This window comes from Fundulus heteroclitus, chromosome 21, assembly GCF_011125445.2.
Source record: "Fundulus heteroclitus isolate FHET01 chromosome 21, MU-UCD_Fhet_4.1, whole genome shotgun sequence".
NCBI lineage: Eukaryota > Metazoa > Chordata > Actinopteri > Cyprinodontiformes > Fundulidae > Fundulus > Fundulus heteroclitus.
Window position 1 is genome coordinate 30,393,512 of NC_046381.1, and position 71,876 is coordinate 30,465,387.

Consider the following 71,876-nt stretch of genomic DNA (forward strand, 5'->3'; position numbering starts at 1 on the left):
CATGTATTAAACCAAGCTGTCTTCCTCCTGAGCTTCATGTTGCCTCCAAAGCTTTGGGGATTGGTTGCTGATGCCATACATTCATTCAGGCAGCTCCAGGCAGCTGCTGTTATTAAAGAGTTTCTTTCAGAAGGAAAGCTTTGTGAAGGAAATTGATGAAAATCACAAAATGCTAATCGTAATTATTGGTAAGTTGCAGCTGAATATGTTCCAAAGTGAAGCTTTTGTCATATCCTGGTGTGTATTTTAGGCTGTTACTAATCTAAATGAGGAAAATGTTTGCTCTTTAGGTGCTCTGAGTTCACCTCTCATCATAGCACGCTGTGTTTTGATTTGTTTCTTCTCTCACATGTTTTGTTCTTTAGGAGAGTCGCTGAAAAGACCCAAAAGTGGAACAAGGAATAACTGGAAGTTCAGCCTCACAAATTTCCTTTGAGTTGGTAGAAAAGCTGATTTCAGCTTGTGGCTGTGCTGAGTAGATTGTACAGGAACTGAGGCTGCAGCTTTGTTAGGAATACCAGCATTTGGATCCACAGAGGGAAACGTTTCAGAGACTTGGACTGAAGCTTCTGTCCTTCATGTCTGTCCTTCGAGTCTCTGATTTCAGAGCTCCTTTCCTTTTCCTTTTCCTCTTTGGAGACCCAGAAAAAGCAGCTCAACATTCTGTGGCTCGCTGGAGGCTGCAGGGAATGTTGTTTACCTGGACCTCCCCCACTAAGTTCCCCTTGACCCGGCTGAACACGGCCGTCTGTTTGTCCTGTTTGCCTCCACAGCTGAGTGGAGAACATGGGAATGCTGGGATGGGTTGGAGCTGTAATACCTGTCAGAGCGAGACACAGAGGAGATTCAAACTGAGTTCCTGCAGCCAGTTTCAGTCCAGCAGAGCTCACTGAACACTGACACCTCTATGGGGGTTAGCATGTATATGTGAGCTCAGCCTGCTGCTCCTGTTCCTCAGCCGGGCCGGGGAGCACCTTTCATGGAGGTCAGGACTCCCCGGAAACACCTCACAACTCCTGCTGCAGGTTCCAAACGCTGAGTAAGGATTCCTGTTCCTGCAGTCAGGGAAAGTCTAACAAGTGTTGGATTATATTCCAGAGATCCCAGCTGAGGGGGAAGGATGGAGCTAAAAAAGAGGCAGCAAAGAGAGACGAGCTGATCTTAGCCTAGCTTTGTTCTGCAGGAGACCTTTTTTGGCCTCGTCTGAATAACGAGCCACGAGGCTGGAAATAAACCAACCCTGGCACTTCTCAGGCATCCTGTTATTCACTAAAGAGGCTTGTTTAGAGGGTGGCATGTTTTCTGGAGCTGCTGGATGGAAATTTGCTGATGAAGCCCTGATGAATGGGATTTAAAAACCTACAAGATGTGTCGGAAATCATTTTCATCTGGAGTTTCTAAAGAAGAGCTGACATGTTGGCCTGCTGTATGCCGTGTTCTCCAAACTGATGTGATTATAATCAGGAAGAAGGGTGTTACTTTCTCAGGATGAACTGGACACATGCTGTCCATCTTTCATCTGTTTTCCTGTCTCTGTTTATCTTTGTGCTGAAATTCCTGTGAATGTCTTCTCTCTGCCTCTCAGGCTGCTTGTTATCCTCATTAATGTGGAGAATTCATGTAACGTGGAGAGAAACTGATCAGCTGGATTATTGATGCAGTCTGTCAGAGATCAGCAAGTAGAACCAAATCTACTAAATCCTTTTCTCTGAGGAACCTGGTTTATTATGTCAATGAGGCAGAACATGAAAGTAGAGTTTTTCTGTCCTCCATGTTTGACCTTGAGGTTTGGTTATTGTCTGGTTGTCAGCTGCAGCACACTGTTTTCTACACTCAAAAAAAAAATATAAACGCAACACTTTTGGTTTTGCTCCCATTTTTTATGAGATGAACTCAAAGATCGAAAACTTTTTTCACATACACAATATCACCATGTGAGGTGGGGTGGAGATAATCCACCCCACCTCACAGGTGTGCCATATCAAAATGCTGATTAGACACCAAGATTGAGTTCATCTCATAAAAAAATGGGAGCACAACCAAGTGTTGCTTTTATATTTTTGTTGAGTGTAGAAGTCTTTTCCAGAATCCTGTTTCCTTCCCTGAAGAACAATTCCTTGATAGATGGAGCCTAAAGGAGCCTCAAACATCTCAGCTGGGATTTTATCAACACCTTGTTGTGTTTAGGAGGAGGGAGGCCTTCAGTGTTCAGCTGAGGGATGGGATTTTGCCATTGGTTCCTTATGGACCGAAACAAGACTATCCAGAATAATTAGACATGCAACTTGGGGAACCTCAGTGGAACATCATAGAGATTAGACCACACAGCACACACTGCAAAGACTCAGAACCATCTGTTGCACCAGATTTATGCACACATTTCCTTTTTATTTTGGTTCCATCCACTGCTGCCTACAAACATCCATCCATCCATCTTCTACTGCTTATCCGGGGTTGCGTCGCAGGGGTAGCAGCTTCAGCAGGAAGACCCAGATTTCCCTTTCCCCTGCCACTTGTGCCAGCCAAGAAACATAGTCCCTCCAGCATGTCCTGGGTATTCCTTTAGGTCTTCTCCCGGTGGGACAACACCTCACCAGGGAGGCGTCCACGAGGCATCCTAACCAGATCCCTGAGCCACCTCAACTGGCTCCTCTCCCCGGATAACTGAGCTCCTCACCCTATCTCTAAGGGAGAACCCAGATGCACTACGGTGAAAACTCATTTATGGTGCTTGTATCCTCGATCTCATTTTTTCAGTCATGACCCAAAGCTTGTTACCACAGATGAGGGTAGGAACGTACAAACATAACGCAGTGATTTCAGAACAGATAAAACAGGAAGAGAAGCTGTGGCCTGTTATGCCAGAAACCTGTTTGATTATAAGTATTATTATTAATTATAATTTGCTATTATAATTTTAATAATAGATCATTCAAACTTGAATGGTAGCTACAACAAATGTAGCTACAAATGGTTGTGATCCAAGGGCTACAAGCCTGTAATGACTAACAATGCATTTATTAATTAGCTGTTATGAATTTATTTATGCTGGAAAAGCATGATCTGACCAGTTGTGACCGATCAGACTTATCCAGCAAACGTTGACAACAATTTTAACTGCAATTGGAGTTTTAGCCCTTGCTTCTTTATCACAAACCAATGAAGATGTCTCAGTTGATTTCAGTTGTTAACTCAAAAAGAGGTAATTCTGTACTCTTAGAGACCATATAACTTCTGGATCAAAATAAACACAAACAATTACTATTCCACACATTATTATTTATTAAACCAAAACATCTCCCTGTTACAGTAATTATTCTAATTTAATAAAAAAAACTAGGAAACACTACTCGCTACTAAACTAAAAATGCAAAAGAAAATAAATGAAAATAAAAAGAAGACCACAATATCTAAACAACATCCACATCTGCTTCTGGTAGCTCAGTCTTCTCCCATAGTTTCTATCTATTTGTACTTATATGAACAGAGACAAAGCTGCAACTCAGCATTTAGATAAACACAAGAAGACATTCTGGTTCTGCTGAATACACTAAGTCTGAACAAACACTGTAAAAATAGCATCCAGTAATAATAAGCCTTTGATATGATTCGGTTGTGCTTCCACAACAGAATTAATCCTGGTTTTCCATAGCTTCTTCCCACCTAGTTAGCATTTAGTTGGGATGTTTTTTAGAAATGGTCATATCCATTTTAGAAAGCAGCTTATTTTTGTCAGCAAAACTTCCAATCCTGTTGAAGATTGGACTGCAGGGATTATCTGTGTCCCAGCACACGTCCATGGCCTTCAGTCAGGAGCAGCTACAAAACATCTCCAAAAATGAGTTGGAGAAAAACAGAAAAGCTGCTCTGCTGTTTCCCTAAACAGGTTCCTTCTATCTTGTGTAGCAGATTCCCTTTCCTGATCCTGTCTATTCCTGTTTTTCCAGCATGCAGACATTATCCTTATTAGGATGTGTGAGTGATTATTGTTGCTGCTGATCTGGGCTCCTGTTCTATTCCTGTTTATTAGAACCAGTCTGTGTTGGGCTCAGCAAGCCTTCACAAGCAAACTGTTGGCTTCAATCATCGAGCTGTTCTCACATGTTCCTCCTCCTCTGATCCTCCAGCTGTCTTAGTCTCGCTAAGCTCAGAGATGCTCGACTCTCCACCAGAGATGCTGCCACAAAGTCTCCGGGGATTTCCATCAGTAATATCTGCTGCACGCAGGAACAGAAAATTAGTAAAATAGAAAATATGTGGCTGAATTTTTTTTATCTCTTTGAAATCTAAGCACCAGCAGCTGGTTGCTGAGGTCACTGGAACAGCATGATGAGGGAAGAGTTGAGCTCGCTAGTTGAATGTTGTTGTGCCATTACGCACGTTTTTATACTATTTAATGTTTATTAAAAAACCCTCTGTCTGTTTGTTATTCCATCCATCCATCCTTTTTTTTCCGCTCATCCAGGGTCGGGTCGCAAGGGTAGCAGCTTCAGTAGGGATGCCCAGACTTCTCTCTCCCCAGCCATTTGGGACAGCTCCTCCCGGGGAATCACAAGGTGTTCCCAGGCCAGCTGAGAAACATAGTCCCTCCAGCGTGTCCTGGGTCTTCCTCTAGGTCTCCTCCCGGTGGGACGTGCCTGGAACACCTCACCAGGGAGACATTCAGGCGGCATTCTAACCAGTTGCCCGAGCCTCCTCAACTCGCTCCTCCCAACGTGGAGGAGCAGTGGCTCTACTCTGAGTCCTCGCCGGATGACTGAGGTCCTCGCCCTATCTCTAAGGGAGAGCCCAGACACATTACAGAGAAAACTCATTTTGGCCGCTTGTATCCAGGATGTTGTTCTTTTAGTCTTAACCCAAAGGTTAAGACTTAAGACTTAACCCAAAGTGGTACAGCGCCCGCTTCACAGCAGACGTGGCACCAGTCTGCCTGTCAATCTCCTGCTCCATCTTCCCTTCATTCATGAACAAGACCCCAAGATACTTAAACTCCTCCACTAGGGGCAGTACATCCTCCCCAAACCGGAGAAGACACTCTACCCTTTTTCCGGCCCAAGACTATGGTTTCGGATTTGAAGGCACTGATCCTCATCCCGGCTGCTTCACGCTCAGCTGCAAACCGCTCCATTGAGAGCTGTAGATCATGATCTGATGAAACCAGTAGAACCACATCATCCGTGAATAGCAGAGATGCAATCCTAAGGCCACCATAACAGATCCCCTCAATACCCTGGCTGTACCTAGAAATTCTGGCCATGAAAGTTCTGAAAAGAATCGGCGACAAAGGGCAACCTTGGCAGAGTTCAACTCTCACTGGAAAGGAGTCCGACTTACTTAGTCTGATGGCAATGCGGACCAAGCTCTGACACTGGTCATACAGAGCCTTTATTAGAGGGTCTGGTACTCCATACTCCCGGAGTACCCCCCACAGGACCGCCCAAGAGACACGGTCGAATACCTTCTCCAAATCCACAAAGTAAATGAAGATTGGTTGGGCAAAATCCCACGCACTCTCCAGGATCTTGCTGAGGGTATAGAGCTGATCCAGTGTTCCACGGCCAAGATGAAAACCCCACTGCTCTTCCTGAATCCGAGATTTGACCATCCAACGCACCCTCCTTTCCAGAACCCTGGTATTCAGGGCGATCTCATCTACCCCTAGGGCATAACCATCAGGGAGGCTTTTAACCACATCAGTGACCTCAGCACCAGAGATGGGAGAACCCGATCCGAAGTCCCCAGGCTCTGCTTCCTCAATGGAAGACGTGTTGGTGGGATTATGGAGGTCTTCAAAGTATTACTCCCACCAACACACAACGTCCCGAGTCGAGGACAGCAGTGTGGTTAACTCATTCTAAATTAGTTAATTAACTTAACTAATTTAGAAAAACCTTTGGTATGTTCAACCCACACACAATGAAAATCTGAGTTATAAAAAACATTATTAGAGGAAATAACATGTTAAAGAATGATTTGCTCAGTAAAAATGAACTAGAAAATTTCTGAAGAAATTTAAAGAGGGTCTTGCCTCTCGGTGCGTACCGTACCATAAAAACATATTAACAGGAAGTAAAATTGCAAATTTCAGGTTCCTATGTTCATCACAGCCACTGCAGTGGGCGTCGAAAGTTGCCATGCTCATGGCTCATGTCCCTGGCCTCCAGTAAGCTCTTGCCAGCAGAGCGTCTGCCTAGCAGTGTTGTCATGTAGACTCACTCACAGCTGCACTCCTCTGTCTTATTCATCATTGCCTTTATCATGTGGGGGACTGAGTGGAATGTGTGATTTTGGTGTCTGTGGAGCATTTCTGCAGCATGTAGCAGAGGCAAAAAGTGGTCAAAAATGGATATTTGACACCTCATAACTTGGAGATGCTTTATCCAACCAGGCCAAGATTTGTTGTGAAGCTTTCTCTGTAAAGGAAGTATAGATTCTAGGACCTTCCTAGAGTTAGCAACATCCGGTTAGCAACATGCTAGTTTGGTTCAAATGCTGTACTGGGAAGTGCCTCAAAAAGGGAGAAAATACTGAAAGTCACCAAAGGTCATGAGTCAGATCGGCCTCCTCTAGCAACACAGCCTCACCAAATCTGGGCCCAGAACTCTTGACCTAAATGTTGTGTAGTGCCATTTCCAACCGGTGGGTGGTGCTGTATAGGCAGCGGAGGGGGGGGGGGGGGTTCTGGGCATCTGCTGGAGTCCAAGGCCCAATAGGAAAACTATATGAAATCCAAAAAGTGACAGAAAACTGAGACGCGTGATAATCACCGGAAAATTTTAAAATATTAAAAGGAAGTGATTTGCGAATCTCAGATTACTACCTTCATCACAGCCACTGCAGTGGGCGTCAAAAGTTGCCATGCTAAGCCAATGGTGCATGTCCCTGGCCTCCAGTAGGCTCCTGCCAGCATAGTTCCTTTGTCATGGATACTCGCTCACACCTGCTGCTGCCAGTCTACTGCGCGCACACAGTTTCGCTCTGTTTCTCTGTAATTGGGTTATCATGGCAAAACCTTCCCTTGGATTTCACCCCATATTTCAAGAACCGTAAGGGTTGGAGACATACTTTTTACTGCGTTTAATTTAGAATGGATATGGGAACAAGACCAAATATCTGATTTTGCTATAACAAAGATGCAACAAATCATAAATGAAGGGGAATTTTTACAAAAATGCAAAAATGCTCTAAACAGGCTCCGGAACAAATCGCTATAGCTGAAAAAGTATATAAGATACCAAAATAATTATTTCACCGTATCAGCAGGGTTTTGAGGACTATGGTGCTTTTTTATGTTTGTAAAAAAATCGGTGTAGGCATGGCGACAACTTAAACAGTGGATCATGTGGAAGGATGCAGGTCCAAAGCGTTTTGAGGATTTTGCACATTCGCTACTCCCAAACAAATTGTTCCTGTGGCAAAACCGTAATGGTTATTCACAAAATTCCTCTTCGTGAGTGCCAGAAGGGTCTGGACATTCATGTGTGAAAGTCTCATGCCTGTGCTTCAAAAGGTTTAAGAGTAGTGAAGATGCAAAAACATGTGTTTTTTGCAATTTTCAGGTGTCATCTTTCATGACACTTCCATAGAAAATCAATGGACAGCGTTTGGACTTTTTGGCGCTCTGAGGTGATTTGCGAAAAATCTATAAATGCTACACCAATGAGGGTTACATTTCCTGAATCCTGAAAAAAACTCCAACTTTTTTGTGTATAATTTGTCTATGTAGAATGAAAATTGAGTGAGTAGGCTGAAGTTGTTTGGAGTTGTAAAATCTTTGAAAACGCTAGAGTGGGCCACTCTGGCAGTTGGAGAGTTCCGCCATAGACTGAATTTTGGACATGAACTTTAAGGAGTAACTGTAAAGAGACCATAAAATATATTCACATGCTGTTTTCATTTATGAGTAGAAAAAAAGACATATCTACAAACTGGAAGTTCAATGGTGTTTGTAGGTGAAAGTATGACAACACAGTAAAGCATTGAAAATGGTCATTTTGAGGCTTTTTCGAGGCTTTCTCTCTACCCGACTCCATTCATTCCTATGGGATTTTTTTTTTTTTTTCGCTAATTGTGTTGCCATGGTAACTCGAAACCCCAATAAAAGTAATAGCACACCATTCCCGACCGAGCCGCACATTTTGATACCTATATTGTGGGGGTGCACGCTACGGTTTGGGTCGCATTAACGTCCCAATAATATAGAATAAAGAGTCCATTTAGAGGCGTATAGTAATAGTTGCCAGTGCATTGCTTCGCAAAGCACTGCCCTCTCATTGCCATGCTATGGCAGGACCCCAATAAACTTTAGGAAACTTGATATTTATTAATGTGATTATTTAGTCAGGAATAAGTCAGACTAAAGTCAGTAACTTAGGAAGTTTGAGGGCGCTGTAGTGGAGCACCAGTCATTAGCTTGGGTTTAATCCTAAAGTTATACAAATACCATTAATTCAACACTAATCTTCCCTATTAATGCTGTGAAAACACTTGGAGCACGAAGGAACAATGGCATAGCTTAACGAAAGTCAGAAAACTGTAGTTACATTTAATAGGTGGTAGCATTAATGTCATCCTAGCGGACATTCTGCTCTAATTTAAAAAGACTGTTTAGCTATATTTTTCTTAATGAGCGGACTGGACAACACAAACATTAGTATTCCGCCGGTGTATAAAACCCTTCTGGAAATAAAGTTTGTTATAACTGTAAAGACACACAAACTACATCAGCAATGTATGGTTTCAAGAATGCTACTGGGAGCTAGTGGTAGTGACTCTTGCTTCTTATAACAGAGTCAGTCTGCTGTTATTAGTCTGATTTTATCCCACCTGGCTGAAGGAACAACAATGTGGAAATGTAACTCCCTCCACAAAACAACACTAACTGTCGAAGAAATTCAGAGGGAAGAATTCCAGAGATCTGTAGAACAACAAGCTGATTGGTCACTGCAGCATAAAGTGATTTCAAGAAAAGATCCTAAAAATGTTTAAACTGAACAAAGTGACAAGTGAAATTAAGAAAACTTTCAGTGTTCATCACCACCCCACTCAATGCTGTGGACTTAGCAGGAGTGGGTATTTGTATGTATGCTTAAAGGTATACTATGCAACCAGGGTTGATTTTCCAACGAGGCTCCCCCCAGAGGGCGACAGTAAAAGTGCACTGTCGTAAAGATGCTCAGCTGTTCTCCTGGTTTCTCCGTCAAGCCAGGTGCAGTTGTTTTGAGTTTAGCAGACAGGCGAACACAACGAAAAGTCGAAAAAACGGCAGTACAAACAATGACTAACACAGTGACTGCAGTACAAACAATGACTGCACTCTGGACTCGGTGGAGTCCAGAGTGCAGCCCAGGACAGAAGTGGCCTTGCTCACCAGCTTATTCAGCCTCTCTCTGTCCCGCTCTGCGCTGCCTGGAGCCCAGCAGACGACAGTGTAGAGGAGGGCTGAGGCCACCACAGAGTCATAGAAGGTTTTAAGCAGTAGCCTGCTCACGCCAAAGAACCTCAGCCTCCTGAGGAGGTGGAGGCGGCTCTGGCCCTTCTTGTATAGAGTGTCTGTGGTTATGAATCCAGTCGAGCTTATTGTTGACGTGAACACCCAGGTATTTGAAACTCTCCACAGTTTATATGTCCTGCCCCTGGATGTTCACAGGTGAGTGAGGTGGGAGTCTTCTCCTGAAGTCGATCACCATCTCCTTGGTCTTGCTGGTGTTTAAACACAGATTATTCATCTCACACCAGTCCACAAAGTCCATGATGACCGACAGGTACTCCAGCTCATTCCACTCAGACACACAGCCCACAATGGCTGAGTCATCAGAGAACTTCTGAAGGTGGCAGCTGTCCGTGTTGTAAGTAAAGTCAGAGATGTAGAGGGTGAAAAGAAATAGAGACAGAACGGTGCCCTGGGAGGCCCCAGTGCTGCAGAGTGCCACCTCTGACTGACAGCCGTGGAGCCGCACGTGCTGAGGGCGGTCAGTGAGGTAGTCAATGATCCAGTCAGCAAGATGTTTGTCCACTCCAACATCCTCCAGCTTCTCCCTCAGCAGCACTGGTCTGATGGTGTTGAAAGCGCTGGAGAAGTCAAAGAACATGACTCTCACAGCGCTCCCGGTGGTCTCCAGGTGGGTGAGCGCCCGCTGCAGCAGGTAGATGATAACATCCTCTACTCCGATGTTGGGCTGGTAGGCAAACTGCAACGGGTCTAGAGTAGGGCTCACCGCAGTGCGTAGGTGAGCAAGGATGAGGCGCTCTATGGTCTTCATCAGGTGGGAGGTCAGGGTGACTGGTCTGAAGTGGGCCGGTTCCCTGGCGTGCGGCGTTTTGGGAACCGGTTCCACACAGGAGGTCTTCCACAGGATGGGGACCACCCCTAGGCTGCTGTCTACTCCACTGTGGTGGGCCTCATCTCCAACAATAAGGAGACCTACAGAGATGAGGTTCACAATCTGATATAGTGGTGTTCCAGAAAAAAACCTGATCCTGAACACGAGTAAGACCATGGAGGTGATAATAGATTAGAGGAAATCCAGGAGGACTGAACACGCACCTCTCTGCATACAGGGGGAAGTGGTGGAGCGTGTGGACAACATAACATTCCTGGGTATCAAAATTTCCTCAGACCTCTCCTGGACTGTGAATACCTCCCACCTGGTGAAGAGGGCCCAACAACAGCTTTTGTTCCTCAAGAAACATGACTTTCCACAAAACGGCTCAAAAACATCTACAGAGCTACCATAGAAGGTGTTAATGTATCAGCATAACTGTCTGGTATGGGAGCTGCACAGTTTCGGGGGAGGAAGGACTTAGCACAGGTGGTAAGAACGGCGCAGAGAATTGTAGGATTCCGTCTACAGGATTTGGACTCAGTTTATGCAGCACAAGTCCAGCGAGGGGCCAGATGCATCTTCACTGATCCATCCCACCCAGGCAATGCACTGTTTGCCCCTCTCCCAACAGGTAAACACTTCAGAAACATTAAATCCAAAACCAATAATCTTAGAAACAGCTTCTTTCGAAGAACTGTGAGGGCTATCGCTCCCTGATCGGAGACTGCGGTCCAGCATACATATGTTAAAATCACTTTACTGTTATTGCTATGGTTCCTCAGCAGATGGCGATAGACTCCAGCTAAGAGTTTTCCATCAAATGTTCATCCTATGTTACAACCATATGTTGCAATCCATCTAATATTAAATATCTTGAAGTCCATCATATGTTACAATCACTGTACTGTTATTGCCTATTTGCACATTCTTCTCTCAGGAATGTCAAATTGTACATTTCTGTAAATGAAGCCCCCAAAATCATTGCACAAAAGAACCTTTACCTCACTATTTGTGATTCACGAAGGATGTACTAATCTATGTAACATGGGTCATATCACTTGCGAAAGGACTGATATCAAAGCCCTCGGACTGACACAAACTCTCTTATCTTTTGCATGCTCTAATGTGAAAAAAAGCTGTACACATTTTTACTGTCTAAGCCGGAATATGTGCTGAAAGGAATTTAACCACAGTAGCATGTGGTGACAGTAAAGAATCTTGTATCTTGAATTCTTCTCCATAAGTGGAAGAGGGTTTGTTGAAGGAGTCAGAATGATGGCACATCTTGTTAAAGAAGGCAACTCAATGTTCAAACAGAAAAAATAACTCAGCACCATGGAGAGAACACATCCAGATGTTGTGCAATTTTACACTGTTTAAAGTTATTTAATGTTCAATAAATAACTCTCTGTCTGTTAGGTATTATCCAGTGAATATCAGCTCTAGAGCTGATATCAGGACAATAGTTGAAAAGGATGATACGAGCACTGGCGATCTTTTAACAGCAAACTCTGCACACGCATAGAATAAGTAGTGACAACTTCTCTTCAAGTTCAAGAATTTAGCAACAGAAATAAAATTAACGTCCTGAGGACATCACTGTAGAATGCTGTTTATCTAAATTAACATTATAGTTCAATCAATAAATCCTCTCTACTAGGCTAGTGAAACTTAACTAAACTACTAGGCAAATGAAGATAAAAAAAGCTAAGCTAAGGAACTATTTACATGCAAAAACAAACAAAAGACAAACAAAAAGTGGTTGATCATAATGAGAATAATTCAGTGAATCCTTGTTCACTGAAGATCTGATTCCAAAAATATGGAATGGAGTTAAAAGCATTTGGCATGTATTTCAATCCATTCACAATGCAAAGCCCAAGTTAAACAAAACATTATTTGATAAAATAATATTTGTTTAAGTTAAAGAACCAAATTTCACCTTAGAGAATGTGAATCGTAGTTAAATTAGCTTAACTAATTCAGAACAACATTTGACATGTGTTTCAACCCATTCACAACGCAAAGCATAAGTTAACCAGAACATTATTTTATGAAATAATATTCTGAGGACCGGTTTAACCTGTAAAATCATTTAATTCAGAATTGCTTGCCTTTGTTTATGCGATTCTACCTCCAGGCGCTAGGGGTCGCTGCAGCGAATCGGTGGTTAAAAGGTTACAACATAAAGTTATCAAAATTGCCTTTACCAACATTAATATTCGATAGTAATGCGGGGATAAGGCTCATAGCACCATCGAAGGATGGCGGAGCAGAACAGTTACGCTTTATGCTTTAAAACAAACTCCTTTTGAAATGTCCGAAACCAGATGTTAGCAAGGCTAATAGCATTAAGGCTAGCGTGAGCTACCTGTTAGCCCTTTTGTTCTAAACACCATGTGTCCAACGGTTTACAAAACATTTCCCAATAAACCTTTTACTTCACCCTTAGCTCGCTGTCCAATCTGTTGGTGCCTCATGTGTAGATTTGTCCACTTTGGCCATTCCAGGAAGGACGTAAAAGCAGGGAGAACCATTGGTTTTGTTGAGAATTAAAAATATATCTTAGTTGGGGTTACTGAGGAAAGCAGAGTTTCCTGCTCCAGCGTAAGATAAACATGGAGTTTTATTGCCCCGAGGGGGTGGTCAGCAGGAGAGGGGGTCAGTCATCCTCCCTCTGAGCCATGCAGGAGGAGTTTTAAAGTTGATAAAAGGAATGTCTTGGTAAAACTTACTTCAGACAGACAGACTTATCCACCGCGGTGAGAACAACATCTTGTAATGGTATGTACTCTGTCTCCATATTTAATTTCTATGAATTAAATATGTATTTAAACCGTTCTACCTCTGATCAATGATTCCTTATTTTATTGTCAAATCTTAAACCGGGGTAAAAATGGGCCTTTAGTAGCGAAGCAGGATTAGGCCAATAATAAATAAATCACAGTTTCTTCTTGGCAGGCTAGCATTTAGCTCTGCAGCCATGTGGTCGGGTTGGAGGCCTGACGTCTTGGAGACAGTCTTTGACTCCGTAGCAGTCCGATTTAAGCAGATTTCCCTCGTGAGCATTCAACATGGGCTTTGCTGCTGGCTTTCAGCGGAATCTGGGGTTCTCTTCCCTGTGTGCTGAGGAGAAATGTAACAAAACTGTTTTTGGCATGCAGGATCCTTCTTCCTGCATCTGATTACCTTGTAATCTGATTACCTTGTAATCAGATGCAGGGCGACAAGAGGCTCTTTCCAGATGCTGGATGTGCGTCGGTCAGGCCCGTGCAGGGCCCATGGTCCGAAGCAGCTCTTTCCTGGTCTGAGCAGGAGGTGATATGTGCAGCTTGGAGTCTGAAAAAGTCTGAGAAGTGAAGAGAGCTCTTTGTCTGTAGGAGGAAGGTTTTTATAGCAGCAGGACCCCTGGTGAGAGGAAGGAGGGGCCGACATCTGTGCCTGTGTATCCTTTAGAGCAGGAATTGGGTTCCTTTGTCAAACTCTTCCACTGTTTAGAATTCAATCTGAGATCAATTATTCATCATGGTGTTATTATAGCATAACAAATGTCTTGTCAATTTTTACGACAGCAACCTGTTGTGGAAGGTGCAAGGATAATTGGCCGAGCCTTTCGAATTAATCGCGTATTGCGAGACAGACAGGATCCTTTAGCGCAGCGCGACAGTGTAATTGAGGTGGGATATCGTTTTTCTCGTGAGGGTGTTATTTACATAATTAATTTGTTGGAACCACACATTAAGTGTTTAACACGGAGGAGTCGGGCTTTGACAACTGCGCAGACTGTGTGCATTCCCCTGAGAAGCTTTGCGAGTGGCACTTTCCTTTACACTATTGGCTGTTGTGCATTTATACACTGTGTAAAGTTATTTAATGTTTATTAAATATTGTCTGGTGATGATCCGCTCTTAATCTGATATCAAAACAATGGTTGAAAGGGATGCATTTGAGCACTAGCAATCTTTTAACAGCAAACCCTGCACACACATAGAATAAAGGAGTGACAACTTATTTTCAAGTTCAAGAATTTGATAACAGAAATAAAATTAACATCCAAAGAACATCACTATGTAATGCTGTTTATCTGAATTAACAGAATATTTCAATCAGTAAATCCTCTCTACTAGGCTAGTGGAACTTAACTAAACTACTAATCAAAATTAAGATAAAAAAGAAGCTAAGCCAAGGAACTATTAACATGCAAAACAAACAAAAGACAAACAAAATGGTTGATCATAATCAGAATAATTTAGTGAATCCTTGTTCATTCCAGGTCTGATTCCAAAAAGCATGGAATGGAGTGAAAAAAAATTGGTATGTGTTTCAATCCATTCACAATGCAAAAACCCAAGTTAACCAGTACATTATTTTGAGTAAATAACATTCTGAGGACCGATTTGTCCTGTAAAATCATTTATTTCAGAATCGCTTGCCTTTGTTTATGCGATTCTAACTCCGGGTGCTAGGGGTTAGTTGTAGCGATCAGTCGCTAAACCGGTTAAGGTCTATAGTTATCAAAATTGCCTTTAAACCGAAATTAATATTCAATATTAATGCGCAAATAAGGCTTGTAGCACCATCAAAGGATGGCCGAGCAGAACGGTTAAGCTTTATGCTTTAAAACAAGCTCCTTTTGAAATGTCTTGAACTGGATGTTAGCAGGAGCTAATAGCATTTTGGCTAACGGGCATTCGGCGCTAAGAAATAAAAGCTTTAGCTTTATCTTTAGTCATAATGAGTGGGCTGGATAACGTAAACATTAATGTCCCATCAATATATAAAACCCTTACGGGGATAACCTTTGTTATAACCATAAAAACACACTTGAATGATATTAGAAATACCATGAAACGGAGGGCTAGCATGAGCTACCTCCGTTAGGCCTTTGTTCAAAGACCCATGTGTCCAAACAATTTACAAAACATTTCCCAATAAACCTTTTAACTTCTTCCTCAGCTCTCTGCCCAAACCTGTGAGTCCATGTGAGTTGGTCCACTTTGGTCATACAAGGAAGGCAGTAAAAGCAGGACTGTTGTTGGTTTGTTCAGCAGCGGGCAAGCCTGGGGTTCAGTGACCTAGCAGGGCAGGCATGTGTTCTTGATCGGAAGCCTGATGTCCTGCAGACAGTCTCTGACTCGGTTGCAGTCACGACTGAGCCGGTTTTCCTTAGAATTCGACAGCAGGTCATTCTGCCAGCTTTTCAACTCTGTCTGGGGTTCGCTTACCTGTAAAGGCTGAGGAGAAATAAAACAAAGCTGTTTTGGTAGGCAGGGTCCCTTCCTCCTGCTCCTCATGATGAGGTTAAGACAGTAGACTTAACTCTGATTTGCCCGGACATGTCCTCCAGGCGAACGGTGGAGGACATGTCCTCCAATGAAGGGGATTTTGTAAACCGAAAGGGGTTACAGTGTAAATGTGCAGGTAAATTACTATACAATTTATAATTTTCCAGATTAGCAATATATTAAAAAAAATGTAAAAAGGAATGGACTCAAAAATTCTGCAGTTGACTGACTAAAATCTCTTAGATGGTGTGTGACTCTATGCATCTTATCACAAATGTGGAGGCAAAATGTCCAGGATCAGTGCATGATACAAGGATTTTCCGAGAGTCATATTTATGTACATTATTTTAACGTGGTAAGGGAACATAAATGTCAGGTTCACAATATTAAACACACTTATGCTGAGCCTAACAAAACTCCATTTTCCATTACATAGTAGCATTACGCCATTCACCGACCCAAACCCTGGACCACAAACCCATTATAATGCAGCCCTAGCCAGGACAAGAGCACACATTGAAATGACCTTTGGGCAACTAAAGGAAAGATTTCAGTGTCTGAAAGGTCTGAGGGTTGCACCTGACAGGGCCGGTGACATTGTTGCATGTGCCATATTGCATAACATTACCACCATCAGAAAGGAGAGGATCCCTGTGGTGGGGGTGCAACCTGATGATGATGACCTCCAGCCAGTGCACTTGGACCAACCTAGTGGCAGAGCTGCACGGGACAGAATTGTGGAACACCAATTGATTTCCAAGTCATTTTTTGCCTGCAATAAGAGATAGTTATGTAAAGTCAGCAATACTACTATGTGTCAAATGCTGCATTTGCACTTACTCTGAAGTTCCTTTTGAAGCAACTGTAGTGCAATCTTTCTCTTTTTCAAGTTGTCAAGTTCAATTTCTCCTCTTAATTTGTGTTTTTTCAAGTCCAAATTTTTTTTTTGTTGAAGATGCCTTTTATATAGGGAACGGATGTCACCGTGTGTTATTTTGTGAAAGAAAAAGAAAGGGTCAAAACATGCCTCATGCAACAAAAGTAAAAAGTAAGAGTACAACACTGTCCACCTCTGTGTCATTTCTTTGTACAGACTCTTCTTCAAGCCTTTCTGTAGGCCTTTCTCCAGCTATGGACTCCTGCAACTCACATTGCAGACAGAAAGAATAGGTACACAAGTATATACAAATTAGTGTAAAGTTATTTGTGCACTTACATGTTCTTCCTCCAAAGGACAGCCATCTGAGAGGGTTTCTTCACTGTCCTGTGCAATGGAAATAAATGGGTATTACAAAGTGTTACAGTTTCCTCCCTTTATACAAGTTAGAAAATGTACACAACTTACTGCATATGCCTCCACCACCACTTGCTTGGGAACAGGTAAAAGCGTTGGTGTATTATGTAAAACTGCACAAGGGGGGTGGGGGGGGTGGGGGGGGTGTAATTAGAATTAACTCCACTGTAAAAAGTATAATGTGATCATTAAAGTTCAGAAGTTTTCACTTTCACAAATGGTTGAAGTGACTGTATCAGCCATTTGGATTATACTTAATTTAATGCAGGAACAAATAATGTTGCAGTGTACTAAGAGCAATGAAAGCTCATTTAGCCTACCAGTAATGAAGGTGTTGCTGCTACTGGTCCCTGGCTGCCCCCAGGGATTCCCTCCACAATGGCTCAGTGTTCATTTAACCCAAGGGTGAACTCCTCTGCTGGGATATAGTGTGGTGGTGCAGGACCTCCACCTGTTCTTTTTTCCCCAGCCTTTTTCTTGGTGGCTGTTAGAAACAGACAAACACAGAATTTAACAGTGGCTTTTAAAAAGGAAGAAGTTGCTTTTTAAAATACAGTACAATAATTAAAGGCTACCATTTTGGAGAATATTCTTGTATTTCACTTTTACTTGTTCCCATGTTCTAGTGGGTCCCGTGGAGGCTGTGACACAAAAGAAAAGAGCTAATATGAAATTATTAAAACTATTATTAAGACTTTGAGGTGTTCCCGGTAGTTTTAATTAATGACTCAAATTCTGCATATCCTTCCATTAGAAGCTCTTGTTCTGCTTGTGAGAAAAACTGAGCGCATTCTTTGGCCATGCTGAACAACCAATAGCAGCGTTGCTGATCATTGTTTCTACTATCGACACATTTCCCCCTTTAAACCGACGCATGAACGTGCAAATAACTCAATCCAGCCATACTAATCATAAACAATAGGTGTGTTTAAAAAACCCAATTAGACGGATCATGATTAGCCCGATGAAATCATCTTGGATGTCTGATTTGATTTCGGATGTTTTAAGCAACGTAAGGAGAACGGGCTCTAGTCTTTAGAATCTTACATGTCAGCCACATTAACACATGAGAGCTTTTAGTTCCCTACCTGACCATCAAACTAAGGAAAACAGGAAACAATACAGACCAGAACTCTGATTGGATAAAATACAGAAGCTTTAAGTGTTGCTGAAAAAAGATCATTGATTGGCTGGAATTGGGTTATTTGAACAATCTACTTATTTTCTCCTCAGGCACACTTTCCAAAGCTGGCAAACAATCCAACAAATATTTCTGTGGCTTTAGAAGCTTTCTTTGTGGGACAGCTTATAATTCCAGCCTGGTTTACATGGTGCAATGAAGCCCAAGTCTGGAGGAAAAACATCATCCTCAATGAGAGATTGTGTTTCCAGACAGAAGCTTTGAAATCATCTGGACTGTATTGGTCTAACATGTTTCCATTGAGAGAACACAGATATCTAGTAAATTCCATCTTTAATAGGCAATTCCTTTAATTTGAACTGAATGATGAAGAACAAGATGTTTCCAACAAGAGTCATGATAGGTTCTAGATGTCTGCTTTTGATTTTACATTCACTGACTCCACACAGTTTACACAACTCACCAGTTTGGATATTCATGGACTGAGCCTTAGGTAGCCTTTTTTGGCACACTAAACTTCTGTGTTTGTTAAAAACTAAGAACACATTTGAATGTCTCATTAACACTGTATTATTTTTCTTCAACTGGATCCCGGTTAAACTGTGAGTTTATACAGACAACAAATATTGTGAGTGTAGAGAGATGAGACTCTCAGGAAGTTTCCTTTAAGTCAGAACATGCTCATATCTAAATAAACTATTGGGGACAGAAAACTATTCAATATTTAGTTCAGTTCAGACGCTTTAGTTTTTTCAACTGTTTGCTGCAAAGGACCTCAACTTGCAGGAGGTGAAGTCATTGCTTAATGATTAACAAACACAACCTGGACAGTGAGCAGATCGGACAACACAGAGAATAGAAAAGTTACTTTGCTCTGCAGAAAACTTGATTTGTGCCTCCAGGTATGGTTGAAGCTTTAGAGAGGCTGGTTTAGGATCAAAGAGGTGCTGAAGCAGGCTGGTGCTGAGCCACGGGTCTGGAGAACAGCAATAAGGTCAGAGGTGGAAACAGAAGTTCACCTTAGGCCAGAAGTCCAAGCTTCAATACTGTGGAAAACCTGAGCAAATAAACCCTTCCTGTCCTTAATTAACCTGATTACATGACTGGCCCCTTCACAAACTCTTAGTAAAAGTAAACTTCCCCCATTAAAGTAAGCACAAATAAAGAATAATTACACATAGGTACAACCCTCAGATGTCGCCTGCTGCTTAGTCACATCTTTGGAATAACTACCCTGGATAAACCCCAAAGGAACCCACAGCCAAGAACCTCAGAACCTCTGAGTCATTGACCATAATGTGACAGCTTTATAATGGAAGTCAATGAGAGGCTGCGTCAGGAGTAACCAGCTGTGGCATGGCTATTTATAGTGCAACTATTTCTTCTACTTGTCTAGATTTCACTATAGCTGAGAAGAAACCTGTTATCTTCAGCTTTAGCCAGCTGGAGATACAAAGGAAGATAGATAGCTTTGTTTATGAACACGCAGAGACAGACAACATGCAGCCAATGTGGGTTTTTTTCACAGATGGAGAATGATGTCCCCTATCAAGCTTCCATAATAGGTTTAATGTTCTGTAAAGTGTCTGTTGTAGACTGTGGGTTTAACCTGACCTTCATTCTTCAAGCTTCAGAAACATCACAGAGCTGTTTAGGTTCAGTGTTTTCTTCTCTTTTTAATGGTGCTCAGCTGCACATTTGGATGTTAGACCTCTCTTCTCCTGTGGCATGAAGGGTGCAAAGACTTGAACAGCTACATAAGAACATAACACCAACTTGTGTAATATTTTTTGTGACTATGAAAATTGTAGGTCCACACTGAAGGCATGAAAACTATGAATTAATGTGGAATTATATACTTAACAAAAAAGTGTGAAACAACTGAAAATATGTCTTATATTCTAGGTTCTTCAAAGTAGCCACCTTTTGCTTTGATTACTGCTTTGCACACTCTTGGCATTCTCTTGATGAGCTTCAAGAGGTAGTCACCTGAAATGGTCTTCCTACAGTCTTGTTGGCCCTTTTGCCTTCTCTCTGCGGTCCAGCTCACCCCAAACCATCTCGATTGGGTTCAGGTCCGGTGATCACTCTCCTTCTTGGTCAAATAGCCCTTACACAGCCTGGAGGTGTATTTGGGGTCATTATCTTGTTGAAAAATAAATGATGGTCCAACTAAACGCAAACCGCATGGAATAGCATGCCGCTGCAAGATGCTGTGGTAGCCATGTTGGTTCAGGATACTTTCAATTTTGAACAAATCCCCAACAGTGTCACCAGCAAAGCACCCCCTCACCATCACACCTCCTCCTTCATGCTTCACGGTGGGAACCAGGCATGTAGAGTCCATCCGTTCACCTTTTCGGCGTCACACAATGACACGATGGTTGGAACCAAAGATCTCAAATTTGGACTCATCAGAACAAAGCACAGATTTCCACTGGTCTAATGTCCATTCCTTGTGTTCTTTAGCCCATGCAAGTCTCTTCTGCTTGTTGCCTGTCCTTAGCAGTGGTTTCCTAGCAGCTATTTTCCCATGAAGGCCTGATTCACTCAGTCTCCTCTTAACAGTTCTAGAGATGTGTCTGCTGCTAGAACTCTGTGTGGCATTGACCTGCTCTCTAATCTGAGCTGCTGTTAACCTGCAATTTTTTTTCGGACTGACTGACCTTCATTTCTTAAATTAATTATGGCCTCACGTTTTTCTTTACTTAGTTGCTTTTTTCTTGCCATAATACAAATTCTAACAGTCTATTCAGTAGGACTATCAGCTTTGTATCCACCTGACTTCTGCACAACTGATGGTCCCAACCCCATTTATAAGGTAAGAAATCCCACTTATTAAACCTGACAGGGGACACCTGTGAAGTGAAAACCATTTCAGGTGACTACCTCTTGAAGCTCATCAAGAGAATGCCAAGAGTGTCCGAAGCAGTAATCAAAGCAAAAAGGTGGCTACATTGAAGAACCTAGAATATAAGAAATATTTTCAGTTGTTTCACACTTTTTTGTTAAGTATATAATTCCACATGTGTCAATTCATAGTTTTGATGCCTTCAATGTGAATCTACAATTTTCATAGTCATGAAAATAAAGAAAACGAGAAATAAAGAAAAAAATGAGAAGGTGTGTCCAAACTTTTGGTCTGTACTATATATATGTTTCACACTTTTTTGTTAAGTATATAATTCCACATGTGTTAATTCATAGTTTTGATGCCTTCAGTGTGGACCTACAATTTTCATAGTCACAAAAAATATTATACAAGTTGGTGTTATGTTCTTATGTAGCTGTTCAAGTCTTTGCACATGAAAATAAAGAAAACTCTTTGAATGAGAAGGGGTGTCCAAAGTTTTGGTCTGTACTATATATATATATATATATATATATATATATATATATATATATATATATATATATATATATATATATATATATATATATATACAGACACATGTATATTGATTTGGTTGATTGCAGTTTTCCACACAGTGATGCTGCACGGATGAAACACAGATGAAACAATGGAATGAAACAATGAACTACATGTGCAACTTCTGTTATTAAATTTATTCAATCACTGGATAGTGTATGTGTGTGTTTGTGTACGTGTGATCAAACCACAACTCTGTATGTCATTACATCACTGAATATATTTCTGGTCATTTGTTTACTGTTATTTGCAATATTATTATTATTATTATTATTATTATGCAGAAATGTGTGTGTGCATACACACGCGGTGTATGTAATGTTTAGCTATACATGTACACTTGAGTGTGTATTTGGAAAATGTATGTGATTTTTCTAGTGTAGAAACTGAAGCTCTGTGGAATGCTTAAATTGGTTCATGAATTTAGCTCTATTGTAAATCTATGTCAGATCTAAAGGCTAATGCACAGACACAGCTTACAGGTATATGGCATTTGACATATTAAAAGTCTTAAGCCCCCCTTTGAACATGAGAAAGTCATAGTTGTTCGATGCTGTAGCGCACATATTCCCTAGTTACTGGTGGAAAATAGGGAGTACCAAAATTGGCGGCTGGTGGCTTCACAGCGACATGTACTACTAATGGCCAATCGGCTATCCCAGTGAATAAATAGAGATTAGTGGCTAAGGCGGGTATAAGTAAGTGGATGAACAAGTGACCGGAGATGAAAACTGATTAACTGCAACAGGTGGAGAAGGGTGGTGACTGGAAGTGGACTGAACTGATTGGGTAGTGGCTGATGACAGAGGACTGACAGGCAACATAAGGAAAAGTCTCAAAAAGTCCAAAACTAAAACTAAACTAAACCCAAACTATGACAAATGCAAATCTATTCCAGTTTTTAAGGTAATCTCAGACTCAGATCTTTATTCATGTCCGAATGAGCAATTAATTATAAAGTAAGTCCCAATAAAAAATATAAAACACAAAGACATGGCACTGAATTCAACAGCTGCAACCAACCGATTCGATGTAATTGAGAATCGAATCGTTAATCCTCAGGAACTTTGAGCTCAGAGGCTCAGACAGCCTTCCTCCCTCTCCTCTCCTCCAGGGGCCGCTGCCCCTGAACCAGCGTAGAGCAGCAGCTGGATGTTTGCAGGCTCCGGCTGAAGGTAAGGAAACATGAGCAGGCGCAGATATTCAGAGTCCTGGGCCCCCGGAGAAAAGCGGAGGAGGAGACGGCGGTCCGTATGGTTCAAGCTCAGAAACTCAGGCGGGGAACGTGTGAGCGGGGCATGGACGGCTGGGGGCAGGATTGTCGTTCAGCACAGCCGGGAGACGCAGGAGGAACCGGGGAAGGTAACTGGTCCTCATCCACTCCCAGATTTCATGAAAGGACAGGATCAGATGTTCTGAAGGCTCTGAGGTTCTGAAGGCGCAACTGAAGCTGCTTTAAGCCAACTTGGAACGAAAACAAAAAAATTTCTTGATTGTATTTTGTTTTCATCAACTGTCTGTAACGCGAAGAGCAGCCTGACCAGGTATCATATCAACAGATATGTTGCCGTGCGCAACTTTTTTTTCTCATTCCTAAAACGCGTCTGGTCACCCTAATGACAAGGAACAATCGGAGCTACTTTCCACGAAGCTGCATCTGATGGATCTACGTCCGGGACAGATCAGCATATAACACACTCTTGAACATACAGAGATATAGTATTTTTAAGAGAAAGAGCAGGTTCAGTTTCTGAAGCAGGAGGTTCTTTGCTTCAAACGTGGAAGGATGGACAGGAAAAGAAAAAAATTGTCCATGGCTTCCAGGTTGTGAGCTGAAGAGAGGAAGGAAGGAAACAGCATTTAAGATTATTTATCTCTGGCTCTACTTGAATCAATCTGGATCTATTTCCAGTCCAAACCTTCACTGTACATTTTCCCTGTTGTACAGAGGCGCTTTTAACAGAATTCAGGCGATTGTGTTTCTGTAGAATAAATGAGACCTTCATCATCCACAGTCTCCGCGTCTCTGGGTTTTTATCGCAGCGCAGCAGTAAAGTGGACCTGGAACCAGTCCAACTGTCCGGCTGTCTGCTCTGATCCATCCCACATTTATTTATCAGCTGTTTGCACTAAATAAGGCGCAGTGAGAAGTGCGCAAAATGAAGCGCCTCTTTGCTTTAGAAGCGGGAGGAGTTTGTACAAACCCTGAATGAATCAAACATTGGTTCTGATTCGAGATTGTTTTCAAAGAGCGACACTGAAGTAAAGCGTCAGAGGGCTGCTGCTGCTGTGCCACCTTTAACTCTGAAGTTCCTCGAATGTGAAGGAGCTGATCTGGAGGATTTGTTCACAGGATCCTAACAAACTAAATGTGATATTTTCTGCCACAGGAGAAACACGGGGACGCTGGGACGGTTTTCCCTCCACACACCTTCAGACTTTGTGCGCAGCAGAGGCAGAGACCTGCGGACCGAGCGGTCAGAGATGAACACAGTTGTGTTTAACCAGCTGAGCAGCCAGATCCTGTTTGAGGAGAAGGCGAATGAGGTGGAAATGAGCAGCAGAAGTTACCTGGAAGTCATCGACGGCCAACATCCAGATCTCCTCTGCAGCAGCGCGGCCATCAGAGAAAGCCAGGCGGTCAGGCACAGGCGGAGCGGGTATGTGAGGCTCTCGGTTCAGACAGAGGCTGCTGCTCAGCATGTGTGGATGTGGATCAGCTGGAGTCCGCGAATAAACCCACAAGGGAATATCTGTGAGCATTTGGAAGCTGTTGGTCACTCGTTAGCTGGGCGAGAAAGGAAGAAACTCTCGATCTCTGGAGTTTATCTGCGGTATGCGCGCAAAATGAGCGCAGCAAGATAGACATCTAAATAACACTTTAAAGGCTAGAGTTGATTAAAACTAAACTTTTAAATGAAAATCAAAGTCTGCCAGCATAGTTTTTAATATAAATTTGTAAATAAAAAAAACGATTTATAATATCTGCAGCCGTACGTTTATACGCATCTGTGACAATTATGGCAAAATTGTTTTAAAAGTTCATTAGTTTAGATTATTGATGCTACCTGTAATTTCTAAATATGTTGTACCAGAGGTTGTAATGCAGAACAATCTCACAGATTGGATAATAAACCTTTACTGGTTCCCAAACTACTGCTGATTTAATGTTCATAGCTCATGTTAAAATCAAGAAGCAGTTCAGACTTGTTCAGTAGCTCGTTGTTCTAGAGACACGAATTAGAGTGCACTTTAGGATTATGTATTTTCCAAATTAATCTATGAACTAAACATTTGTTTAATCAGTGAAGCTAAAGTAATATTTCTTCACACAAAAACAAGTTTATTTATTTTACAGTAAACAATTGCGTTCAATGCATACAAACTAATCAAATTGAAATGGGCGCATTTAAATGTTTAATATATGTATAGTGCAACCTCCTGTATGATGAAAATAAATAGGATTAAGCCCTTAATATTTATGTCTTTACAAATGAATATCCTGATGATTCTGAAAGTCAAAGAAGATAAAACTGATGTGGAAACAAAGGGAAATAGGCCCCTGTTCAGTCCTGATTGGAACTCTAAAGGAAAAATAATCTTTCTATTAAACATTTTTTTTAAACTCTTCTGATGATTTTCTTTTCACTGTCGCTTTATGCTTGCTCAGTATGAGGGATTGCTGCAAAGCCATGGGCAATGCAGACCACTCTCCCTGTGGCTCTACGGTTCTCCAGGAGTGAATGCTGCTTGTCGGGACTTTGATGCAATAAAATGGGTTCCCTTATATAGGAAATTTTTGACCAATCTGTATAATCTGACCTAATCTGTATAATATGATTGAATTTGACTTTGTAAGGTGCCTTGATATGACATGTTTCATGAATTTGCGCTATATAAATAAAATGTAATTGAATTGAATTGATGGAGACTTCAACTACTGATAACTTGTATTTATTGAATGTATTGTTTTTGAGCCTCATTTAAATAGTTTAGGTATGAATATTAGCTGGATAAAATGAGGCTAAAACAGGATGAATTAAACCTGATTTAGTCGGCTGGACAAAGTCTGAAAAGAACACACGTCCCTACCACTGTCCATGAGGTCCACATCTCAGCCACCGAGGATATACATTTGCTGTGGGTGTTAAAGACAGCTGGTGTCTATTCAAATGGGCAAAGTTTTTCCTATCATATGGTCTGAATAGAGAAGGCCCAACACTTGAAAATAACTTGAAGAACAAAGTTCAGAGCTCAGAGAGAAATGTGCTCCATGATGTTCAAACTGACCCAGATTACAAGGAAAATATGGGGAGAACAAGAACCTCAGGCCCACCTTGAGGTCTGAAATATGTCCCATCTGCAGCCTGTGGAGCCTTTTTGGAGATAAAGGGAGAAGTGGAGTGCAGCTCCATACTGACATCTACAGGTTCAGAACACCTGAAGCTGCAGGTGGAGTGAAGCCGACACGGCTCAGAGAATTAGAAGTATTCATTTATTCCTCCTGTGGGTTAAGGAGGTTCTTCTTATTCACCTCTAGTTATTGTAGATTTTGAGGGATTTTATAACATCTGTGTGCCGAAACCAAGAGATGTTTCCAGTTATTTGCCTGCTTTTAAATCCCGTTCCTGCTCCTCCACAGGGGTCGTCCCAGCGGCAGCAAAGTGCGACACAAGCGCCAGGCCCTGCAGGACATGGCCCGGCCGCTCAAGCAGTGGCTCTACAAGCACAGAGACAACCCCTACCCGACCAAGACGGAGAAAATCCTCCTGGCGCTCGGCTCGCAGATGACTCTGGTCCAGGTGAGCCGCTTTCTTGTTCTCTGTTTCCAGTGGGATGGAAGCAAATGTCAGATCCTGCTTTTTGCACACGCAGACATGAGTGTGATCAGGCTGCTGGAGTTGACATTTTTCAGCTTTATGTCAGATTTTACTTTTCCTGAACATTTTCCAGCAGCAATGCAGGAGTGAAGTGCTGTTTCCTCTGCCTTCCAGATCCTCCTGCAGCTTCTTTGCTCTCGGCTGCGTGTCTCAGTATTTGAGATAATTGTTTCTTTATCTTCCACCCAGCACTGAATGCATCTGTGTGGTTGACACATGCAGCTGTGCGTGTGTGTATACAGTATCATTTTCCCCACAAGGTCACTGATCCAGCCTCTGAGAGTCTGCAGCAGCTTTTTCAGGCTGCCGGCCGTGGTGCTGAATCTGCTTCTCATTTCTGGGACCCTGGTGCCGTTTGTTTAGTTGAGAGCGAGGCAGAGTGAGGAGGAACGCTTTGTGTTGAACTCCGGGACGCTGCGACCCAAACACACACTGACAGCCCTCTCACACGCGTATGTCCGAGTCCAAATATCAGCAGTGGGGTCAACTATTTAACAAATAAAAAAATTTCAGATAAATATTAAATAAAATATTAATCAAATGTATTAAATAAAAAATATAAACAGTTGATTATTTTTTTATTTTAGTTGAAAATGGTCAATAATAAAATCAGTATTTATTGAATAATTTATTTTTCCTGAGTGACAGCCTATCAGGAAATCATTAAAAGTTTCTCTGTTCCATGTATTAATGTATATATTTCCAATTTTATTCACATAACTACAGTAGGGATCAAATTAGTTCAGCTGTCAAGTCTCTGCTAATATGAAAAATATGTGTTTTTTAAAAAAAATCTTCATGAGTTATTGTTCCTTGTTTTATAACCTGTTTCTCTGTTTTTAGGTTTTTATTAACATTTTATCATTTTAATTATTTTGACTTTTAAAGGAAAAAGAATAAATCAAACTGAAAGTAAAAAGATTAAAACAAGTAATTAGACAAAAATAACTTGGACTTTTAGCCTTTCTACATTTTTTCTGGACTAAATAAATTATCATTTCATCCCAAAGTGTGAATATAAACTCAGATGTGACCATGATGACTGACTGTAGAAACCCCTCTTTGTTTTTCCACTGATTGGTGCTGAGAACAGCCCAGTTCTTCCACTGTTTAGTCCAGACAGACCGCTGTAGAGGCTGCCAGTGACGGTGAACGCATCACTTCCTGCGTGTTTTTCCCTGGAAAGGCTGACCTGGCAGCAGGTGTTAAACAGCAACTAAATCTGTCATGTTTTAGAACAACAGATAGCTTTGTTCCATGTAAATGTTGTGACTCGGCGCTGATAATCGGGCCATCTCTCCATCGGTCCTGAAACCCATCTCCGTGCCTGCATGCTGTCTCCTCTCGGCTACAGAAAGGCCACGGCTGGAAGAGCTGGATCAGTTCTCTTCTCAGTGTCTCTGTGGTGTCGTCTAAACAGGCGTGCCATCCTTTCTCTTTTCTCTCATTCTTCTGACAGCCGTCTGTCCTCCTCTCTGTCCCACGCCTCCCCTGCTCTCATTCCTCCTCTCCTCCAGTCCTGCTGGCCAACTGGATGCTGCTTTCTGCCTGCTGTGCCACAATGCAGGACTGCAGACTGAAGAGCGAGGAATGGTCCTAGTTAATGAGAAATCTAATACTGTAGAGGATCTGAAAACTAAGTACTATAGCATAAGGCCCCTGTCCCTGGCCGTCCATAAGCAGCTTGAAATCTATCGAACATGAAAAGTTATTCTAGTATAACATCTAATAGTCTCTCCTCCCAGTGAAGGGAAGAGAGGATCTTAAAAACAGTGATGGAAAAAGTGTCCTATAGGAGCTCAGTTTCAGAGAGCTGCAGCTAAACTGCAGGCTGACTCGACTTCTGTCTTATGTCTCTGCTGCTGTTTTTGTCACTGAGACTCGTGGCATGCAGTGAGCAGACATTTTCAATGAGGAGGACACATTTAGTTTTACTGTGGATGTGGAGGAGTGTGGATTCCAACCACGTGTTTCTGTTTGCTGTGTGTTGTCACTTCCTGCTTTGTCCCCCTCAGGTGTCCAACTGGTTTGCCAATGCTAGGAGACGCCTGAAGAACACAGTGAGGCAGCCGGACCTGAGCTGGGCCCTCAGGATCAAACTCTACAACAAATACGTTCAGGGCAACGCTGAGAGGCTCAGTGTCAGCAGTGACGACAGCTGCTCTGAAGGTAGGCCTCCCATTTGTGCTCTAAGGAAAGCAGTTGTAGCTCTGAAAAGTGGCCGCTTGGCATCAAACTGCTGCAGATGATCAAACTTTTTTCTTTTTTTTAACGTGTCCTGTCTGATAGACCAGCATTAAGAATTGCTGTCTTAAGCCAACGAGAGCCCAACAGCTTTGTTTCACGAGTAGAGCATTACTGCTTTCGCCAGCTTTATTAGATATTATTTTGGGACTATTTCATGTTCCATGGACACAAAAACAGAAAGAAAGGAAGAGAAAAATATGAGACAAAATGCTAAATGGGAGAAAAGGTGACAAAAATAGAGTTCAAGATCACATCCTGGGAGTCCTGTTTTTACATATGCAGAGATATATATAAAAAGAACAGCAAAACCAATTATAAAATATTACAGGTACAAACAACCAACGCCTTGATTCCATCAATGAACAATACACAGTGTTATTTAATATGAAATGTATACAGTAACAGCTAAAGATAACAATACAGATTTTCTGTATAGAAAATTAATCTGTAAGCACATGGATCCAAACACCTGTAGGTATTTGCGAGAGTACACTTGTAAGGTTTATCCCTAAGAAAAATGCTCAATAGTGGTTGTGAGGAGCAAAACACCCACACTCCAGAGCACCAAGGCAGACGGGAAACCAGAACCCCAGATGCCTGAAAGGGCCCCCAGAGCAAAGGAGCCCAAGAGGGACCAACACAGGCATAGCTGCCTCCCCCATCCCAGGGAAGAGCAGAGAGGAGCCCCAGGAAACCCCCCAACAGCCATAGTGTGGACGCTCCAGGAAGTTGTGGCAACAAGCCCACAGGCTCCGCCGGCAGTCAGCTACATCAGAGCAGATCCAGCCATGGGCCTAGAGACCCGGGTCTGGCGGGGCCCCAGCAGAGCCCTGGAGTTGAGGCCCTGCGAAGCAGTCGCCAGGAATGAGTCAGCGAAACCACAGCCTCGGACACCGAGGACCACCAATGCACCCGCAGGTGTAGGCGCCAGCCAACGGAGGGAAGCCGGACAGGGGGATGTGGCTCCACACTTATTGGAGACCTGAGATGTCCCAGGAGAGGGGACAGTACAAAACACAACCTTACCAAAAGACAAACAGAAAACCAGGTATACAGTCACATTCACACGTTCCCAATTGCATACACTCTGACTCACACAAGAAAAAAAAAAGAATAATAAAATAAGGGACACTGTACATACACTTGCACATACCACACTCATCCTATACTTTCAGGTTCAATTACCGGCACCCCGAGGGGTATACAGCCCCCAAACTAGGTAAATCCCATCATCAGGATGGGGGGGGGGGGGGGGACACCCATGGCACCCAACAGTCCCCAAACCCCCATAAACCCAACAGTTCCCAAACGCCCACAAACTCAACAGTCCCCATACGTGGGTTACCAACAAAACAAACACTCCCAAAACGTGTCATACCGGGTCCATAATGTAGCCATGACCCCCCACCCTATTCCAGCCCTGACAACCCACAATACCAACATGTGGGGCCAACACGATCCAAACGGGCCAGCCAACCAGAGCCCATCCCACAAACCCGACAGTGCTGCCTTTCCCACACCCTGCCCTCCATACTTAAACCATACACCCTATTCCCAGGGAGAGCATAAGTGGCAGCCCAGCCGATCCCCGGGAACCCAACGCACATCCCCAGCCCAGACTCCAGCTAGATGTCCCGCTCCTCCTCCAGGCCTCCAAGTCCAGATGGCAGTCGGAGAACAAGGGTGTGAAAAAGACCCCAAGCCAGCCTCTGCCTGCTCAAATGTTGTGCTGCTAATGTTATTCTCATGTACATTTAAAACTGGGATGAGTAAAGGGAGGGCACCCACTATAGAAAGCAGTTATATTACAAGTAATGGTTGTTTGTTCACACACTCGGTCGTTATGCAATAATATGGCTGCTCAGACTACAGCTCCCAGCGTGCAACACAGCTTGAAAACTGATTCCCAGCATGTCTGCGGTCCCACCTATGAGATGTAAAAACCACTGCGCAGACAAGACACAGCCCTTCCCACAGTTCATAATGTAACGGAGAGAACCCCACCATTTTTCCAAAGTTCAATATCTTTACTTATCCAATTAATCGTCCTCATTTGATGTAGCTCATTTTATTGAAAAAACTGCCAATTCTTGCACATATAGCAGTGTATATTTTCAGGGCCTCTTTAATTACAGCTTCCTCCATGCTGCCCTTGCTCTTTCTACTCTTCAGCACTCGGTCTAACACCATTGACCGAGGGCTCTGACATTACGTCAGGGTGCGTCAAGAAAAATTAACTGCCAGTGGAGGCAACCCAGGGATAGCAGTAGCAACAGTGTAATGACTAAACAGCGGCCCCAAATATCAGACCGTCCCACCGGTAATTGTCCCGGTCCTCTCGATTAGCCACTCTACGAGGTCATGCAGTGGGTGGACAGAAAGGAAGAGTTTTGTGGTGTCAGTAATTTCTAAATGGAGAGTAGAAGCTGAGCGTGTGGCTCCCAGAGGAATGCGTGCATGGTGTCTGGATTGTGTTTGCTGCAGGCCGCTGTACCCCTGGAGGCTCCGTATATCTCCCTGACTCCTCTCTCTGTCATTTTATGTTTGTGAAGCAATCCGCAGCATGCTCCCACTGCTGGCCCACATGCTGAAATCCCTCCATTATGTTTTGAAACCCATGCTTTTGTTCCAGAGACTATTTCTGGGAGCAGATCTGACCCCGCTGACCGTGTGGAATACCTCCTACTGTCCTGAAACTGTCCAGCTTGTTTTGTAGCTTGCAGCAGTACATCCAGGCTAAAATAAAAAGTCTGTTTTCTACTTGGTATCTAGAGCGGACTTGATGTCCTGATGATGAGAAACGTTGATGTTTTTATTGGATTAAATCAAAAGGTCAGATTGTTTGGTGACAGAGGAGATGCTGGATTCTACCTCAGCAAAGAGGAAGGAGAACCATGTGGTTCTGATTAATGGAAGCTCTTATTTAAATTTGGATGAGAAGAATCAAACAGCCAACTTGCCCAAATGACAGAATTATAATCCTGGCAGATACAGGATCTGAAGTGAACCAACTTGGATTTCCCTGCTGTCAGAGGATATCTGTTTTTTCAGTTTTATGTTATCTTTGTTTCTTTCCTTGGGTAGGAAGCTAGGCTTTAATTCAGCCTCTGCAGCTGCAAAGCACTCTGGGAAGGATTCTTTTTGCAGGGGTTGGAGGCAGAGTTTAGATGGAGAGGAAATGGACCACCATCCATTATGGGTCTGAAGTCTCTGCTGGGCTTTCTGTCCTGGAGGTGATGCCAACATAGGGACAGAATGCCAGACTGAAATATCCTGGTTCTGGTATTTGAATTAAAGAATAGGTCATAATAACCAGACTCCAAGTCTGGCTGGATGAACCGAACCGAGAAAAGAACTGGACCTGGAGTCCAACATTTGGTGGAGGAAATGAGAGTCATCACAATATGCACTTCCACTTATTTTTTTAGTGACTTTATAGTCAGATCTAAACTGATGTGATCTAAATGTAGTGACCCGAATCCAGATGAAAAGGCACTGACCAGAAGCATTCAGTGCCACTGGTTTAAGGCACTTCTACATGACATTGTATACAGGCCACATGCTGCAGTCATTCCCGTTAATGCAGTAATGTGACCAACAGCAGATCTACAAGATCAATACAATCCAACAAGAAATAAAATTTTTTGCTTTGCTATCAGCGAGTAACTTGAAGATGAGGTTCCTTTCAGGTGTTCCCTATAAAAAGGATGAAAAACAGACCTAAGGGATGAGCCGAGAAAAGAAAATTTATACGCAATTTTCCTTTCACCACAACAGTCAGAACTCATAAAAGTTGTGAAAGTTTCAGAGGAAAACGGCATTACTATTTAAACAGGTGAAGGCCTTTCTGATATTGGTTTATGGTAAATCACACACAGGTATTGCATTCCAGAGCTGCTTTAAATGAGACCAAATATGCATTTCTGTTAGAAATTAGAAGGGTAGACTGTGTTGGTAGCTAATAATAATTTTTGCTGACCTGTCCTACATTCTGTACAGGTACTTGTTAATGCTAGGTTCACATGGCAAGATACTTAGCCCACCTTTTGCCCTGATCTTCCCCTTCCGACTATCTTAAGGAGGCTCGATTATCGGAATGGCTCTTAAGATAATCTTATGAGATATTCCTGCTGTCTGTGGCATATTAAGAGTGATCTAGTCTGCTTGGATGGATGTCAGGACATCTGAATGTTCCTAAATGAAATCTGTTCATGTCTGGTGTGTTGTGCTTGCTGTTTGACTGGACACAAGACACTTTATGAGAAAACTAGTTATAGCTGCAATTTTTTATCGTCATGTGTGGGTGTCTCAGGTTCAAAAATCAGCTGGGAGTTTTAAAATCTTGCCATGTAAACCACGCATAATAGTCAAGATAAGAGCTTGAATCAAAATGATGTTTAGCCAGTACTGAAATTTAACAGAGCAACAGAAGTTTGTTAGAAAGTCTTTAATAGATCATTCTTGCTTTGGAGAAAACTTCCTGTTCTCCATCTCAAGAAGGATCACATGTGTGTGTCCTGATGTTGCAGATGGCGACAACCCTCAGAGGACACAGAGTGGTCCTAAGGTTCTCACCAAACCCTTGTACCCGAGCGTCATCAAGAAGGAGGGCTCCTCCATGGTGAAGGAGGGGTCATCCATGGACATAGCTATGGACCCCAGGCTGCGTTCTGCCATTGAGCCCGCCTCTCTAACCGAGGACTACGTGTCTCCACCCAAGTACAAGAGCAGCCTGCTGCATCGCTACCTGAACGACTCTCTGCGGCACGTCATGGTGACTAACGCTGTCATGGACGCTCGCAAAAGGAACGACTCTGGCTCCTTCAGCTCCAACGAGTACGACGACGAGCTGCTGTCGCCGTCCTCCTCTGAAGCTGAGGCCAACTTCGTTTCTCGAACTGGTAAGGAGACAAACTGGTAAGGAGACGCATTCCTTTATTTCCTTTTCAAGAAACTCTCTCCAGACACATTTCTGGGCTGTGCCCAAGGCTGTCATAATGAAAAAATGTATTTATACATGTATTAAATTCTTATTAAATAATGTACTAATCATCAGAATTCATGTACGAATACTACTAATAATGTACTTATACATATATTTTATCAACCGCAATGAGACACAAAACCCGGGCATATTGTTTTCTTGAAATCTCTTAACACTCCTTGACCCGCCCCTCCCCTCACCGTCAACTGAGGTTTTCAAATGTAGCCATTTGAGCTGACCAGAGTTAAAGAAATCACTTAATTTCCACCTTTGGAATGGATAATAAATCACAAACATGCAGCAGGGGAGCAGAGAAGCTCAAGGAAAATAGACCTACAGCCTACAAGTGGACACAGCTAATGTGGCAAAACAACAGTTGTATTTAGCTCCACAAGTCAACTAGAGCAGTGGGAGCAATGCCATCATTTGCAGCATCAATCAGCCAATCAGCTATAACACAGAGAAAAAAATTAAATGAGGAGGAGAGAGACATGACCCAGTAGGCACAGACTGAGAAGATAGTCAGAATAGTTACAAACAGCCCTGTAAGAAGTTGTAGAACATGGTTATGGAAAGACGGTTATCATGGCAAGCAGCTTCTTTTAAGTTCTAACACACTAATTCCGATACAACAGCTTAGACCTCTGTTTTATGATCTTCAAACCGGTTACTGATACTGACTACATATTTGCTAAAGCTAAATTCTTCATCTGAGACTAAAGACCAGCACAAATTGCTGCTTAAAATGCAAAAGATGACAGGAAAAAGCTGATGAGGCAGCTCAGCTAGCAACTGCCTCTAAGTGTTTTCCTGTCTCTGACCATCGATACTTATTCGAGACTTCTACGCCGTCAACCAAAAGAAAATCTCCATCAACTCCTATCAAAACCCTGGAGTCACCCAGCATAGTAATGGTATCTCCAAATGAGGAAACAATGTGATTATTGAAGCCATTAACAAGCTGACAAGCAGGATTGATGACTTCAGCGTGCACCTTTGTGATAACATGATAATGGTGGCTAATATTTCCAAGCTAGCTGAAATGAATGCAGCTGATATAAAGGATTGTAAAGCCAAATTGTCTGGTTTGGAAAAAGATGTACCTGCACTCGTCACAGAAAATGTTGAGCTGAAGGAGAGATTGCCGGAACTAGAATGGTACAAACATCGATGGAACTCGAAAATCCAAGGTACGAAGGAAAATAAATACCTGCAAAGAAGTCTTTGATATTTTTGCCACGATCGCGCCACATTGGGCTTCACCAATAGGGGTTGCAATGGGTACAGTGCAGCATCTGTGGAACAAAGAGGGGACACATTGTCAAATACTAATTCAGTTCAGCATGAGACACTACCAAGATCCTTTCTGGAAAATGACTAAGGATTCCAAAACCTGCAAGGAGCTGGGCATCTAATTCAAAGATGATCTCTGCAAACCAAACCAGGAGGCAAGAGCTACAGTTTAGCCCAAAATGGAGCAAACTTGGAGTGAGGGCAAAAATGTCTACTACTAAGGGCACGTTGAATACATCAATGGAGTTTGGGTATTCCCTGGGTGACTGTAAACCCAGATTGTATCTAATCATCATACAGAGTTGTGGGAGGAAGACACTGTGATATCTTCTAATTCTATACTAGTTTCATCTCTGCCTACAGCACTTTTTGTTTATTTACGCAAATTCAAATTTCAAATGTTGGATAAAACCTACTGCCATAGACTGGCGACCTGTCCAGGGTGTCCCCCGCCTCTCGCCCATTGACAGCTGGAGATAGGCACCAGCACGTCTCGCGATCCCACAAGGGATAGACTTTTCTTTTGTTAGAAAATGGATGGATGGATGGATGGATGGATGGATGGATGGATGGATATGGATGGATGGATGGATGGTCCGTCCGTCCGTCCGTCCGTCCGTCTTCTTCCGCTTATCCGGGGTCGGGTCGCGGGGGTAGCAGCTTCAGTAGGGAGGCCCAGATGTCCCTCTCCCCGGCCACTTGGACCAGCTCCTCAGGAGGAATCCCAAGGCGTTCCCAGGCCAGCCGGGAGACATAGTCCCTCCAGCGTGTCCTGGGTCTTCCCCTGGGTCTCCTCCCGGTGGGACATGCCCGGAACACCTCACCAGGGAGGCGATGGATGGATGGATAAAACATATTTGATAATTAACAATGATGTTATGTGTTAGAGGTCAACTGCTCTGTTTTGAATTCAGTTTTTAGGGAGTTAGTGTATGGAGGACCAAGTCTTCCATATTTAAAAATATATACAGAAATAAATAAATGCTCAGTAAATAAACAAGCATACAATTAATTGCCACCAAAAATACAATAGACTAATAAATGTAGGTAGAAATGAAATTATACAGTGAGGCATAAATGTATATATCTCTTTTAATAAGCTTCTTTATTTATTCACCTTTGTAATAATTACCTTTTTTATTGTCTGTTATAATCTTCAACTTTATTTATTAATTACTTATTTTTTAAGTATTTATTTATGTGCATGTTATAATATTTTTCTCTATTTTATTCTTCCTTTGTATTTTTTTACCCTGTAGATTTCTGTGATGCTATTTATTTCTGCCTGTCCTTTTTACATTTCTGCCTGTCCTTTTTACATTTTTGTATGCATGTCTGCCTCATTATGCAAATGAGGAGGGCTGTGTCTTAAGGGCTCAACTTCTGCCCATTGGTTGTTTAGCATTTTACTGCTTCGGTCGAATCTACATGGCTTTTCCCCGCACTAAAGCTTTGTTTAGTAATGTCAAACTCAGCAGGCAGATGTTCAGTGTCCGACCTCTTAAGGGAAGCTGCTAATAGACTGGAAGAATTAGAACGCTGTAAGCAGGGTCTGAAATTAACACTCGCCAAATGCGAGTAAATTTTCCATTTGGCAAGTGAATTTCAGGGGGCTAGCTGGCACATGGCAAGTAAATCTTTGTGCCAAATAAATAAAAAATAACATAAAAATAACAAAGCGAATCTGGTCTGTGGATGATCCGTTCACAGTTCTGTCCATCCAGAGCTCAGTCTAGACCCGCCTTCTGCGGAGCTGGTTCAGCTTCTCTCACATCTTATTTCTGCTGCAGGTAACAGAGCAGCAGAAAGAGCGATCAGACTCTTTCTGCTGCTCTGCTGGCCGCTGATAAAAGCCCCTGGCTTCAAAATGTGAATCACTATGTTTAATGTCCTTCCACTCGTACCAAATGTCCCAATTAAAATCAAATAGGGGAGACAGTTAGCTGTGTTTCATGCTCTTTTGTATTTAACAACACAGAGCCAGTGGTGCTTCGGTGGGCTGCTGCCTTGCGCTTGAATTCAGGTGCGCAAACTTACATTACATATAATTTAGATGCAGACTTTTTAAGGAACTTGTAAAATCATGGGCTTCAGCTCAGACCCATTATTCCTTCTGTAAAGGAGCCCTTTACAGTCTTTATTTATACATTTCCCCCACTGTTTATCCCTTGCGCACAGCGCATGAGGGTAAAATCCAGCAGCTGGATCAACCGCGGTGAAGTTGGTTTGAAGTTGGATATTGGACATTCAAGCTCCACGGAGTCAGTGGGATCTAGCTCACGGTTGATCCGGTTGAGGGACTCCGATTTCTGCCAGAGTCTCTCAGCTGCTCCTTCCTTCCACACGCGGTGGTGCAGTTAGGGACCGTCAAAAAATCTTTAAACTAAGCTCTCTTGAGAAATCAATAAATTCCTTTTCTTGTGACCAGCTAAGATAAAACTAATATAAATTGATGCCAATAGATAAAATCTGTGAGGCACACTTGTTTTTATTCATTTTTAAGCTATTTTAAATTTTTAAAGACAAAAATTGGGACTTTTCTTCAATAGCTTCCAGGTCATGTGACACACTCACTCAAATTCTTTGTGAAATTGTTCTACTACTTCAGACAACTTTTGTCTTTGAAAAAATCTTAAAAAATTAAAATAGCTTAAAATGGAATAAAAACAAATGTGCCTTACAGATGTTATTTAGTGGCATGATTTTATATTAGTTTTGTCACAGGTGGTCACAAGATACGGAATTTATTGATTTTTGTTTCTCAAGAGTGCTTGGTTAAAAGGTTTTTGACAGTCCCTAACTGCACCACCGCGTGTGGGAGGAGGGAGCAGCTGTCCCTCAATCGGCTCAACCGTGAGCTAGATCCCGCTGACTTGGCGGAGCTTGAATGTCCAATATCCAACTACAAACCAACTTCACTGCGGTGCTGGATCATGCGTAAAGATGCAGCGTGAACTCCAAGTGTTGCAGCTGAGGGGAAAATGTTGGACAGGCCTGACGAAACTCCGCCTCATTCACAAATTAGACCAACATGGATAAAATAATGATAATCTGTAGTGTTTTTTATTGCCTGGATGTGAATCTGATAATTCATATTGTGCCTTTTATAATCAACTACAATATTTTCTTATCAAGCGAGCTCTGCATTGGGTAAAATGTAATTCACCCAGCACGTGGGAGACTCGCTTTAAGGAAACTATGGTTGTAGCTCACTGTCTGCCTTGCTGTGGTTGCGGAGAGGTGTCTGTTTTGTGGAATAAATAATCTGCCAATGAGTTATTCATCTGGAAAAGCCAAAACTGAAACCACAGAAAAACATTTCAGATCCCAAATGTACAGCGTTCTAACTCTTCCAGTCTATTAGCAGCTTCCCTTAAGAGGTCGGACACTGAACGTCTTGCTGCTGAGTTTGACATTACTAAACAATTCTTTAGTGCGGGGAAAAGCCATGTAGATTCGACCGAAGCAGTAAAATGCTAACCAACCAATGGGCAGAATGTTAAGCACTGGGTATTTGTTTAAGTGGACTTTACATCCAATAGTAACATTTTCATTTTCTGTGCAACATGGCCTTAACCCGCACGGTCTGGGTTTGAACATGTAGGAGCTGGATTGGTGGAGGGAAGATCTGCTTTTATTGTCTCTTTTGGACAAATGTGGTTGTGGTTCTGAGTGTAAAGGAGACAGGGTGTGTCTGTTCAGGGTCTAGATGAAATGAATCAACGAGTGGAACAGGAACCATTAAAACCCTTTGACCTGAGCCAACATCAGGCTGCTTTCACTGCAGAACAGTGAAAACAGGCACGATAACAGAGGATTATAGATAGGCAGGGACTCTGGAGAGCAACAGGGAGAGGTTGAAGTTGTCCAGAAAGACCCCTGCTAGTTGTTCCGCACACGATTTAAGCATCCGGGCTGACAACATGTCTGGACCTGCGGCCTTGTTGGTGTTTACCTTTTTCAGGGGTCACCTGGTGGAGCTGCAGGACGATAGGGTGATGGTGCCCCTCTGGCTGGAGAAGATGTTCATGCTCCCTTCTTTTGTGGAGATGTGTGCCTTGAGGGATGATTAAATAAAATCAAACATAAGGTAGAAATGTGGTTTTGTTTTGTTTTTTTGGAGGAAAAACGTTTTCTGTTATGGTAGATGATTAAAAGTCAAGATGTTTGTTTTGTTGCAAGAGATGGTTTGGACCATTTGTCAGCTGTTAGATGCTTTTACATTTTACTTTTACATTCTTTTGTATATAGAAATTTTTTAGATCAGCTCAATGAACTCCAAGGTGGTCCGGTCATGACACTGCAGAACAAGGCCAGATCATCAATCCTCCACCACCATGCTTAGCAGCTTTTATCAGGAGTTTTGGGTGATATGTAATGTTTGGTCTCTACCAAACATAGCAGAGTTCATGTTGGCCAAACATCCACAGTTTTGGTCTTTTTTGTCTAAAGAACATCATCCCATGAATAGTTCGAGTTGATCTAATGCAACTTTACAATCCTGCTGCATGTGTGGCATCAACTCTGTTCTGGTGCTTTAGTAACTTTTGTTGATACTTTGAAACCATAAGCAAGAAACTAAAGACTTATACCACATCATAAAAAACAACAGTGAAGTATGTTAATCCTAAATTGCAATTATTGCTGAATAAGAGAGTTTGAAAGCAGTTATCGAGTTGTGGAATCATCCAAGTAAAGGAAATACAGTGGCCATAATGTGGAGATGAATGGAAGATTTTTTGGTTTCCTTTTCTTAGACAGAAATGTAAGTGTGATGTGATGATAAAGAGAGGTTTCTGTCATGACTGCTTCCATATTTTGGTCTAATAAGATACACCACACATGCTTTCTTTTACCAATCTGTTTAGTTTCCTTTCCAAACATCTTTGATCATTGATTCAGTAGTTTTATTCATGGACAACATTGATTGTGTCTGACTGCAAACATGAATATCTTCTTCACTGACTGATGAGCAGTAGAGTAGCATACTGTAGAACACAGAGCAAAAGGAGAGATCATGCTCAACACAGGAGCACTTGATGTCAATGAGCCAGTCCCAGATGGTGACAATTTGTCTCATGGATACAAAGAACCAGAATGGAATGAATGGCATGAATTGTGCTAAACGTCAGTCTTCATCCATTCAAATAACACTGCAGTCATAAAAAATATTAATAAAGTCTGATCTTGCACCGCAGAAATAATACTGTTTGTTCACTCCCTGATCTCTGCTCAACACCAATTCCTGCTCCATGCTGCTTATGTTTCAGGAAATCAGAATAACATTACTGATGCTCCATCCCACTTTCCTTTCCAAAAATGTAGACTTTTGGCTTTGGATTCATACACTTATCCCAATCCAGTGTCTCCATGTTCTTCAACAATCTTCAACTAGCTCCAGTTAGATAGCTTTCACTTCTCAGTAAGCCATCCTTAATAGCCTCATTCCTCAGCTTACTTGTCAGGCTGGAATAGCTTCAAATCCTTTCATGCAGCCTATCAACTGTTCTTCCTTTCTCTTAATACCATATTCATCCATCATTCTATTGCTCATTCAGTTTTCAAAATATGTACCTCTACCATATTTAAAAATAAATACATAAATAAATAAATGCTCAATGAATAAATAAGCATACAATTAATTGCCACCAAAAATACAACAAACAAATAAATGTAGGTAAAAATTAAATTATACAGTGAGACATAAATGTATATATCTCTTTTAATTAGCTTCTTTATTTATTCCCCTTTGTAATAATTACCTTATTTATTTATTGTCCGTTATAATCTTCAAATTTATTTATTAATTACAAATTTTTTAAGTATTTATTTATGTGCATGTTATAATAGTTTTGTCTGTTTTATTCTTCCTTTGTATTTTTTTTTACCCTATTTATTTCTTCGATGCTATTTATTTCTGCCTGTCGTTTTTACATTTCTGTATGCACTTCTGCCTCATTATGCAAATGAGGAGGGGCTGTGTCTTAAGAGGTCAACTTCTGCCCATTGGTCGGTCGAATCTACATGGCTTTTCCCCGCACTAAAGCATTGTTTAGTAATGTCAGACTCAGCAGGCAGACGTTCAGTGTCCGACCTCTTAAGGGAAGCAGCTAATAGACTGGAAGAATTAGAACGCTGTATGTTTGGGATCTGAATTGTTTTTCTGTGGTCCTTTGAACATTTTTTTTTACTTTTACTTTATTTCTACATAAACAGCTTCCAGTTCGAGACTTCGGTAAAGTTAGAAAGATATTCACAGATTCGGCTTTTCTAGATCAATAACTTATTCTAAAAAAAGACACCTCTCCGCAACCACAGTAAGGCAAACAGTGAGCTACAACCATAGTTTCCTCAAAACGAGTCTCCCATCACGCTGGGAGAATTACATTATACCCTATGCAGAGGTCGCTCCTCCTCAAATACTTAGGGACCGTCTGCAAGTTGCAACACCAGAAAATAATCATAGAGAAATATTCAACAGCGTCACCAAGGAGAGGTGGATTATTATCAAATTAATTTCACCTGTATCTCATCTCATGTCTGTCATACCACATTCAAGTGATTGGAAAATAATACCTTTTTATTGTATTTTTAGTGGCAATTAAATGTATGCTTGTTTATTTATTGAGCATTTATTTATTTCTGTATTTATTTTTAAATATGGTAGAGCTGGTCCTCCATACTACCATCCATACTTACCTGTCTGGTATTATTTTTTTCTTCAAGATGGCGACAGGTTGCAGCTGTCCATCTATTACTCACTGCCACATACGCGTGCGTCTCAAAGGTTTTAAAAGCAAGAACCCACGGTCATGACTCAACGTCTACCTCTCACACTCCGTTGCTGTTATTTGTCATCTTTCATTGACCAGACCTAAGAATCTATGTTTCTGCTAGCCTTCTTTGGCTTCCTGCGGTGCTCAGAGTTCGCCCCATCTTCATCCAGGCATAACCCCTCAATTCATCCATACCTTTCATATATATCCATTCATAGTCATAACATTGTCATCTTGACTCTGGAAGAGTAAAGCTAACCAGCTAGTGGTCTCTTTTCCAATCTATCCTTTCTCAGACCGTACAAACCCACTTCTAACTTAGATGTATGTGATTTATTTTTTTGTGATCAATTCAGGGAAACCCACGTTAATGAAATGCCACTGCAGAAGATAATCTGTATCACTAAAAGATTGGATCACATAGAGATGTTATAAGCAGTGTTTGGTGGGAGAGGCCCCAGGGTGTGGCTGCTCTAACAGGAAATGGAGAATTTGGCAGAGCTGTGGTAGAATCCTGGCATGAACCTGAGGTAAAGCTTTACTTTGTTGGAGAGGTGGATAACAATATGAAGAAAAACATCAGATGGAGGATCTCTGTCATTGGAAGATGATGGGATGTTGGGTTCTGGCTTTCATGGAGGCAAACTGAGGACAACAGCAGACAGAGACTGTGATCAGTCTTTGATGCTGTAGAGAAAAGTTCCCAAACATCAACAGAGACAGTTTAGATGACGCAGCTCCCCAAAATAAACCAGGAGGAGTGAAGAATAAAAAACTCTTTCAGCCTGATGGTTTTTAAATGATTGGCACGCCAAGGCTTTCCAGGAAAATCACACTCACACACAATCAGATGTTGAGATGTGAGTAACACAGCTGCCTGCCTGCTCAGGGAAGCGGGACCACACTGGCCGGCTCTGTGGAAAGCACAAACTGTTTCACTTTTAAGACCCGAGCAGCACCAGAACAATGGAAAGCCTCTGTGTTTCCACGGGAAAGATAGGAGAACTTTAATCAGAGAGCGGAGGTGTGACCCATTGAGGACGCAGAACACAAACAGAAATCCACCAAGAGTGTGAGAGGGCAGCTCAGCTCTCACTGTGAACGACTGCAACATAATGATGCAGTGGGTGCTGGACAAACATATCATTTGGCCTCCAGATGCCCAAAAAGGGCTGTTTGTTTCCACATGTAAACACTTACAAATGTGAATAATGTTTTCTTGTGGGTGTTGCTTTTTTCCACCCTGATGTGAGCATTTAGTTCACCACAAACAAGAGCCGATTCTTCCCAGGCATGCTTCAGCGAAAGCTGAGATGAAAGATCCCGATTAAGGACGGTCAGGCTGCTTTTGTCTCTTTCGGACCTGCTGGATGGCAGCAGCAATAAGAGGCTCAGGTGTAAAAGTAAAAAAAAAAAAAAGTAACAATACTTTTCATCTTAAATTTTCAATTAAATTTCATCATACCCCATATGTTGCTAACAGAACACATTACTCTCAGTCTGCAGGTCCACGGGTGGTTCATAGAGTCTCTAAAAGTAAAATGGGAGGCAGGTCTTTTAGTTATCAGGCTCCTCTCCTGTGGAATCAACTCCCAGTTTTGGTCTGTGAGGCAGACACCCTGTCTACTTTTAAGACCAGGCTTAAAAATTTACTTTTTGACAAGTTAGTGTGTTAGTTTATCCTGAGTTATATTTATGCTGCTATTGTTTAGTGAACTTAGAGTGCCTGGATGCTGCAAAGCTGGGAACTCTAGATGATCTGCCATCTTTTAATGAAACTCCAAGGTTGTTTCATCAGTTTCACTGCTGAGCAAGTCTGATCGAAGCCTGGGCATGAGACAGATGACAGGTTGAGGTCCAAAAACACCAAGAACTCTCAGTAAACGACACGCTGAAGTCAACACTTTGGCTATGCTAAAGACAACTTTGCTTTTGTTTTTTCATAACCTTGCTGTTCCTCACTAATGCTTCACAGATGAGATATAAATTGGTCTCATTTGAGGAGGGGCTGGGAGAAAACAACAGCAGGCGTCCATCTTCCTCACCCTGACTCATTTGCTGCCTTTTCAGATCTGCTCTCTTTAGTCTTTTCACTCTGATTTCTTCTGACAACTCGGTTATGCTGCCTGGGCTCCATGTCTTGTCCAGCTAAATATTACACAATGGACTTTAGGAGCCACAAGAAACAACTTTCAGCTCCATCCTATCAGTCTCCTTTACTCTTGAAGGCTTCCTGCTAAGCGTCCTTTTTCTGTCCAGCATCTTGAGCAAAGAAAAAACAAAGCAGCACGTGTTTGCTGAGGACACAGTGTTCACTGAAAGTACAGAAGTAAAAAAAACACGTACATAGATCCACAAATCTGCTGAACATGCAGAACGGCTGAATCTCCTCTGACCCGGAGTACTTGCAGTATTGACCTCTTTTCTGTTTCTGCTTTCAGAAACTACAGACCTTGGATCAAGTAAATGTGACAAGTGAGTAGACCTTCTATCACCAGATAAACTGCGTCCGATCACAAGCTGAACGGAGCTGTAACACTCTCTGTTTTTCTTCTTTCTCTGCGTGTTCTGCCGGTCGTCAGTGGCAGCGGTGGCGTCGCAGCTACGCAGAAGGAGGAGGTGAAGGCCAAAGATGAGACGCACTGGAAGGAGATCAACGCCGCCATGGCCTTGACCAACTTGGCACAGGGGAAGGACAGCGTCTCTGGGACAACCAGCTGCATCATCCAGAAGTCCTCTCACATAGCTGAGGTGAAGACGGTTAGAAAAGCTGCTGCTGCTGCTGAAGTATTAGCTCTGACGTTATCCTCCCATCCAACTGTACAAACCAGCAAACATTCCTCTATTGACAAAGTCCAACTAAACTCCTCTTTAAACAAAGGGAACTGTTACTTAAGGATGGAAAAGGGGTTGTTTAAAGCTGAAGAAGAAATAATTTGGTCTTTTTGAAATTCCCTTTCTTAACATTCCCTTCCCACTCTGATTGCCTTCACATTCCATGTTCTGAAAAAAATAAATGTTTGTAATGTTAACTTTTTTAATATATTTTTTCATTTATATTGTATATTGTATTTTTTTAAGTTTAAAAAAGTGTTTTAAAAAAAAAAAAAAAAAAAAAAAGAAATCAGCTCACTAATGGTGTGATACTGAACAGACAGTCCTCTGTGGTTAAAACCTACCGCTACAATAATTGGAACTAGGGTTACGATGCAAAAGCTGGTATCAACTGGGGGAAAAGAGAAGATACACACCCTTCCACACACACTTAATATTATTTATTTGAGGTTAATAGTTTTTAACTTTAAATAGTTTTCTTGTGTCTTTAATATCCTGTGGCAGCAGATCTTCCTTGTGCAACATGACACCCACTTAAAAAAACTAAAATCTAGATTGAATAATGGAAGCTTCATCTGTAGTTTTCTTGTCACGTCTTTTTAATATGTTCTTTTTTTAATGGGAAATAGACTGAGATGAAACAGGTTGTTTCTGATTCAAAGCCCCCTTCACAATATCCATACAAACATATAGGCATGTGGTAGGGTGGATCAAATACAAAAGCTTTTGATTGAGATACTCTTCCCAGGGAGACACAGCTGCTCCAAATGCTGCTCCAAATTTACCACTAGGTTAGCCTTAAACATACCTAACTGGATATCTCAGCTGTGGCTGGATTCAAATGTGACTTAATACCATCCGACTGATGAGATTGTGTTAAGATGGAGAAAAAAATAATTGAGAATTTATAAAGACCTTGTCAATTTGAATGTAGGCTGTGACCAGAATGAAAAACTCTGCCCACTTGAGCAATGCAGTTGCTTCACTTGCTCAGTACCATTGTGTGCCTTAGGCATATCTTGTGGTAGCCTGTATTTGTCTGGCTGTTTTTCACTGTTTCTGGCTGTTTCTCCAGACTGTTGCATCAAGATTGTGTCCTGGTATCCAGAGGAAAGTCTGCTTTCAGAGAAAATACTTTTCCTACAATGGTGCTCATGTTATAAACTTTTGCAGCAGGCTTTGAAAAACTCACGGTTGTATAAAAAAAAAGTCATATGCTTTAGGAGAAAGTGAAGTTGGCCCTCTGTGATGACTTTTAATTTAATATGTCTTCAAGGTACTTTTTGTGTGTTATGAAACCTAAAGTGTTTCGTGAATTGCTCAGTTTGGGTTTTACGATGCACAGACTGTTGTTATGGTCAAGGACTTTGAGAAAGAGTGAAGTTACTGTTTTACATGTTTTGAATGTTTGACAAAAATCTGCACTTAAAGGTCATGCCTGGGAAAGTGTTTTAACAAAATGAAGAAAAGTTAAAGAAATGAAGGACAGCTTTCCATTATTTTAGTTGGTGTGCCTATAGGAAATGAGTCAAATTTGCCAATCCAAGGCTCTGTCTGGTTATGTTGCTAGCCTCCTACAAGTTATTATATACATCAGATTCAGGCAAAGTACTAGCAGGGAAAAACTGGATCCATACATTTTCATTGAACCACCGGGCCACTCATGATCCTCACACAATAGCTGCGTGCTGGAAGCAGGCAGAGAAAGGTAAGGAGAGTTCAGAGATCGCAAATCTCTCCTGCTGCTGTTGGGGCTGCATCCTATGGGTCAGCCTGTCTGATTCTGATGTGCTCTTGACGATAAAATAAACTCAAAACTTACTCAACTCAAAGTTGTGCATCCAGTTTTATGTAGTTAAAACTCACTGAAGCCATTTGTTATTTTAACATTATAATTGTTGTATATACCAGCTTGGATATGCCTGTGCAAGCTTCTCATCTGACAAGGATGGCCATGATGAGAGGATGTGAGCCTCTAACCGGCACCATGATTCAACTTGTCTGAAGTGCAAACTCCAACTCCTAAGCTTTCACCACTTCCTCTGGAAGAATCCAATTACAACCTTTAAATATACCTGTTCATTCTCTGGCTCATTCATCATACTTTCAGCTTTACAAGTTTTTGACAGTAACTGTGCCAGTTGGAGTGTCAGACATAACTCAGGGAATTATGGTTATCTGTCTAATCTGTCCGTATTATTTTAGGGCCAGTCAACAGAACTCTGTCTGGGTGAACCATATATGTGACGAAGGAGATGAAGTAAGGCCAAACAATAAAGCTCATGATGATCATTTTGTAGATTAAAAGGCTGAGTTGAAGTCACCATCTCTAATCCTGACCAGAACCAATGCTTTAACAGGGAGAACCTTGTTCCCCTACTACAGAAGGGTCAGACAGACAGTATATCAGGACATGTAGAGATGAAACATAAGCGTTATGATGCTTTCATAATTTATATTTATACAAAAAAATTGTAAGTTATAACCATCAGTTTTTGAATGTTATTTCTCATAAAGAGATTTTCTTTTTATTCAGATGGAGACTGGATTTTTAGTCCAATGACCAAATGCATACCTCGTTGTATTGTCTGATATGTCATGTAAAACTTAAGTTTTATGTTGTTTTGTAACAGCAATAAATAAACCTGTGACTAAAATGAGTGACATCCTTTTTATACATTGAGGGCCTGATCTTCAAAAGTTTGCACATATTAAAACGTGTAAAACTACCTAACATGTACAAAGCTGATCTTCATACCAGATTCACAGCAATTTAAGTGTGTAAAATGAGAGGAACAGCGGGAACAAACTTTTTTGTCTGTGTGCCTTCATCACTATGCAGACCAAATGCTAATGACCAAAACGGTCGTTGTGACATTGCCGACGGCCCATTTGGTGGTGAGACAAGCTTCCATTACAGCTGTTTTAGCTTAATTGTTATTTTAAAATCGGGGACAGGTCATCCAAAACAATGGCTGTCCCCTTTGATCAGGGACATGTGGTCACTCATCACCCAGTGGTGGTGACAACACGAGGAATTATTTTCTCCCTCCCTCATTGTTCCTATATATGGGCTCTACCTTATCCATCCATTTATCAATAATCTACACTTCCTTATCGCTGCAGGTGCACATGGGGTCTGGTGCCCATGTCCAGCGATCAAAGCACAGTTATGTTGTACTAAATTATTTTTGGGCTTTCTTGGTTTGCAATATTTTGGTCTAGTGGCTGTTGTAAAGTGTTGGCGGAGGTAAATCCAGCTGTTTGGAGATGAATCACACCATAAGTCTTACCGTACGGATCCTGTACAGACAGAACACTTCAGGTTTCAGGATTGATGTCATTTTTTAAATGTAACTATGTATGTTTTTTAACCTTTGTAGAATTTTGAAACACTTAAACAGCACTATAAATAATATTCATAATTGTCATCAATGTTATTCCTTCCAACCATTTTCTCTACCTGCTTATCCATGCAGGGTCAGGGGGGCTGGTGCCTGTCTCCAGTGGTCAATGAGAGGTGGGATAAACCCTGGACCGATCTATGTTACTATTATTTTAAACAGTTATCATTATTTTTAATATTACCTGCAATGACTGGAGGGGGGTTTTCAGTTAATAGGAGCTGGAGAAGCACCGCTCAGCTGTTACACCAGAGCCTGCAGTGTTGGTCTCCCTCTCGTCTGGTCTTCAGTCAGGGTCATCTTATCTGGTTTCCGTCTGCTTCTTTCTTGCTGATTTGCACCTGCTTATCTCCCTATTTGAAAATTGAAGCTATCTCAACCTTCATTAAAACAGAATGTCTCTGTAGTAACAACATTCCTTAACACACTCCCATTTAACTGATTTAAATGTTTTATGAATAAACACTCTGCTTTTGGAAAACATAACTTTCTCAACATAGTCTAAATCAGAATATTCTTTCCTGACTCAAAACATTACAGAAAAATAAACTGTTTTATGATCAACTTGAGGTAAAGAAGGAAAGAAACTCACATCAGACAGATAATGATAGTTAAAAAAAAATCCTACCTATTGTTGTCTTTACAGTGTCTGTTACCACGTTGCCTAACTCCCAGTTAGACTTGGCTGGCTTTCTAAACTGGGAAAGTTAGTTCCCATAAACACATGACTTAAATACTGAAGAGTTTCTGCAATGACCCCAGATCTTTATTTGGCTACCACTCAGCGCTGATCTCACTGTAAGAGATGTCTGTTTAGATTTTAAATCCAGCTCTGCCTTCTGTGCGATAAACAAACTAATCATGACAAACCACCAAAGTAGCTGAATGGATGCAGGAGTGATGTGCATCAAGCACACGCTGCACATTAGTGGTTTGGGTCCCAGTGTTTGCTGTCTGTCATGTATTTTTGCTGCCTTCCAGGGAATGACAGATATTTAGCTTTATATGTTTTAACCCTGACCACAGAAAGATCTACCTCCTATCAGTTCAGGGGGTGAAGCAAGATCAAAACACAAATATTTACAAAGTGCTTTAATTGGAAAAAAAGAATTGCCCAAGCTCATCTTTTTTTTTCTAGGGACGGGCGGGAGGTTTGTGTGTAATATCATAGTTATAGTAATCATAATATCTATATATTCAAAATGAAAGTGTTTAAAACATTGTTATATATTAATGAGTTCCTAATGAATCTTCCTCAGGAGAAGAAAACGTGTCATGGTCATAGTGGTCAGTTTATGATGTTTTAGGGGTTGTCATCAAACAAATACACGTGAAAACAGTACAAAAAATAACTCTTATTCTAAGAGTACTTTATAGGAGGAGTCCTAGTTTTTTTATTAAACTGTCCATTGTTGCATTTTATTCATTGTACTTTATTTGTTCTCTCATTTTAATCCCACCTAAAATCTATTGTCTTTGATAATGTTCCTCCATGATATGTAAAACAGAGCTATCTTGTGTGGGAGTATATGCATCATTGCTGATACATAATTTGTCTAATGTTTTTTCAAGACTTTGATTTCTCCTCTTACTTATTCTAACTGTTTTTAAAACATTAACATTGAGGAGTTACCTTGGAAATAAACAGATAAACACTGAAAAATCCTGTATTATTGTTCATTTCCATGTGGGGGGCACCACACAGCATTGTGCTCATGGCCCCAAATGGCTGTTGGAGGTGCTAATGCCAGCTAAGTGCGACCTCCGTCTTCTTGTGTAGTGAAGGACTGTTCAGAGTTATCATTCAACTCAGCTCCAGTTCAGGTCCTCTTTGAACCCTCTTGGAGCCAGGTAAACATCACAGCCATGATCATTTTCCTCTGCTTTTCCTCACTAATGCGAAGCGCCTATTCCCTCTTGATTGCACAGCACATGTTGTACACCAAGACAATGGATTTCTATGAGGCCATTTTTTTTGCATCGCCAAAAAGACTATAAGCTGTGAACTGTGGAGAGGACAGCAGGGGGCAGGGGTGTGGGTAGAAGTCCCGGTACGCGGCGGACACTAGAAAAAAGTCCCGGTGCGCTAAAGGGCATTATTTAGAAGTGCCGGTACTGTGTACCAGTCCATACCGGTTTAATTAAAGCACTGTATTTATAAATAAGGATAGTGCACTTTTTGCATATTCTCTTTTGGTATTTTGGATTGTGCAAAATGACTTCCCTAGACAAAGCGTCCTTTGTGCAGTGTTTGGTATCAAATGGGAGCTGAATTTATATCAAACATTTCCAAAGTGTGTCCCCCTCAGGGCCAGGTATTCTTCCATATTAATATGTGCGGCTGCTAGTCCTGAAACTGAGCTTTGCCACAGAGCTGAAGCCCAAACTTCTATCATCCCTGCAAACATACCAAAGCAGCAACAAAAAATATCAAACCAAAGAATTAACAATTTTTTTGGAAAACCTGAACAAACAGGAGTTTTTCCCCAATACAACTAATAACACCAAACCAGATTCCCCATTTGTTATCCCGTGGATCACCTGTTTGCAACCCAGCAAGGTTTTGTGAGATGGCTGGCACTTTGTCATGTTTTCAGCCCTGCAGCTCCACCACTGGGCTGATTGCTAATTACCCTCACCTGCACGCTGCCACTCCCTATTTAACCAGCTGCTCATCTACAGCTCAGTGCGAGATCGTCTGTTGCTCTGGTCACAGCTTTCAAGCACTGTTCCTTGTTCCATGAAGTTTTCTGGTTTTTTGACTCTGCCTGTTCTTGACCACAGATTTTGCCCAGTCCTCCTGAAGAAGTCTGATCTCCTGTTGCCGAACCCAGCCTCCCTCTGAATCTGCCTCCAGCCTTCTGTTTATTGGATTTTCTGTACCTGAGACCCATCCGTGCATGACCTGGACTGATTCTACTAAAGAGACACTGGTTGGTTGTTTTTTGTCCCTGTTTTTTCCTTGAGCTCTCCAGGCAACTCCTTTGCCCATTCCCCCAACCTTTGGACTCCCCATTTCCAATCTACCTGTGAGCCCACACCCTCTAGAGCCCCTTTTTTCACGTTCGTTCTGATAATAAAAGTTTGGTGTATTGGACACGTGTTTTGGCTCCGTTTTGGGTTCTGACTAACTCTGAGTTATCGTTACACACTTCCTGTGAAACAGTTTAAACTAAGGTGACCAGATTTCTAAAATCAAATCTGGGGACATTTCTTGCTCGTGGATAAAAATCAATACATCTAATCGAGATGAAATTAGGAAACGGGGACAGTAATGGTTTCATTTATTTTTACATGTTTATTAATATTTAAACAATAAAAATCAATCGTAAAAGACAGGAATGTGCCTCTCCAGACCTTTAGTGCATCCTAAGATTAATAAAATCAATAAATAGTGTTATTAATAGAAACTAGAACTGTGTCTCTGGGTTGGGGCAAAGTGGTGGGAATGGAGGGGTCCAGAGTGGTTAGCAGGGTTTTTCAATTTTGTGGGGCTCAAAGAGCTCTGCCGCCCCCTAAGGGGAAAGTGACATGAGGAAAAGAAAAACCAGTAAATACAAACATTTAGCCTGTGGCTGTCTGTGGAGACAGAGTCCCCCAAATTTCAAAAAACTGCAACAAATACTCATTCTGTTCACATCTACATACCGATGAGAAATAGGTTTTTCTGCGTTAACATCAAAAAGTAGCAGTCAAGCCCGCTGGTAAAGGATGATGTATGTTTCTTACTGTCAACTGACCACATAAGGGTTCTGTGCATCACAAAGCAGATTAATTTCTCCCACTAATGAGCTATAAGCACATAGAGCACATAGTGCATAGAGCCTGTTTGGAACAAGACATTGTCCAATGGATTGTGGTGATGTGAGGTAAAACAAAGGCACAGACTTGGAAAACCCCTTGACATGAATGCAAGTGATTTTGTGTGTAGTGCAGCATGAGCATGTATAAACTTACATAAAGTGTGTATAACTACAGTATGTGTATGGTAGTAGCTGATGTGTGAGTATATTGTTTGATCCTTTAAGGTGAGTTAACTCCGGTCAGTGAGTCAGCTAACATGAGATCATCTCTGGTTTCTTCAAGGCGTTTTGTGTCTGAAGAGCCATCAGCCACGGTATCCAGAGATCTGGATAAAATAAGAGGAGAAGAAGATATGTTATGTGCAGAACTGAAATTTTTAAAACACAAGAAAAAACAACTAAACTGCCTCTTTATTGTGCCACAGCTAGGGAAGTGCAGAGACTCAGAAAGAGGTTATATCCTCAGACAATTGGGCTTCTCAGCTCAAACCTGAGTATATCATGTCAGAGCTTTATCACTTGAACTTTATTAATACTCTAAGTAAATATTTCTCCCTTCTCGTCAATCATTCTTTACATCAATATTCCTATTTTCCTCCACTCTCATTTAATCTCCTTACTGTCTTCCTATTCTCTTCCTTTCACCTCTTGTATCAATCTTACATTATTCTAAAACAGAGACATTATATATTTAAAATCACTTCCAAAAACATTAGATTGTACAACATAAAAATGTCCTATTATTATTATTATTATTATTATTATTATATTATTATTATTTCCTCTGATTAAATACAAATGCTAATTACCACAATACTAGGAGATACAAGCAAAAACAACATAATAAATGAACCTTAAACAGGCAGTTATCTCTTCCTCCATCGTTCTCAGATCATGTAAATATTTTCTCATTCAGTTTTCCTGTTACTGACTCCTATTTTTTCATGAGGAACTTTCATAAATCCAAACTGAGCAGTAGAAAAGGTAAACCTAAGCCTGGAAGTCTATGCTCATAAATCACAACCATAAATCAGCAAAACAACTTGTAATAACTCTACTAATAACTAACTATCTGAAATATAAAGTAAAGGTCACCAATCAGTTCTAAAACCTCTTTAGACGAACCCTTGTTGATCCCTGGAGAACCAGCGAACCAGATTAGCGCCTTACAAAGAGTTTTCAATCATTCTGTTACATTTTATCTGAGTGTCTTTTACTCATGTGAGCAGCAACTCGTGGTCTTGTCTTACTTTTTATTGATTATTTTTTAACACGGAAAAAAAAAAACATTTCTCACAGGATCAGCTTGATCCAAATAAAATAAATCGATTAACACACTTACCATAACACAGCAGCTCCCTATCAGTTGCCACCAGTTGACGACTTTTCACTTCTTCTTCTTCTGTTTTAAAAGTGGTGCGCTCGTCTTCTTCTTCTTCCTCTTCGTGTTTTAATGGCATCTGACATCCAAAAGGATCATTACCGCCATCTAGTGGTGCGCTCTGTTCCTCGTCTTTATATTATCAGCAGCGCAACCAGCTACTGCAACACATTTTCCCCCTCGGTAAAATCGGGGACATTTCCGGGGACAGCTTTAGCCGGGGACAGTCCCCGGAAAACGGGGACGTCTGGTCACCCTACTTTAAACAGTTAGTGTTTTGTCTTTTCATCCCTTCGTGCATTGACGTGGACAAACCCCAGATTCACTCAGCCACTTTTCTTTTCCATTTTCCATTGTAATCCTAAGTGATATTCCACACTGCTGACAGCTTCCTCATTCTCTTTTTCCTTTCTATTTACTCCCTGTTGCTGAAAGGTTTGAAATAAGTCATGAAACTACACTTCCTGCTTGCGGTAAGGCGTATTGTGTCACTTCCTGTTGTCACGGTGTGAATTGCGGTCTGTTGCTCCAGACTCTCTCGCTTTTATCTTTAATCTCTTTGCTGTAACAAATGTTTCTAACACATAAGCACTTTTAAAACATTATCTGTTGCTGCACATCACGTTTGGGAACTCCTTGTGTTTCACACGGTTTTCTTTTCTCGGCGTGGTAAGAGGGCGCTAGCCTAGCTTTAGCCTCACAATGGCTTCTTCCCCTACTCTTCCATCCACTTCTCCGTCTCTGCCTAAGTCTCCCCCTATCTCCTGCTCTCTTTGTCAGATGTTTAGTTATTCCTCTGTCTCCTTTAGTGATAATGATACATGTAATAAATTAAGTGTTTGTGTTGCTTTGGAGGTGAGGGTGTCAGAATTGGAGACCCGGCTCCGTGCTGTTGAAAAACAAGCTGATAGCCGCCCCTTTGCTAGCGCGGAGCAACGTAGAGTAACTTCACGTAGCGGTCTTCCAGCAACAGCACCCAAGCAGCCAGGTAACCAAGGCCGGCTGGGTGACAGTTCGTAGGAAGCATAGCTCTAGATTCCAGCCCCCAGGTCACCACCAACCCGTCTGCGTTTCTAACAAATTTTCCCCACTCAGCAACACACCCGCTGAGAAGCCGACCCTGGTGATTGGCAGCTCAATAGTCAGAAACGTGGCACTAGAGACACCAGGAGGCAGGAGCCATAGTCAAATGCTTGCCAGGGGCCAGAATGGGCAACATCAAATCCAACCTGAAACTGCTGGCTAAGGATAAGCGTAATACAGTAAGGTTGTTATTTACGCTGGCGGTAATGACACCTGTTTACGCCGATCGGAGGTCACTAAACTTGATGTTACTTCGGTGTGTAAGTTTGCTAAAACAATGTCGGACTCCGTAATTTTCTCTGGTCCCCAGCCTGATCTGATTAGTGATGACATGTTTAGCCACATGTCATCATTCAACTGCTGGTTGTCTAGGTGGTGTCATGAAAACAACGTGGGCAACATTGATAACTGGCGAACTTTCTGGGGCAAACCTGGTCTGATCCATCCCACTTTGGATAGTACAGCTCTATTTTCTAGGAATCTGGCCAGATTTATTAGTTCTCCAAATCGCTGACAACCCAGGGTCCAGACCAGGAAGCAGAGCCGTAGTTTAACACACCTCTCTGCAGCTTCTATACTGTTACCCACCCATTGCCCTATTGAGACGGTGTCTCCCACGGCCAAAAGTGAACAGATCAAAAACGGATCTTAAAAGAACAAATCATAAAAATCTAAAAAAAATAAAATAAAAAAAATCAATACGACTCAGCTTGAACCAAAAAATAAAACAATTAAATGTGATCTATTAAATATATGATCTCTCCCTCCAAATACTTTGTTAGTTAATGAATTGATTTGTGATTATCAGATTGATTTATTTTATCTCACAGAAACCTGGCAACAAGAGGACTACGTTAGTATGAATGAGTCAACTCCCTCCAATTATTCAAATTTCCACATTCCCAGATCTACGGGAAGAGGAGGAGGAGTAGCAACCATCTTTCAGTCTGATTTATCAATTAGTCCAAGGCCAGTTAATAACTACAGTTCTTTTGGACATTTAACCCTCAGTTTCCCTCATCCAAACTGCAAAGAAATAAAACCTCTTCTGTTTGTTGTTTTGTATTGTCCACCAGGCCCGTACACTTAGTTTGTGGATCAGTTGTCAGACTTCTTATCTGATTTGGTGTTATTATATTGGGCAGGAAGGGGTGGAAAAATGACCAAAAATGAAACTTTGACACCTCATAACTCTGAGACGTTTGGTTTACTCTGGCCCACATTTGCTATGCAGCTTCCTGTGGTAAGTTGCTACAAACCTGGTATATCTCCAAGATATCTCCAAGTTAAGTAGAATCTTTACTGGTGTCTCTTTGGGCCTGGTGGGGCTCCATGAAGCCTAAATCCTTGAGCTAGGGTTGGGATCTTTGGTCAGGCTCATCCCAGAGGGCTGATTTTCACAAATGTCATTCAGGGGGTGACAGTGAGTGGATTCTGTGAGTTTGGTGTCGCTGGAGCGTTTCGTCTTGGCATGACAGGGGCAGGAAGGGGTGGAAAAATGACCAAAAATGAAACTTTGACACCTCATAACTCTGAGACGTTTGGTTTAATCTGGCCCAAATTTGCTATGCAGCTTCCTGTGGTAAGGTGCTACAAACCTGGAAGAGCCTATCTCTCAAAGACCTTCCATCTGTTAGTTGTTTTTGGACCGGTTATTAGGTTTGACGGCACAGCACGGCTTTCTCTCGGCCCCTGGGGCAGATAGGGACCCCAAATTACCAGGGCCTGCTCTACTCACACCCTAGAAACCGTGCGGTTTGATATCTCTAAGTTAAGTAGAATCTTTACTGGTGTCTCTTTGGGCCTGGTGGGGCTCCATGAAGCCTAAATCCTTGAGCTAGGGTTGGGATCTTTGGTCAGGCTCATCCCAGAGGGCTGATTTTCACAAATGTCATTCAGGGGGTGACAGTGAGTGGATTCTGTGAGTTTGGTGTTGCTGGAGCGTTTCGTCTTGGCATGACAGGGGCAGGAAGGGGTGGAAAAATGACCAAAAATGAAACTTTGACACCTCATAACTCTGAGACGTTTGGTTTAATCTGGCCCAAATTTGCTATGCAGCTTCCTGTGGTAAGGTGCTACAAACCTGGAAGAGCCTATCTCTCAAAGACCTTCCATCTGTTAGTTGTTTTTGGACCGGTTATTAGGTTTGACGGCACAGCACGGCTTTCTCTCGGCCCCTGGGGCAGATAGGGACCCCAAATTACCAGGGCCTGCTCTACTCACACCCTAGAAACCGTGCGGTTTGATATCTCTAAGTTAAGTAGAATCTTTACTGGTGTCTCTTTGGGCCTGGTGGGGCTCCATGAAGCCTAAATCCTTGAGCTAGGGTTGGGATCTTTGGTCAGGCTCATCCCAGAGGGCTGATTTTCACAAATGTCATTCAGGGGGTGACAAGTGAGTGGATTCTGTGAGTTTGGTGTCGCTGGAGCGTTTCGTCTTGGCATGACAGGGGCAGGAAGGGGTGGAAAAATGACCAAAAATGAAACTTTGACACCTCATAACTCTGAGACGTTTGGTTTAATCTGGCCCAAATTTGCTATGCAGCTTCCTGTGGTAAGGTGCTACAAACCTGGAAGAGCCTATCTCTCAAAGACCTTCCATCTGTTAGTTGTTTTTGGACCGGTTATTAGGTTTGACGGCACAGCACGGCTTTCTCTCGGCCCCTGGGGCAGATAGGGACCCCAAATTACCAGGGCCTGCTCTACTCACACCCTAGAAACCGTGCGGTTTGATATCTCTAAGTTAAGTAGAATCTTTACTGGTGTCTCTTTGGGCCTGGTGGGGCTCCATGAAGCCTAAATCCTTGAGCTAGGGTTGGGATCTTTGGTCAGGCTCATCCCAGAGGGCTGATTTTCACAAATGTCATTCAGGGGGTGACAATGAGTGGATTCTGTGAGTTTGGTGTCGCTGGAGCGTTTCGTCTTGGCATGACAGGGGCAGGAAGGGGTGGAAAAATGACCAAAAATGAAACTTTGACACCTCATAACTCTGAGACGTTTGGTTTAATCTGGCCCAAATTTGCTATGCAGCTTCCTGTGGTAAGGTGCTACAAACCTGGAAGAGCCTATCTCTCAAAGACCTTCCATCTGTTAGTTGTTTTTGGACCGGTTATTAGGTTTGACGGCACAGCACGGCTTTCTCTCGGCCCCTGGGGCAGATAGGGACCCCAAATTACCAGGGCCTGCTCTACTCACACCCTAGAAACCGTGCGGTTTGATATCTCTAAGTTAAGTAGAATCTTTACTGGTGTCTCTTTGGGCCTGGTGGGGCTCCATGAAGCCTAAATCCTTGAGCTAGGGTTGGGATCTTTGGTCAGGCTCATCCCAGAGGGCTGATTTTCACAAATGTCATTCAGGGGGTGACAATGAGTGGATTCTGTGAGTTTGGTGTCGCTGGAGCGTTTCGTCTTGGCATGACAGGGGCAGGAAGGGGTGGAAAAATGACCAAAAATGAAACTTTGACACCTCATAACTCTGAGACGTTTGGTTTAATCTGGCCCAAATTTGCTATGCAGCTTCCTGTGGTAAGGTGCTACAAACCTGGAAGAGCCTATCTCTCAAAGACCTTCCATCTGTTAGTTGTTTTTGGACCGGTTATTAGGTTTGACGGCACAGCACGGCTTTCTCTCGGCCCCTGGGGCAGATAGGGACCCCAAATTACCAGGGCCTGCTCTACTCACACCCTAGAAACCGTGCGGTTTGATATCTCTAAGTTAAGTAGAATCTTTACTGGTGTCTCTTTGGGCCTGGTGGGGCTCCATGAAGCCTAAATCCTTGAGCTAGGGTTGGGATCTTTGGTCAGGCTCATCCCAGAGGGCTGATTTTCACAAATGTCATTCAGGGGGTGACAATGAGTGGATTCTGTGAGTTTGGTGTCGCTGGAGCGTTTCGTCTTGGCATGACAGGGGCAGGAAGGGGTGGAAAAATGACCAAAAATGAAACTTTGACACCTCATAACTCTGAGACGTTTGGTTTAATCTGGCCCAAATTTGCTATGCAGCTTCCTGTGGTAAGGTGCTACAAACCTGGAAGAGCCTATCTCTCAAAGACCTTCCATCTGTTAGTTGTTTTTGGACCGGTTATTAGGTTTGACGGCACAGCACGGCTTTCTCTCGGCCCCTGGGGCAGATAGGGACCCCAAATTACCAGGGCCTGCTCTACTCACACCCTAGAAACCGTGCGGTTTGATATCTCTAAGTTAAGTAGAATCTTTACTGGTGTCTCTTTGGGCCTGGTGGGGCTCCATGAAGCCTAAATCCTTGAGCTAGGGTTGGGATCTTTGGTCAGGCTCATCCCAGAGGGCTGATTTTCACAAATGTCATTCAGGGGGGTGACAATGAGTGGATTCTGTGAGTTTGGTGTCGCTGGAGCGTTTCGTCTTGGCATGACAGGGGCAGGAAGGGGTGGAAAAATGACCAAAAATGAAACTTTGACACCTCATAACTCTGAGACGTTTGGTTTAATCTGGCCCAAATTTGCTATGCAGCTTCCTGTGGTAAGGTGCTACAAACCTGGAAGAGCCTATCTCTCAAAGACCTTCCATCTGTTAGTTGTTTTTGGACCGGTTATTAGGTTTGACGGCACAGCACGGCTTTCTCTCGGCCCCTGGGGCAGATAGGGACCCCAAATTACCAGGGCCTGCTCTACTCACACCCTAGAAACCGTGCGGTTTGATATCTCTAAGTTAAGTAGAATCTTTACTGGTGTCTCTTTGGGCCTGGTGGGGCTCCATGAAGCCTAAATCCTTGAGCTAGGGTTGGGATCTTTGGTCAGGCTCATCCCAGAGGGCTGATTTTCACAAATGTCATTCAGGGGGTGACAATGAGTGGATTCTGTGAGTTTGGTGTCGCTGGAGCGTTTCGTCTTGGCATGACAGGGGCAGGAAGGGGTGGAAAAATGACCAAAAATGAAACTTTGACACCTCATAACTCTGAGACGTTTGGTTTAATCTGGCCCAAATTTGCTATGCAGCTTCCTGTGGTAAGGTGCTACAAACCTGGAAGAGCCTATCTCTCAAAGACCTTCCATCTGTTAGTTGTTTTTGGACCGGTTATTAGGTTTGACGGCACAGCACGGCTTTCTCTCGGCCCCTGGGGCAGATAGGGACCCCAAATTACCAGGGCCTGCTCTACTCACACCCTAGAAACCGTGCGGTTTGATATCTCTAAGTTAAGTAGAATCTTTACTGGTGTCTCTTTGGGCCTGGTGGGGCTCCATGAAGCCTAAATCCTTGAGCTAGGGTTGGGATCTTTGGTCAGGCTCATCCCAGAGGGCTGATTTTCACAAATGTCATTCAGGGGGGTGACAATGAGTGGATTCTGTGAGTTTGGTGTCGCTGGAGCGTTTCGTCTTGGCATGACAGGGGCAGGAAGGGGTGGAAAAATGACCAAAAATGAAACTTTGACACCTCATAACTCTGAGACGTTTGGTTTAATCTGGCCCAAATTTGCTATGCAGCTTCCTGTGGTAAGGTGCTACAAACCTGGAAGAGCCTATCTCTCAAAGACCTTCCATCTGTTAGTTGTTTTTGGACCGGTTATTAGGTTTGACGGCACAGCACGGCTTTCTCTCGGCCCCTGGGGCAGATAGGGACCCCAAATTACCAGGGCCTGCTCTACTCACACCCTAGAAACCGTGCGGTTTGATATCTCTAAGTTAAGTAGAATCTTTACTGGTGTCTCTTTGGGCCTGGTGGGGCTCCATGAAGCCTAAATCCTTGAGCTAGGGTTGGGATCTTTGGTCAGGCTCATCCCAGAGGGCTGATTTTCACAAATGTCATTCAGGGGGTGACAATGAGTGGATTCTGTGAGTTTGGTGTCGCTGGAGCGTTTCGTCTTGGCATGACAGGGGCAGGAAGGGGTGGAAAAATGACCAAAAATGAAACTTTGACACCTCATAACTCTGAGACGTTTGGTTTAATCTGGCCCAAATTTGCTATGCAGCTTCCTGTGGTAAGGTGCTACAAACCTGGAAGAGCCTATCTCTCAAAGACCTTCCATCTGTTAGTTGTTTTTGGACCGGTTATTAGGTTTGACGGCACAGCACGGCTTTCTCTCGGCCCCTGGGGCAGATAGGGACCCCAAATTACCAGGGCCTGCTCTACTCACACCCTAGAAACCGTGCGGTTTGATATCTCTAAGTTAAGTAGAATCTTTACTGGTGTCTCTTTGGGCCTGGTGGGGCTCCATGAAGCCTAAATCCTTGAGCTAGGGTTGGGATCTTTGGTCAGGCTCATCCCAGAGGGCTGATTTTCACAAATGTCATTCAGGGGGGTGACAATGAGTGGATTCTGTGAGTTTGGTGTCGCTGGAGCGTTTCGTCTTGGCATGACAGGGGCAGGAAGGGGTGGAAAAATGACCAAAAATGAAACTTTGACACCTCATAACTCTGAGACGTTTGGTTTAATCTGGCCCAAATTTGCTATGCAGCTTCCTGTGGTAAGGTGCTACAAACCTGGAAGAGCCTATCTCTCAAAGACCTTCCATCTGTTAGTTGTTTTTGGACCGGTTATTAGGTTTGACGGCACAGCACGGCTTTCTCTCGGCCCCTGGGGCAGATAGGGACCCCAAATTACCAGGGCCTGCTCTACTCACACCCTAGAAACCGTGCGGTTTGATATCTCTAAGTTAAGTAGAATCTTTACTGGTGTCTCTTTGGGCCTGGTGGGGCTCCATGAAGCCTAAATCCTTGAGCTAGGGTTGGGATCTTTGGTCAGGCTCATCCCAGAGGGCTGATTTTCACAAATGTCATTCAGGGGGTGACAATGAGTGGATTCTGTGAGTTTGGTGTCGCTGGAGCGTTTCGTCTTGGCATGACAGGGGCAGGAAGGGGTGGAAAAATGACCAAAAATGAAACTTTGACACCTCATAACTCTGAGACGTTTGGTTTAATCTGGCCCAAATTTGCTATGCAGCTTCCTGTGGTAAGGTGCTACAAACCTGGAAGAGCCTATCTCTCAAAGACCTTCCATCTGTTAGTTGTTTTTGGACCGGTTATTAGGTTTGACGGCACAGCACGGCTTTCTCTCGGCCCCTGGGGCAGATAGGGACCCCAAATTACCAGGGCCTGCTCTACTCACACCCTAGAAACCGTGCGGTTTGATATCTCTAAGTTAAGTAGAATCTTTACTGGTGTCTCTTTGGGCCTGGTGGGGCTCCATGAAGCCTAAATCCTTGAGCTAGGGTTGGGATCTTTGGTCAGGCTCATCCCAGAGGGCTGATTTTCACAAATGTCATTCAGGGGGGTGACAATGAGTGGATTCTGTGAGTTTGGTGTCGCTGGAGCGTTTCGTCTTGGCATGACAGGGGCAGGAAGGGGTGGAAAAATGACCAAAAATGAAACTTTGACACCTCATAACTCTGAGACGTTTGGTTTAATCTGGCCCAAATTTGCTATGCAGCTTCCTGTGGTAAGGTGCTACAAACCTGGAAGAGCCTATCTCTCAAAGACCTTCCATCTGTTAGTTGTTTTTGGACCGGTTATTAGGTTTGACGGCACAGCACGGCTTTCTCTCGGCCCCTGGGGCAGATAGGGACCCCAAATTACCAGGGCCTGCTCTACTCACACCCTAGAAACCGTGCGGTTTGATATCTCTAAGTTAAGTAGAATCTTTACTGGTGTCTCTTTGGGCCTGGTGGGGCTCCATGAAGCCTAAATCCTTGAGCTAGGGTTGGGATCTTTGGTCAGGCTCATCCCAGAGGGCTGATTTTCACAAATGTCATTCAGGGGGGTGACAATGAGTGGATTCTGTGAGTTTGGTGTCGCTGGAGCGTTTCGTCTTGGCATGACAGGGGCAGGAAGGGGTGGAAAAATGACCAAAAATGAAACTTTGACACCTCATAACTCTGAGACGTTTGGTTTAATCTGGCCCAAATTTGCTATGCAGCTTCCTGTGGTAAGGTGCTACAAACCTGGAAGAGCCTATCTCTCAAAGACCTTCCATCTGTTAGTTGTTTTTGGACCGGTTATTAGGTTTGACGGCACAGCACGGCTTTCTCTCGGCCCCTGGGGCAGATAGGGACCCCAAATTACCAGGGCCTGCTCTACTCACACCCTAGAAACCGTGCGGTTTGATATCTCTAAGTTAAGTAGAATCTTTACTGGTGTCTCTTTGGGCCTGGTGGGGCTCCATGAAGCCTAAATCCTTGAGCTAGGGTTGGGATCTTTGGTCAGGCTCATCCCAGAGGGCTGATTTTCACAAATGTCATTCAGGGGGGTGACAATGAGTGGATTCTGTGAGTTTGGTGTCGCTGGAGCGTTTCGTCTTGGCATGACAGGGGCAGGAAGGGGTGGAAAAATGACCAAAAATGAAACTTTGACACCTCATAACTCTGAGACGTTTGGTTTAATCTGGCCCAAATTTGCTATGCAGCTTCCTGTGGTAAGGTGCTACAAACCTGGAAGAGCCTATCTCTCAAAGACCTTCCATCTGTTAGTTGTTTTTGGACCGGTTATTAGGTTTGACGGCACAGCACGGCTTTCTCTCGGCCCCTGGGGCAGATAGGGACCCCAAATTACCAGGGCCTGCTCTACTCACACCCTAGAAACCGTGCGGTTTGATATCTCTAAGTTAAGTAGAATCTTTACTGGTGTCTCTTTGGGCCTGGTGGGGCTCCATGAAGCCTAAATCCTTGAGCTAGGGTTGGGATCTTTGGTCAGGCTCATCCCAGAGGGCTGATTTTCACAAATGTCATTCAGGGGGGTGACAATGAGTGGATTCTGTGAGTTTGGTGTCGCTGGAGCGTTTCGTCTTGGCATGACAGGGGCAGGAAGGGGTGGAAAAATGACCAAAAATGAAACTTTGACACCTCATAACTCTGAGACGTTTGGTTTAATCTGGCCCAAATTTGCTATGCAGCTTCCTGTGGTAAGGTGCTACAAACCTGGAAGAGCCTATCTCTCAAAGACCTTCCATCTGTTAGTTGTTTTTGGACCGGTTATTAGGTTTGACGGCACAGCACGGCTTTCTCTCGGCCCCTGGGGCAGATAGGGACCCCAAATTACCAGGGCCTGCTCTACTCACACCCTAGAAACCGTGCGGTTTGATATCTCTAAGTTAAGTAGAATCTTTACTGGTGTCTCTTTGGGCCTGGTGGGGCTCCATGAAGCCTAAATCCTTGAGCTAGGGTTGGGATCTTTGGTCAGGCTCATCCCAGAGGGCTGATTTTCACAAATGTCATTCAGGGGGGTGACAATGAGTGGATTCTGTGAGTTTGGTGTCGCTGGAGCGTTTCGTCTTGGCATGACAGGGGCAGGAAGGGGTGGAAAAATGACCAAAAATGAAACTTTGACACCTCATAACTCTGAGACGTTTGGTTTAATCTGGCCCAAATTTGCTATGCAGCTTCCTGTGGTAAGGTGCTACAAACCTGGAAGAGCCTATCTCTCAAAGACCTTCCATCTGTTAGTTGTTTTTGGACCGGTTATTAGGTTTGACGGCACAGCACGGCTTTCTCTCGGCCCCTGGGGCAGATAGGGACCCCAAATTACCAGGGCCTGCTCTACTCACACCCTAGAAACCGTGCGGTTTGATATCTCTAAGTTAAGTAGAATCTTTACTGGTGTCTCTTTGGGCCTGGTGGGGCTCCATGAAGCCTAAATCCTTGAGCTAGGGTTGGGATCTTTGGTCAGGCTCATCCCAGAGGGCTGATTTTCACAAATGTCATTCAGGGGGGTGACAATGAGTGGATTCTGTGAGTTTGGTGTCGCTGGAGCGTTTCGTCTTGGCATGACAGGGGCAGGAAGGGGTGGAAAAATGACCAAAAATGAAACTTTGACACCTCATAACTCTGAGACGTTTGGTTTAATCTGGCCCAAATTTGCTATGCAGCTTCCTGTGGTAAGGTGCTACAAACCTGGAAGAGCCTATCTCTCAAAGACCTTCCATCTGTTAGTTGTTTTTGGACCGGTTATTAGGTTTGACGGCACAGCACGGCTTTCTCTCGGCCCCTGGGGCAGATAGGGACCCCAAATTACCAGGGCCTGCTCTACTCACACCCTAGAAACCGTGCGGTTTGATATCTCTAAGTTAAGTAGAATCTTTACTGGTGTCTCTTTGGGCCTGGTGGGGCTCCATGAAGCCTAAATCCTTGAGCTAGGGTTGGGATCTTTGGTCAGGCTCATCCCAGAGGGCTGATTTTCACAAATGTCATTCAGGGGGTGACAATGAGTGGATTCTGTGAGTTTGGTGTCGCTGGAGCGTTTCGTCTTGGCATGACAGGGGCAGGAAGGGGTGGAAAAATGACCAAAAATGAAACTTTGACACCTCATAACTCTGAGACGTTTGGTTTAATCTGGCCCAAATTTGCTATGCAGCTTCCTGTGGTAAGGTGCTACAAACCTGGAAGAGCCTATCTCTCAAAGACCTTCCATCTGTTAGTTGTTTTTGGACCGGTTATTAGGTTTGACGGCACAGCACGGCTTTCTCTCGGCCCCTGGGGCAGATAGGGACCCCAAATTACCAGGGCCTGCTCTACTCACACCCTAGAAACCGTGCGGTTTGATATCTCTAAGTTAAGTAGAATCTTTACTGGTGTCTCTTTGGGCCTGGTGGGGCTCCATGAAGCCTAAATCCTTGAGCTAGGGTTGGGATCTTTGGTCAGGCTCATCCCAGAGGGCTGATTTTCACAAATGTCATTCAGGGGGGTGACAATGAGTGGATTCTGTGAGTTTGGTGTCGCTGGAGCGTTTCGTCTTGGCATGACAGGGGCAGGAAGGGGTGGAAAAATGACCAAAAATGAAACTTTGACACCTCATAACTCTGAGACGTTTGGTTTAATCTGGCCCAAATTTGCTATGCAGCTTCCTGTGGTAAGGTGCTACAAACCTGGAAGAGCCTATCTCTCAAAGACCTTCCATCTGTTAGTTGTTTTTGGACCGGTTATTAGGTTTGACGGCACAGCACGGCTTTCTCTCGGCCCCTGGGGCAGATAGGGACCCCAAATTACCAGGGCCTGCTCTACTCACACCCTAGAAACCGTGCGGTTTGATATCTCTAAGTTAAGTAGAATCTTTACTGGTGTCTCTTTGGGCCTGGTGGGGCTCCATGAAGCCTAAATCCTTGAGCTAGGGTTGGGATCTTTGGTCAGGCTCATCCCAGAGGGCTGATTTTCACAAATGTCATTCAGGGGGGTGACAATGAGTGGATTCTGTGAGTTTGGTGTCGCTGGAGCGTTTCGTCTTGGCATGACAGGGGCAGGAAGGGGTGGAAAAATGACCAAAAATGAAACTTTGACACCTCATAACTCTGAGACGTTTGGTTTAATCTGGCCCAAATTTGCTATGCAGCTTCCTGTGGTAAGGTGCTACAAACCTGGAAGAGCCTATCTCTCAAAGACCTTCCATCTGTTAGTTGTTTTTGGACCGGTTATTAGGTTTGACGGCACAGCACGGCTTTCTCTCGGCCCCTGGGGCAGATAGGGACCCCAAATTACCAGGGCCTGCTCTACTCACACCCTAGAAACCGTGCGGTTTGATATCTCTAAGTTAAGTAGAATCTTTACTGGTGTCTCTTTGGGCCTGGTGGGGCTCCATGAAGCCTAAATCCTTGAGCTAGGGTTGGGATCTTTGGTCAGGCTCATCCCAGAGGGCTGATTTTCACAAATGTCATTCAGGGGGGTGACAATGAGTGGATTCTGTGAGTTTGGTGTCGCTGGAGCGTTTCGTCTTGGCATGACAGGGGCAGGAAGGGGTGGAAAAATGACCAAAAATGAAACTTTGACACCTCATAACTCTGAGACGTTTGGTTTAATCTGGCCCAAATTTGCTATGCAGCTTCCTGTGGTAAGGTGCTACAAACCTGGAAGAGCCTATCTCTCAAAGACCTTCCATCTGTTAGTTGTTTTTGGACCGGTTATTAGGTTTGACGGCACAGCACGGCTTTCTCTCGGCCCCTGGGGCAGATAGGGACCCCAAATTACCAGGGCCTGCTCTACTCACACCCTAGAAACCGTGCGGTTTGATATCTCTAAGTTAAGTAGAATCTTTACTGGTGTCTCTTTGGGCCTGGTGGGGCTCCATGAAGCCTAAATCCTTGAGCTAGGGTTGGGATCTTTGGTCAGGCTCATCCCAGAGGGCTGATTTTCACAAATGTCATTCAGGGGGTGACAATGAGTGGATTCTGTGAGTTTGGTGTCGCTGGAGCGTTTCGTCTTGGCATGACAGGGGCAGGAAGGGGTGGAAAAATGACCAAAAATGAAACTTTGACACCTCATAACTCTGAGACGTTTGGTTTAATCTGGCCCAAATTTGCTATGCAGCTTCCTGTGGTAAGGTGCTACAAACCTGGAAGAGCCTATCTCTCAAAGACCTTCCATCTGTTAGTTGTTTTTGGACCGGTTATTAGGTTTGACGGCACAGCACGGCTTTCTCTCGGCCCCTGGGGCAGATAGGGACCCCAAATTACCAGGGCCTGCTCTACTCACACCCTAGAAACCGTGCGGTTTGATATCTCTAAGTTAAGTAGAATCTTTACTGGTGTCTCTTTGGGCCTGGTGGGGCTCCATGAAGCCTAAATCCTTGAGCTAGGGTTGGGATCTTTGGTCAGGCTCATCCCAGAGGGCTGATTTTCACAAATGTCATTCAGGGGGTGACAATGAGTGGATTCTGTGAGTTTGGTGTCGCTGGAGCGTTTCGTCTTGGCATGACAGGGGCAGGAAGGGGTGGAAAAATGACCAAAAATGAAACTTTGACACCTCATAACTCTGAGACGTTTGGTTTAATCTGGCCCAAATTTGCTATGCAGCTTCCTGTGGTAAGGTGCTACAAACCTGGAAGAGCCTATCTCTCAAAGACCTTCCATCTGTTAGTTGTTTTTGGACCGGTTATTAGGTTTGACGGCACAGCACGGCTTTCTCTCGGCCCCTGGGGCAGATAGGGACCCCAAATTACCAGGGCCTGCTCTACTCACACCCTAGAAACCGTGCGGTTTGATATCTCTAAGTTAAGTAGAATCTTTACTGGTGTCTCTTTGGGCCTGGTGGGGCTCCATGAAGCCTAAATCCTTGAGCTAGGGTTGGGATCTTTGGTCAGGCTCATCCCAGAGGGCTGATTTTCACAAATGTCATTCAGGGGGGTGACAATGAGTGGATTCTGTGAGTTTGGTGTCGCTGGAGCGTTTCGTCTTGGCATGACAGGGGCAGGAAGGGGTGGAAAAATGACCAAAAATGAAACTTTGACACCTCATAACTCTGAGACGTTTGGTTTAATCTGGCCCAAATTTGCTATGCAGCTTCCTGTGGTAAGGTGCTACAAACCTGGAAGAGCCTATCTCTCAAAGACCTTCCATCTGTTAGTTGTTTTTGGACCGGTTATTAGGTTTGACGGCACAGCACGGCTTTCTCTCGGCCCCTGGGGCAGATAGGGACCCCAAATTACCAGGGCCTGCTCTACTCACACCCTAGAAACCGTGCGGTTTGATATCTCTAAGTTAAGTAGAATCTTTACTGGTGTCTCTTTGGGCCTGGTGGGGCTCCATGAAGCCTAAATCCTTGAGCTAGGGTTGGGATCTTTGGTCAGGCTCATCCCAGAGGGCTGATTTTCACAAATGTCATTCAGGGGGGTGACAATGAGTGGATTCTGTGAGTTTGGTGTCGCTGGAGCGTTTCGTCTTGGCATGACAGGGGCAGGAAGGGGTGGAAAAATGACCAAAAATGAAACTTTGACACCTCATAACTCTGAGACGTTTGGTTTAATCTGGCCCAAATTTGCTATGCAGCTTCCTGTGGTAAGGTGCTACAAACCTGGAAGAGCCTATCTCTCAAAGACCTTCCATCTGTTAGTTGTTTTTGGACCGGTTATTAGGTTTGACGGCACAGCACGGCTTTCTCTCGGCCCCTGGGGCAGATAGGGACCCCAAATTACCAGGGCCTGCTCTACTCACACCCTAGAAACCGTGCGGTTTGATATCTCTAAGTTAAGTAGAATCTTTACTGGTGTCTCTTTGGGCCTGGTGGGGCTCCATGAAGCCTAAATCCTTGAGCTAGGGTTGGGATCTTTGGTCAGGCTCATCCCAGAGGGCTGATTTTCACAAATGTCATTCAGGGGGGTGACAATGAGTGGATTCTGTGAGTTTGGTGTCGCTGGAGCGTTTCGTCTTGGCATGACAGGGGCAGGAAGGGGTGGAAAAATGACCAAAAATGAAACTTTGACACCTCATAACTCTGAGACGTTTGGTTTAATCTGGCCCAAATTTGCTATGCAGCTTCCTGTGGTAAGGTGCTACAAACCTGGAAGAGCCTATCTCTCAAAGACCTTCCATCTGTTAGTTGTTTTTGGACCGGTTATTAGGTTTGACGGCACAGCACGGCTTTCTCTCGGCCCCTGGGGCAGATAGGGACCCCAAATTACCAGGGCCTGCTCTACTCACACCCTAGAAACCGTGCGGTTTGATATCTCTAAGTTAAGTAGAATCTTTACTGGTGTCTCTTTGGGCCTGGTGGGGCTCCATGAAGCCTAAATCCTTGAGCTAGGGTTGGGATCTTTGGTCAGGCTCATCCCAGAGGGCTGATTTTCACAAATGTCATTCAGGGGGGTGACAATGAGTGGATTCTGTGAGTTTGGTGTCGCTGGAGCGTTTCGTCTTGGCATGACAGGGGCAGGAAGGGGTGGAAAAATGACCAAAAATGAAACTTTGACACCTCATAACTCTGAGACGTTTGGTTTAATCTGGCCCAAATTTGCTATGCAGCTTCCTGTGGTAAGGTGCTACAAACCTGGAAGAGCCTATCTCTCAAAGACCTTCCATCTGTTAGTTGTTTTTGGACCGGTTATTAGGTTTGACGGCACAGCACGGCTTTCTCTCGGCCCCTGGGGCAGATAGGGACCCCAAATTACCAGGGCCTGCTCTACTCACACCCTAGAAACCGTGCGGTTTGATATCTCTAAGTTAAGTAGAATCTTTACTGGTGTCTCTTTGGGCCTGGTGGGGCTCCATGAAGCCTAAATCCTTGAGCTAGGGTTGGGATCTTTGGTCAGGCTCATCCCAGAGGGCTGATTTTCACAAATGTCATTCAGGGGGGTGACAATGAGTGGATTCTGTGAGTTTGGTGTCGCTGGAGCGTTTCGTCTTGGCATGACAGGGGCAGGAAGGGGTGGAAAAATGACCAAAAATGAAACTTTGACACCTCATAACTCTGAGACGTTTGGTTTAATCTGGCCCAAATTTGCTATGCAGCTTCCTGTGGTAAGGTGCTACAAACCTGGAAGAGCCTATCTCTCAAAGACCTTCCATCTGTTAGTTGTTTTTGGACCGGTTATTAGGTTTGACGGCACAGCACGGCTTTCTCTCGGCCCCTGGGGCAGATAGGGACCCCAAATTACCAGGGCCTGCTCTACTCACACCCTAGAAACCGTGCGGTTTGATATCTCTAAGTTAAGTAGAATCTTTACTGGTGTCTCTTTGGGCCTGGTGGGGCTCCATGAAGCCTAAATCCTTGAGCTAGGGTTGGGATCTTTGGTCAGGCTCATCCCAGAGGGCTGATTTTCACAAATGTCATTCAGGGGGGTGACAATGAGTGGATTCTGTGAGTTTGGTGTCGCTGGAGCGTTTCGTCTTGGCATGACAGGGGCAGGAAGGGGTGGAAAAATGACCAAAAATGAAACTTTGACACCTCATAACTCTGAGACGTTTGGTTTAATCTGGCCCAAATTTGCTATGCAGCTTCCTGTGGTAAGGTGCTACAAACCTGGAAGAGCCTATCTCTCAAAGACCTTCCATCTGTTAGTTGTTTTTGGACCGGTTATTAGGTTTGACGGCACAGCACGGCTTTCTCTCGGCCCCTGGGGCAGATAGGGACCCCAAATTACCAGGGCCTGCTCTACTCACACCCTAGAAACCGTGCGGTTTGATATCTCTAAGTTAAGTAGAATCTTTACTGGTGTCTCTTTGGGCCTGGTGGGGCTCCATGAAGCCTAAATCCTTGAGCTAGGGTTGGGATCTTTGGTCAGGCTCATCCCAGAGGGCTGATTTTCACAAATGTCATTCAGGGGGGTGACAATGAGTGGATTCTGTGAGTTTGGTGTCGCTGGAGCGTTTCGTCTTGGCATGACAGGGGCAGGAAGGGGTGGAAAAATGACCAAAAATGAAACTTTGACACCTCATAACTCTGAGACGTTTGGTTTAATCTGGCCCAAATTTGCTATGCAGCTTCCTGTGGTAAGGTGCTACAAACCTGGAAGAGCCTATCTCTCAAAGACCTTCCATCTGTTAGTTGTTTTTGGACCGGTTATTAGGTTTGACGGCACAGCACGGCTTTCTCTCGGCCCCTGGGGCAGATAGGGACCCCAAATTACCAGGGCCTGCTCTACTCACACCCTAGAAACCGTGCGGTTTGATATCTCTAAGTTAAGTAGAATCTTTACTGGTGTCTCTTTGGGCCTGGTGGGGCTCCATGAAGCCTAAATCCTTGAGCTAGGGTTGGGATCTTTGGTCAGGCTCATCCCAGAGGGCTGATTTTCACAAATGTCATTCAGGGGGGTGACAATGAGTGGATTCTGTGAGTTTGGTGTCGCTGGAGCGTTTCGTCTTGGCATGACAGGGGCAGGAAGGGGTGGAAAAATGACCAAAAATGAAACTTTGACACCTCATAACTCTGAGACGTTTGGTTTAATCTGGCCCAAATTTGCTATGCAGCTTCCTGTGGTAAGGTGCTACAAACCTGGAAGAGCCTATCTCTCAAAGACCTTCCATCTGTTAGTTGTTTTTGGACCGGTTATTAGGTTTGACGGCACAGCACGGCTTTCTCTCGGCCCCTGGGGCAGATAGGGACCCCAAATTACCAGGGCCTGCTCTACTCACACCCTAGAAACCGTGCGGTTTGATATCTCTAAGTTAAGTAGAATCTTTACTGGTGTCTCTTTGGGCCTGGTGGGGCTCCATGAAGCCTAAATCCTTGAGCTAGGGTTGGGATCTTTGGTCAGGCTCATCCCAGAGGGCTGATTTTCACAAATGTCATTCAGGGGGGTGACAATGAGTGGATTCTGTGAGTTTGGTGTCGCTGGAGCGTTTCGTCTTGGCATGACAGGGGCAGGAAGGGGTGGAAAAATGACCAAAAATGAAACTTTGACACCTCATAACTCTGAGACGTTTGGTTTAATCTGGCCCAAATTTGCTATGCAGCTTCCTGTGGTAAGGTGCTACAAACCTGGAAGAGCCTATCTCTCAAAGACCTTCCATCTGTTAGTTGTTTTTGGACCGGTTATTAGGTTTGACGGCACAGCACGGCTTTCTCTCGGCCCCTGGGGCAGATAGGGACCCCAAATTACCAGGGCCTGCTCTACTCACACCCTAGAAACCGTGCGGTTTGATATCTCTAAGTTAAGTAGAATCTTTACTGGTGTCTCTTTGGGCCTGGTGGGGCTCCATGAAGCCTAAATCCTTGAGCTAGGGTTGGGATCTTTGGTCAGGCTCATCCCAGAGGGCTGATTTTCACAAATGTCATTCAGGGGGGTGACAATGAGTGGATTCTGTGAGTTTGGTGTCGCTGGAGCGTTTCGTCTTGGCATGACAGGGGCAGGAAGGGGTGGAAAAATGACCAAAAATGAAACTTTGACACCTCATAACTCTGAGACGTTTGGTTTAATCTGGCCCAAATTTGCTATGCAGCTTCCTGTGGTAAGGTGCTACAAACCTGGAAGAGCCTATCTCTCAAAGACCTTCCATCTGTTAGTTGTTTTTGGACCGGTTATTAGGTTTGACGGCACAGCACGGCTTTCTCTC

At 43.4% G+C, this 71,876-nt stretch overlaps 2 protein-coding genes and 1 long non-coding RNA gene across 4 annotated transcripts in view; 2 read left to right on the forward strand and 1 right to left on the reverse strand.

Annotated features, from left to right (window-relative positions):
* The window catches only part of LOC105917906 (armadillo repeat-containing protein 4-like), a 10,569-nt gene extending 4,907 nt beyond the window's left edge, over positions 1-5,662 (forward strand). The window contains exon 4 of the mRNA XM_036125767.1: positions 5,519-5,662. Coding sequence (XP_035981660.1) covers positions 5,519-5,662 — 144 coding nt within the window. The remainder of the gene's footprint in view (positions 1-5,518) is intronic.
* An 11,032-nt stretch (positions 5,663-16,694) lies between these two features.
* On the reverse strand, positions 16,695-17,514 carry LOC118556820. Its single transcript, XR_004927394.1, has 5 exons — positions 17,480-17,514; positions 17,225-17,388; positions 16,956-17,017; positions 16,827-16,874; positions 16,695-16,749 (listed from the first exon to the last, which is right to left on the reverse strand). It is a non-coding gene; the product is annotated as an uncharacterized LOC118556820 (long non-coding RNA).
* Positions 17,515-22,747: 5,233 nt separating this feature from the next.
* On the forward strand, positions 22,748-47,147 carry LOC105917908 (homeobox protein Mohawk-like). Of its 2 annotated transcripts, none has more exons than XM_021310773.2 (7): positions 22,748-22,837; positions 23,866-24,135; positions 26,118-26,277; positions 28,371-28,524; positions 33,132-33,503; positions 44,097-44,130; positions 44,238-47,147. In XM_021310773.2, exons 2-7 carry the CDS (start codon positions 23,960-23,962, stop codon positions 44,602-44,604), a joined length of 1,263 nt encoding a protein of 420 aa, XP_021166448.2. In that variant the 5' UTR covers positions 22,748-22,837; positions 23,866-23,959; the 3' UTR covers positions 44,605-47,147. The 2 variants fall into 2 exon arrangements, with proteins under 2 accessions (XP_021166448.2, XP_021166449.2); XM_021310774.2 differs by lacking the exon at positions 22,748-22,837 and adding an exon at positions 22,909-23,019.
* Positions 47,148-71,876: the final 24,729 nt, after the last annotated feature.

Excerpts from the sequence above, each read along its gene's own strand:
- LOC105917908 (XM_021310773.2), top strand. The coding sequence starts at position 23,960 with ATGAACACAGTTGTGTTTAACCAGCTGAGCAGCCAGATCCTGTTTGAG. Across the intron at positions 24,136-26,117 it reads GTCAGGCACAGGCGGAGCGG|GGGTCGTCCCAGCGGCAGCA; the intron begins GTATGTGAGGCT and ends GCTCCTCCACAG. Across the intron at positions 26,278-28,370 it reads CGCAGATGACTCTGGTCCAG|GTGTCCAACTGGTTTGCCAA; the intron begins GTGAGCCGCTTT and ends TGTCCCCCTCAG.